Source organism: Palaemon carinicauda, chromosome 27 (assembly GCF_036898095.1).
Source record: "Palaemon carinicauda isolate YSFRI2023 chromosome 27, ASM3689809v2, whole genome shotgun sequence".
Lineage (NCBI taxonomy): Eukaryota > Metazoa > Arthropoda > Malacostraca > Decapoda > Palaemonidae > Palaemon > Palaemon carinicauda.
The window spans coordinates 38,139,153-38,211,241 of record NC_090751.1 but is presented as its reverse complement, the minus strand read 5'-3'; the positions used below and the strand labels follow the sequence as shown (position 1 = coordinate 38,211,241).

General features: G+C 44.3%; 1 protein-coding gene across 1 annotated transcript; it reads left to right on the top strand.

Moving 5' to 3' along the window:
* Positions 1 to 43,054: 43,054 nt before the first annotated feature.
* On the top strand, positions 43,055 to 43,639 carry LOC137620877 (uncharacterized). The gene is made up of 2 exons (XM_068351321.1): positions 43,055 to 43,199; positions 43,362 to 43,639. The coding sequence occupies exons 1-2, from the start codon at positions 43,055 to 43,057 to the stop codon at positions 43,637 to 43,639; spliced, it is 423 nt and encodes a 140-aa protein (XP_068207422.1).
* Positions 43,640 to 72,089: the final 28,450 nt, after the last annotated feature.

The window sequence follows — 72,089 nt, the reverse complement described above, 5'->3', positions numbered from 1 at the left end:
AGACATCAAGGTAACTCTGTGGAGTTTTCCTTTACCAAGGAAACCATGTGGGTTGCAGGATCTGGTGAAGGCTGTCAAGGAGGCAGTAGGGGTTCCAGCACAACCCCCTTCCTTGGTAGTCAGAACCCCTGCGATTCCTTTGGACTCCAAGGGCGAAGATTCCCCCCTTCAGATCCTCGACGCTTTTCACTTCCGAGGCAGACCCGATACCCTCCCACGGTACACTCCTCCAGATATGAGGATTACCCGAGGAGTAAGGGTCGGACCACGCAGGACCCCACGTGGGAGAGGTTGGGCATGATTCCTATCGTGCCCAAGGGTAAGAGGAGAGAAGGTAGGAATAGAACTCCAACTACAGGAGATACTTTGCACCCTAGGCTGTGTGGGGGTTCGAGATCTCCAAGAGAGACTCGTTCGCTGAGCTCTACTGCTTGTCGCCCATAGAGCCTGCGGAATCATCCACCAAGGAGGCTCCAACTCCAGCCAGCTCGACTGAGGGAGCAGGTTCCGAGGTCACAAGGGCTTTGGAAAAACCCTCTCTCCTGGATTCCATTGCTCTAGGACCCAGAGAGAGAAAGGAATCTTAAAACCATTCCTAAGAACTGGTAGTCTATGGGTTACTGTCAGCCTCAAAGGAATGAGTCTAAGGGTTCAACCACTGTGGGGAGTGTATCCCACAGTGGTCTGCCTCCCAGATTATCAAAGACCCCAGTTGACGAACTCCACCCTCCTCGAGCTGCAATGGGTGCTAGCTTGGATGAGGAAGTACCCTTTGACGACGGATCTGACCACTCAGATGGGGCCTTACTGCTGGCCTCCAGCCTGAAGGTATCTGCACTGGAGCAAAAGAACTCTGATAGAGTTTTTCTTCAGGTCCTTTCGTGCATTTGCCGCGTGAACAACCCCAGGGAACCAGACCAGGTTTCCCATGAGGGCAAAGACACGGTTCTGGAGCTGTTCTCTGACGCCCCTGAACCCACCAAAACCAGAGTATCCCTACCCTGGTCTAGGGGGGTGAAGGCAGCAAAAAAGCGAGCGTATGCCTAGGTAGCTGGCGCTACGCACTTACTCAGAGCGGATGATTCCTCCAGGCTACTTCCTCCGCAGTACATCAGGCACAGGAAGTACTATGAGGTGATTGATGACGATCCCGCAGCTCTACCGCTCGATCCAAAGATCGTGTCATTCACATTGGGTTACACCATCAAGAAGCTTGCAAACCTTTCAGTTGAGTTCTCTGCGGCTGACGCCGCCAACATGGAGCGTGTTGCAAAGTGTGCTTTGCAATCCACCTCATGGTTGGGTTATTGGTTGGGGACAGTTGGCTACCTTGTCAAGAACGAGGACTTCTCGTCGACGAAGAGAAATGAAGGCCTCTTCTCCTTCCTTCTCTCAACGACCATGATCTATGAATTTTTTACGGAGAGTGTCGTCAACCAATGGGCCATTCGGATCTGCACTGAACTGGTTTGTCGAAAAAACTCCGTTCAAGATGGAGACCGCTCAGACGGTTAGACAAGCAATGAGACCACAGGATTTCATGATCTCCATGGATCTGAAGGATGTGTACTTCCAGATCCCAATCTACTCAGTGTCAAGGAAGTATCTCCGTGTTATGTCGGCAAATCAGGTATACCAATTCAGAGAGCTGTGCTTCGGCCTGTCGACAGCACCCCAAGTGTTCACAAGGCTCTTCACCTTAGTGTCTACATGGGCTCACAGCCAAGGGATATGGCTTCTCAGGTACCTCGACGATTGGCTGATACTGGCAGACTCAAGAGAAACCCTCCTTCTCCACCGAGACAAACTTTTCCAACTTTATCAGGATCTGGGGATCCTGATAAACTACAAGAGGTCACATCTAGAGTCAGTACAAAAATGGTATACCTAGGGATGAATATCAAGACCAGGCTAGGAAAGAGTAAGAAGATTGAGGAACGTAGCTCATCCATTCTTCTGAGACCAACTCGTCGATGGCAGCAATTGCTACGGCACCTAACCTCTCTTGAGAAGTTAGTCCCACATGGCAGACTTCGTCTAAGGTCTCTACAGTGGCGACTTAAGTCCTACTGGGCACAACAGGAGGCCTCACCGGCCACGCTAGTGTCGGTAAGTCCAGAGCAGCAGAGACACCTGGAGTGGTGGGTGTCCAACACCAACCTCTACCGGGGTGTTGATCTCCTCTCTCTTCCCCTGTCACACCTGATGGCTTCAGACATATGGTCAGAATCCGAAAGGTCATGCCACATAAACCTCCTAGAGATGAGGGCAGCATTCCTGGCCCTCAAGACCTTCAAACAGCTACATTCAGGGCACACACTAGTGCTGATGAGCGACAACACTACGGTAGTGTCGCACATCAACAAGCGTGTTGTCGCTCATCAACAAGCAAGGAGGTACCTTTTCTCAGCCCCTTTACCAGCTGGTTGTGGAAATCCTCTCTCTTCCCCCGGATTTAATGCTCTTCAGAGACGCGTCTTAAGAAGGGGGGGCCTCACCTGTCACACCTTACGGCTTCAGGCCTATGGTCATAATCCGAAAGGTCATGCCACACAAACCTCCTAGAGATGAGGGCAGCATTCCTGGCCCTCAAGACCTTCAAACAGCTCCATTCAGGGCACACACTAGTGCTGATGAGCAACAACACTACGGTAGTGTCCCACATCAACAAGCAAGGAGGTACCTTTTCACAGCCCCTTTGCCAGCTGGCTGTGGCAATCCTTTCCTCCCCTGGATTTAATGCTCTTCGCAGATGCGTCATAAGAAGGGTGGGAGGCTCATCTATCACACCTGACGGCTTCAGGCCTATGGTCAGAATCCGAAAGGTCATGCAACATAAACCTCCTAGAGATGAGGGCAGCATTCCTGGCCCTCAAGATCTTCAGGGCACACAGTAGTGCTGATGAGTGACAACACTACAGTAATGTCCCACATCAACAAGGTAGGAGGTACCTTTTCACAGCCCCTTTACCAGCTGGCTGTGGAAATCGTAAGATGGACAGAAGAAAATTCGGTAACCCTATCAGCCCGCTTCATCCTGGGCAAGAAGAACATCTTGGCAGACAATCTGAGCAGGAAGTCTCAGATTGTGGGTTCCGAATGGTCTTTGGACCAATAGATAGCCAACAAAGTTTTGACTTTATGGGGTTCGCCGATGATAGACCTCTTTGCGTCGTCTCTCAACCGGAAGCTTCCAATATGTTCCCCAGTGCCAGACCTTCAAGCGGTCTGGCACGATGCATTCCAGCACAAATGGGACAATCTGGACATCTATGCACCTCCCTTCTACCTAGTAAGAACACTATTGAACAGAATCCAGGAATCACACAACCTTTAGATGACCTTGATAGCTCCGCTCTGGCAACATATGGAATGGTTTACAGACGTGCTATATCTGCTAGCCAAGACACTCTGTGAGCTACTACCTCGTCCAGAACTTCTCAGACAACCACACAGCGAGATTTTCCACAGGGCGGTGAAATCGCTTTGACTTCACGCCTGGAGGTTACCTAGCAGCTCCTCGCAAGGAAGGCTTTTCGGAGCTGGTTGCGAGGTACATGTCTGGATACCTCAGAGAGTTCACCTTGCCCCTCTATCAGGCAAAGTGGACAATCTTCTGTGGTTGGTGCCTCTGTTCCAACAATAGCGGAGTTGTTGTTGTACCTCAGGGAGGAAAAATGCCTTTCAGTGTCGACGGTGAAAGGCTATCGCTTGGCCTTAAGCCTCGTCTTTGAACTGAATGGCGTCGACATTTCCTCCTCGAGAGAATTGTCTCTTCTCTTACGGAATTTCGAGCAGACTTGCCCTCAGACGGAAGTCAGACCACCTCCATGGAACGTAGTAAAGGTTCTACGTTCCTTGAAAGGAGCACCTTACGAACCTCTTCGTCAGGCCTCCGACAGAGACATTACACTAAGGACGGCTTTCCTAGTAGTACTGGCCTCTGCAAAGAGAGTCAGCGAGCTACACGATTTCTCGTACGACATCGCCCATTCAAGGGGATGGGGCCAGGTTACACTCGGTTTCATACCAGAGTTTGTAGCCAGGACTCAAAATCCGTCAGTAGCTGATCCTAGATTCAGGTCCTTTCAGATTGAGAGTCTCCATTCCATAACCAGTGATCCTGATCAGCTGTACTCTAAACAAATGAGAGGATGCCGTCCTTATCTCAACAGACTCTTTGTCAGCACGTGGAGGACGAAGCGACACATCACAAGGAATTCCATCTCTTCATGGATCCGTCAAGTCATCGAGAGTGTCATAGAATCGACAGATCGTTGTCCCCATGCAGACGACTTGAGAGCTATAGGCACCTCACTATCGTTCAAAGAGAACTTTTCAGTCGCGCAGGTACTACAGGCAGGTGTCTGGAAATGCCAGACTACCTTTACAGCCCATTACCTGCAAGACATCACCCACAGGGCCCTAGACACATTCTCGCTAGGGCCTGTGGTAGCAGCACAAGATGTGGTATAAACCTTGACTCCCTTGTAGGACAAGTATCAGTTGATCGAGGGCGGATGTTACTCGCGAGTAACTTTGGAATGAATGAGTGAATGACTGGAGTACTTCATTCTTCATTTTTCCCCCTCTCATGGGGTCAGGGTCACTGCATCCGAGAGCCTCTGCATAAGCTGACCTCGTCTAACTTTGGGTTAGTATCATTTTATTTTGAGCAGCCTCAGTTATCATTGACAACTGGTGGTGTCTCCCATCTCCGTAGCTGAGTGGGGTTTTGGGTGACATCTGGAACAATAATCTGCTATACACAACCGTATTACATGTATTGTACCGATGTTAACCAATTACCTTTCTTTTAGTTGTCATATGAGCAGGCCGTCAACCTGAAGGATGACGAGGTGACAGGAACCCTCAGCCGCAACTCCAATGAGTATCCTGAGGCTTCCCGGGACAGTGAACCAGCCAGTTGGACCCGGACTACCACCCTCCTGAAGGTGAATCCCTATTAAAGATTAGGAATCAATTTGTATTTTTCCTAACATACAAACCTGTAGTCCTCTTTACACATACTGTGCCCGCCAATACCTACCCCCTGGAAGTCCTGCTGAATTTCAAAGTGACGGCTGATCGCCAGTCACCCACTCCCCCCGCCTTACCGCTAATTAGCTAAAGGAGGGAGCTCAATAGTTGAAAAAGCTATCGGCTAGTTTTCAGCTTCACCGAAATTGATACCCTACTAAAGAGAACTACAGGTTTGTATGTTAGGAAAAATACAAATTGATTCTTAATTTGTTATATTGCACTGGTTTGATTTAAATTTTGCAAGTAACAATCTACTATTTACAGATCTCTACTCAGTTAATGCCTTTTCTACTCTTGGTGTCATCATCATTCCTACACCTCTTCCAACTCCATCTGTTCTTCCTGAATAGATGTATATTTGTTCTGTATCTGGAATACAAATCTATACTACTTATAGAGGTATTACTTCCGGCGAAGCTGAAAGGAAGTGCCATTAAAATTAAGCAAGGGTTAACTACTCATCCTGCTAGTTAGCGGGGTATAGGGGGTATAGATAGCTACCCCTCTCACTCACACACCTGTGACTGTGCTTTACATTGCTTTTGGCCCGGATGGAGAACGGTTGTTGCCGCTCTTTCTCCTCGCATATTTGGACTGCCATTAATCTTTGTCTTTCTTTTCAGTGTGTGTGTCTGCGCCTTCCTGCGACCTTGCGTACCTGCTCTAGCCCTGAGGACTGCACCTGCAGTACCTTTATGTCCACAGAGGGCACTGATCCTCACTGCCTTGGCCCGGTCTGCAGGGGTCAACGATGTAGTGAATCTAACAACTGTAATGAAGGCTGGTAGTGGTCTGCCTCCCAGTTGGAAAGGTTCAGTCTCTAGCTTAAGAAGAAGTCCAAACGGGATTCTTCTCCTTCAAAGGTTACTTGAAGCAGAAGAAATACAGGGCTGCTTCTTCCGCTTCTCGACCTTCCTCCGAAGCTCTTGCTCAAACGGTCTCCTCCAGGGGACCATCAAGCAGTAGCGTAGACCATATAACTCCTGGTCAACCTCTTCTCAAGAGACAGTGTTTCTTCCCCTAGCGAAGCGGCCCCATCAGGGTGCTGGGTTGCAGCGTTCGTCAGTAACGGAAGTAGACTCTTTGGCCCTCGTCGACGTCGCAGTGTCAGAGGACTCGTTTTCTGCCCTGCCAGCCAACTCTTCGGCTTTGTATGCTTTTTCCGCCGTTGCCAGAGACTGCATTTACCCCCATGCTGACCATCCTTCGGGGGAGGGGAGCAAAGTGCTAGGCATGTCTTTCCTGCGAATGCTTCCCCCTCCCGAGAGGGTTCACTCATAGAAAATCCTCTTCGGAGGCCTGCTGCTGCTGATCCTCCTTCTCCTATGGAGCATCATTGTGGTCGTAGACCCCGTCGTTCTTGTCCTCCTCTTCGCCTAAGTGATGCTCCTTCACCGTCGGTTAAGAAACGCCTCTTTGGTTCATCAGCCTCGTCATTGCAGCTCACCTCTTCGGAGGAACCTTCTCGCCTTGCTTGGCCTGGTTCCCGACGTTCGCCTGCCTCTGGACCTTCACCTGCCTCCAGGGACTCTGCTGCTCATCACCGCACTATCCAAGACTAGAGAACAATGGTTTGATTTTGGAGTGTCCTTCTCTTACAAGTGCATCAGATCGAGGGTAAAGGTTACATATTAGTCTGGGGCGAAAGTAAAGAATGACTGGCCATTTTCTTTTCCTTTCAAAAGCCTAGTCAGCTGGACTGGGTCGAGATGCAGGTAATCCCCATTCTCTTGCTATTCTGTACTCAGTGTAGAAGAGTCTCTTCTCCACACTCCTTATAGGGGGGAGTGTGACTTAGCTAGGCAAATCCATAAATATACGTATGCTATACGGATAGCTTAAAACAGATCCATTAGATATATATGCCAGGTCTTAAAACACACATATTCAGCTCAGAACTATCCTTGGTGCCAGGTCTGTTTACTCTCTGGTATTGCTAAACCATTAGTTCGTGTGGTGTTAGAATCCTCAACTCTTTACATGCATGAGTTTTGAGTGTCCCGGGATAAGTTTTTCCAACCAGTTGGAATGGAAACGTCCTCCCGCCTAAGGATGAGGTTTAGTATATTGGATCAAATTACTAATTTGGAAGTAATTTATATTTTTCTGTAATTATACAAACCTGAGTTCTTTACTCATACTTTCCTGTCATTACCAAACTCCCAGAAAGTCCCAGCTGCACTCAAAGTTGTTTGTCAGTGAGAAAGCAGGCAGGTGGTGCTTTCCCTGCTACTGGACCAGTAACTACCGGCCAGTTGTTGATATTTCGTTATAATTTTTCATTCATATTCCAGCTTGTGCTGGTGTCATACTCCTAAGTAAAAGACTCAGGGTTATACACAATAGTTTAGGAAAAATAAAAATTACTTCCTTATTTGTCATATTTCAGGTTTTAATAATTTAGCCATCATTTGTACAAAATAAGGCAAATTTATATTGGTTGTAGATGAGTTTCTTTTAAAATTCTGATGGTAAAAGTGAACCACCCTTCTACATAATGCATATATTTAGTCAAGGTCTCTTTTTATAAAATTTAAGATAGGCATAAATGTGATCTACATTGAATAAAATTTTGCAAGTTATTAGGAATTTTTGAAGTTAAAAAAGGTTTTATGTATGTAAAGGTTACTTAAGCACATCAGTTGAATATTGAAATTTAACATTTGTACAGCTTAGATCTTTTGTAAATTGATAATTTTACTAATTCTTGTAAGTAAATTTAAAAAAATGAATAATAGAAGATAAAATAATAAAGAAATTGAAATAAAACCAATTAATTTCATATTGAGAAGTTTTGAGTTTGCTATTATTCTAAATGTGACTCCTTTAGTTACTTGAAACTTTTCAATATTAATCTTACCCGATGATCATGTAGCTGTCAACTCTGTTGCCCGACAGAAATCTAAGGTCGGGATACGCCAGCGATCGCTATACAGGTGGGGGTGTACACAACAGCGCCATCTGTGAGCAGGTACTCAAGTACTTCTTGTCAACAAGAACTCAATTTTTCCTCTGTCGTACCACCGGCAAGACCTACTAATACGCCGTCCCTAACTGGATTTGTTTTCACAACTTTTTGGTGAAGTACACTATTCCAGTTTTGAGCTTTCGCTATGTAGGGGTTTTATCTTCATTTCAAAACTTGAACTCGTTTTGGATAGATTTAATTATGGTGACGAAGAGAGTATGGACTCTCTTTCACTTTTAAATGGCCGACCCTTCCCTTAGACGGAAGTGTTGGTGACGAAGAGAGTATCGACTCTCTTTCACTTTTAAATGACCGACCCTTCCCTTAGACGGAAGTGTGTTTAGGTTTTTGGTAATTTTGCTTAACAAAGTTATAGATTTATTTTATATCTCTCCGCCAATTATAGGCCTCTTCGATTAACTTTCCATTTATTATAAACTTATAAAAATTAATTTTTATGTTTGTTTATATGCGACCTTTCCTAATAGTAGGCGGTCCTTACTTGGAACCGAAGTTAATTAACATTGAGCCCGTCATATCGTATTTCCTTTTAAGAATTTATTCTATTTTAATTTTAATGTTTTTGAAAGAATTTCTTTGATAGTCTCGTACTGTTTTCAAAGATGAACTAACGTTTAGTTTAGTCTCCGCAGTTGTTGACGTTCAGAACGTTCAACATGCGCTCTATCGTTACGATAGAGAGAGAGTTTTTCACGGTTTCATGTTGCAGTAAGAGTAAACCGATTCTAGCGTTTCGTTCATTCTTTCTTAGCTTAAATGGTTTTAATTCTAATAATGGAACTTTTTATTTGGGAAACCTTTCAGTTTTTTTTCCTTTAACAAATAATATGTTTTAACGATATATAATTGGACTCATCTCTCAGGTTCTAAGTCAAGAGAGAGAGAGAGATAGAGACGGAGGGAGAGAGAGGAGAATAAACGTTTCGTTCAAGCGGGAAACGTTGTTCTCGTTTTTTACTCTTCTCCCTAGTCGCTATAGGGGAAGAAGGTAAAACGTTTCTAGAGTTTTATTCTTGTTCCCAGGCTTTATGCGGTGAGAGATTTTAAACGTAGTTTATTTAATCTAGTGTTTAGTCTCTTTTCCAGCCACTGAATTCTTTATCTTTCATTATGTTTTTCTGTTACATTGTAAAACTGTTTTCGCAATTACTACCTTTTAATGAAGGATAGGATTGCGTGTTTCAGGTACAAATCACTTAAAGTTTCGAGTTCAGTGAAATAAGTGCAAACAGAAAATCAAAAGTGATAAAGTGATATGCGCAAAGTGTTACAGTGTTGCGTTCGAGGGTTCGTCTGTTCGTACCAGTTGTTCACCAGTTGTTCACCTAGTCCGATACCTCTTACAAGCTCCCAAGCCCAGGGGAGAAGTAATGTCGAAGGACTTATGGGTTCCACAGGTCTTGATCGACGAACAGACGTTTCCCTCCGTGGTTTCGGGTGTATCTACACACGTTGCCGACGTGATCACCCCACCCACACAAAGACGAGAGAGCCCATTTATTCTTCGTCTGCGGAAGAGGTTTCTCGCAGAAACCATGGACCAAATCTTGCAGCTTTTTAGTGCAAGTCGGTCCCTTCCGCGCAAGTCCAACGGCCTAGGTGTAGCCACTGGGTCAGTTCGGACTCGCTCCAGTCATCCGACGACTGCACACCTCCCAAGAGAGGCAAGGTGGTACCGCAACAGGCAGTAACTCCGTCTGTTGCCGCACCAGCTGTTTTAGACCCTCAGTCACAACGGACAGTAGCTCCGTTTGTTGCCGTCTTTCATAGACCCTAGTGGTCCATGCTGCAGACTATACAGTCTCAGCTTGCTCCTTCATGCAGGAGTATCGTGCTGGAAGGTTGTCAATGCACCCTCCATTGACATGCGTGAGCTACCGCATCAGCAGTGGGAAGGTGCTGTAGAGCTGCCGTGTTTTGACACAATGCGGCATGCTCCGCAACCCATACGGCATGCTCCGCATCCCATACGGCATGCTCCGCAACCCACGGCAGTCCCTCCCACGCACCAACACTCCGCTTTTGTTGTTGCCAGCTCCCACACTCCGATTGCGGAGAAGGTTGACGATGCACCCGTGGGCCTACACCTACCACGGTTGTGCGCCCGGCATGGCTTCCTGCTCCCACACTCTTGTTGTGAGAGCTCCTCCACCCATGCACAGTCAACCCTGCCAGATGTATGATGACTCCCACAGACACACGGAGCTCTCCGTTGCCGTGCGTGAGCTACCACAAGCTGCCGTGTTTTGACACGGTGTGTCAGCCTCCGCAACACACTGTGGTTACCGCCACTCGCCCGCAGCAAACTAGTCAGTCAGGAGTTGAGGCTTCCCCACACAACTTTGGTTGTTGCCAACTCACAGACTGTCAAACAGTTACATGACGTTGCCTTCTGGTCTGCTACTAATACACCAGTGCTGTATGTCCTCACGCTCCTGTTGTGGTTGACAGTTCAGTTTTTGACAGTTCACAGACTGTCAAGCAGTTTCATAACGTTGCCTTCTGGTCTGCTGTTTTTGCACCAGTGAAACCCTCACTGAGATAACCTAGCTTTTCTTGGACATGGTTCCTGTAGATGAGAATGTGCTGTTCTCCCTCCTTCTGATATTCCCTTGAGGACTCTGTCATTTGGAGAGGAGCCTTAAGCTGCTTAGCCTCCTATGGACTTTAATTAAAGCATAACATGCTTCCAGGGAGGGTAAATGGTTCCGCTTCAGTCGCTAACCCCGTCTGTTGCCACACCTGCTCCCATAGACCTTGGGCTTTGTTGCAAGACATGCAGTCCAAGCTTAGTCCTTGATAGAGGATTTTTTACAGAGAAGAACCTTCTTGTCAACGACCTTCCTACCGGTTGGTTGTACGCCCTGTTGACGCTGAGGTATCCTACTCACGTCCGCCAGTTGAGATGGTTCCTCCACCGGTGCGACCCAGTGTGGGTTGCCAGTCGCACGTTGACGTTAAGCTACTCTCGGAGGTGGTTGTGGACGTTCAGTGTGTCACTGGGAAGACGTTCAACAACCAGCAGAGGTGACTTGTTGTGACGCAGTGCGGCAACCTCAGCAACCCGATAAGGGGTTGTCTGCACTACCCAGACAGTCTAGACAGTTTCGGGTTGTCGCTGTACTTCCTCGCATCCCCATGGTTGACAGTTCACAGACTGTGCAGCAGTACCATGATCTTGTGTCCGGCTCCGTCACGCATCCACCAGTGCGACCGGATTCAGCGAGTCAGACGTTGCCCACTCCGTTGCCGTTTCCTCATGTTTCGGATGAGGAACCCTCTGATGAGGACATGGCTGAACAAGACGATCAACCCCCAGCCCTGCTATCCATCCAGAAGATGCTGAAGAAGGAATACGGCCCTGTCAGGCTGTGGATGATTCTGGTTAGGACACTGTCATCCGTGGTTCAATTGGTGTCACTTGGAAGACTACACCTCCGTCCTCTTCGGTTTCATCTAGCTCTTCACTGGAAAAGGACAAGACGCTAGAAGCGGTCTCGATCCCGGTTTCCGGAAGATAAGTCTGGTCTAACCTGATGAAAGGACTTTATCAACCTTTTATAGGGTCTTCCCCTGACTGTTCAGACTCCCAACCACGTTCTCTTCTCAGCGCATCGGACGTAGGCTGGGGTGCGACCTTAGGCGGTAGGGAATGCTCGGGATTATGGAACTCGAGTCAAAGGACAATGCATTTTAACTGCAAGAAGCTTCTGGCAGTACGTCTGACCTGGAAAAGCTTCAGGTCTCTCCTTCAAGACAAAGTAGTGGAGGTCAACACGGACAACTCCCTGCTTTGATGTTCATCTCCTAGCAAGGAGGGACCTACTCTCTGACATGGTGCGAGTTCGCTAGTGACCTCCTCTCCTGTTCAACAGGTCTAGACTTTTCACTAGTAACAAGTTTCTTCCAAGGCAACTTGAATGTCTTAGCAGATTGTCTCAGTAGGAAGGGACAATAATTCCAACATATTGGACCCTCCCCAGAGATGTATGCAAGAGACTTTGGGTCACCTGGGGCCAGCCAACCATAGATCTCTTCGCAACCTCGATGTCCAAGAGGCTCTCAATACTTTGCTCACCTATCCCGGACCCAGCAGTGGTTCTTTTAGATGCCTTTCTACTAGATTAGTCTCATCTAGATCTATATGCATTCCCTCCGTTCTAGATTGTCAAGAAGGTACTGCAGAAGTTCGCCTCTCACGATGGGACAAAGTTGACACTAGTTGCTTCCCTCTGGCCCGCGAGAGAATAACTTACCGAGGTACTTCGATGGCTAGTAGACGTTCCCAGAACTCTTCCCCTAAGGGTGGACCTGCTACGTCTGCCACGCGTAAGAAGGTACTCCAAGGCCTCCACGCTCTTCGTCTCACTGCCTTCAGAGTATCGAAAGACTCTCGAGAACTAGAGGTTTTTCGAAGGGGGCAACCAGAGCGATTGTTAGAGCAAGGAGAACATCCACCCTTAGAGTCTACCAATCGAAGTGGGAAATCTTCCTAAACTGGTGCAAGTCAGTATCCGTATCCTCGACCAGTACCTCTGTAACTCAAATAGCTGACTTCCTCTTATATCTGAGGAAAGAGCGATCTCTTTCAGCTCCCACTTTCAAGGGTTACAGAAGCATGTTGGCATCAGTCTTCCGTCACAGAGGCTTAGATCTTTCCAACAATAAAGATCTACAGGACCTCCTTAAGTCTTTTGAGACCACGAAGGAGCGTCGTTTGGTTACACCTGGTTGGAATTTAGACGTGGTTCTAAGATTCCTTATGTTAGACAGGTTCGAACCACTTCAATCAGCCTCCCTGAAAGATCTCACCTTTAAGATACTTTTCCTGATATGCTTAACCACAGCTAAAAGAGTCAGTGAGATTCATACCTTCAGCAAGAACATCGGATTTTCATCCGAAACGGCTACATGTTCTACATCTTGGTTTTCTAGCCAAACACGAGCTGCCTTCTCGGCCTTGACCATATCGTTCGTTATTCCAAACTTATCGTATGGTTGGAAATGAACTAGAAAGAGTATTATGTCCTGTAAGAGCTCTTAAGTTCTATTTTAAAAACCTTTACGAGGCCCGTCTGAAGCTTTATGGTGTTCAGTTAAGAATTCATCTTTGCCTATGTCAGAGAATTCTTTATCCTATTATTTTCAGACTGTTAATACGAGAAGCTCATTCCCTTCTGAATGAGGAAGACCAAGCTTGGCTGAAGGTAAGGACACACGAAGTTAGAGCTGTCACAACTTCTGTGACCTTTAAACTAAATAGATCTCTGCAAAATATATTCGACGCAACCTTTTGGAAAAGCTAATCAGTGTTCGCGTCTTTTATCTTAAGAATGTCCAGTCTCTTTACGAGAACTGCTACACTCTGGGACCATTCGTAGCAACGAGTGCAGTAGTGGTGGGGGCTCCACCACTACAATTCCCTAATTCCAGAACCTTTTTAATCTTTCTCTTGAAATATTTCTGGGTTGTCCGGAAGGCTAAGAAGCCTTCCGCATCCTGGTTGATTTGGCGGGTGGTCAAATTCTTTCTTGAGAAGCGCCTAGATTAGAGGTTGTGATGAGGTCCTTTAGTATGGGTTGCAGCCCTTCATACTTCAGCACCTAGGAGTCGCTCAGCATCCTAAGAGGATCGCTAGGCTCAGTAAGGAAGACGTACTTAAAAAGGCAGAGTAATGGTTCAAGTCGACTTCCTTACCAGGTACTTATTTATTTTATGTTTGTTATTTTGAATAACTGCTAAAATGAAATACGGGATACTTAGCTTCTAATGTTAACATGTATGCTGGTCTCCACCCACCACCCTGGGTGTGAATCAGCTACATGATCATCGGGTAAGATTAATATTGAAAAATGTTATTTTCATTAGTAAAATAAATTTTTGAATATACTTACCCGATGATCATGAATTTAAGGACCCTCCCTTCCTCCCCATAGAGAACCAGTGGACCGAGGAGAAAATTGAGTTCTTGTTGACAAGAAGTACTTGAGTACCTGCTCACAGATGGCGCTGTTGTGTACACCCCCACCTGTATAGCGATCGCTGGCGTATCCCGACCTTAGATTTCTGTCGGGCAACAGAGTTGACAGCTACATGATCATCGGGTAAGTATATTCAAAAATTTATTTTACTAAGGAAAATAACATATTTCATATAATTTCTGGACAATTTTGTGCATACCCATTTTTACCTTAATTTCCATTGTTAAAGCTAGTTTCCATATAAGAATATAGCAAATTCAGGAATAAAATAAGTTTTGTTTATATAAAATCTAAATTATTCATTTAGATTGCATGTTGAAACATTTTTATTAACTGAATATATTGAATGCAATCGTGCTTGTTTTTTGTAGATTTTCATAAAAGAATTGCTACGAAAAGAAAATAAAAAATTTGTTTTCTATAATCTCATCTAATAGCAGGTTTTATATGATATATGTTTCAGTTTGCCTAGTAAAGCATCTACTTGTCCTAAATTGTAAGGGGAGTAATTCATAATATTTTTTTTTTTTTCAGAATACAGTTGGTCACTTGCTTGAAATTATCAAGTGAATGACGGCAGATATGTCCTAATGGTGATGTCCATTAATCACAAGAAAATCTCTATTCTACTGTGCCAGTGGAATTTAGGACCTGTGACTTCAGAAAAAAAAACACACAACATTGTTTTAAGTGTGGGAAGAATTAATTTTCAAAATTCTTGTATAGGTCTGTTTGCAGTGAGACAAACTTGACATTCCCTAATAATCTGGTAAAGTTAGCTGTTAAGATTCAACTGCAAATCTATTATACTTCATTTGAAACTTGAGTACCACTGAATAACCACTTCAATAACTTTGATGATCACCATCTGTCTTTTGGTATCTTGTGTCATGCTAAATTTACTAGAAGTCTCAATATTATACCTCACTCTCACTAATTTATTGTGAAAGGTCTAAAAGTGTTGGTAATATCTTGTTTTATGAGGTGTATAGTAGAAGGTTATACGAGTTTCAGGTGTTACCACTTTATTTTTTCTTATTTTTACAAAAATGACTGAAGATTTTCAATCTGACTATATGGTAATATGTATGTTTTTAGAACTATTATCTTCATAACTCCAGATATTTGATCTTAACTTTACTTTATATAGTTTTGTGATCAGTTCAACTGATGACAATTTTCTCAATCAAATAAGGGTCTACTGGGTGAAGCTCTTTCTTTTTATACAGTGATTTCTATTGTTTATTTTATTTCTATGATTCTGTTCTCTTGGTGGTACCTATGGATATTGGACTAAGTTTGATAGATTGGAAAGCTACTAAAAAATTCTGGGTTTTTTACTCTGTTTTATCTTATATTATAAGGTTGTGTTTCCATCCATGCTTTCCCCTAGGCCTTTCTATTCTGTAAATATTTGTTGGTCATTAAGCTTTGTCTTTAATTAGAACACATCAAAGGCACCTAGATGACATCAAACCTTGGCAATTGTTATGCTCTATTTTTGAGTTCTCTGTTTAGATGCTGCTTTTTTTTACTAACGAAATTTCAGCAGCAGTTATTTAGTTCCTTTTTTCTGCTCTGATGTTAAGCCTGCTCATAATGATGAATAATTTAGAGAATTGCACATGATATACATTATTTGGTAAGATCATAATTCCTACCTTATGTTAATCGACTGGTTGTACATACGGTGGTAAATTTTACCAAGTTATCTAAGTTTACCTTGTTAGTAACTGATTATGTATGAAGTTTCTGTCCAGAAAGTTAATCTCTCTGTATTTCTATAAGGGCAGAAAGCGAATATTTTATCATTGGTTAATTGTTGATGGTTTGGTGTATTAGAAATTTTAAGGCTTTTTAAAAATTTATAAGTTATCTAGCTTGAAGATTATTTCCTAATAAAGGCCTGAAACAAAAATGTAGACAAAATTTATTTCTCTTTTCATGTTAAGTTTTTTTTTTTTTTTTTTTTTTTTTTTTTTTAATATGGAAAATATGGATCTCATTCGGAGATGTTATGATGATTTCACAGCTTAATTTCCTGTAGATCTCAGGTTTTCTGAAGACTTCCTGTTTAACTCCTGTTTAAGGAATAATTCAAATAATTTTACGCCATTGGTTACTGGAACAAAGTATTGAAGTTGAATTTGAATTTATATTATTTCAAGATATCCGGAGAATTAATGGTTTGATAAAATCAATAGCCACCAATAACTAGTTATTAGTGATGGTAATGATTTCTCATATTGGTCCAGGAATATTCACCTTAAAGACACCAGTATCTCTGTGGTTTTCTTATTTGGGACTTTATTAATTGTAAAGATTTTTAAGAAAAATATTTAAACAGTTATGATCTTCCCACATCAATTCAAAATATTTTCCTTCATGCTTAGGTTTGTATAGTTTTACAAGGCTTTTTTTGAGTTTCAGGACTATGCTTGCTTTAGGGAAATTTTTAGGCCGCTCTGGCTGACAGTTTTGAAAGGGACAATTTGGTTTCAAGAGATTTAAAATTTTCCCTTGACTTGATTTTTGTGGAGAGTTATACAGCCTGGTTTAAAATGCCTCCCTGGAGTAAATTCTGATATCCTGTGTTTTTGCTTGGGTCTGTTGAGTTACTTTGAGCATTCCTTGCTCTATAGATTTGTTTGTGAACAATCCTTGTTTGCAGATTTTTTTTCCGGTGATTCTCATTTTAAAAATATATTTTCAGTCATTGGAGGATATAAAGGGCTTTCTTGCAGCGTTCCCCTTGTTTTATGTTTTTTTTTTTACTGGCAAAAATTGGTTATTTGGTAATATCCTTGATTTGCCAAATTTTTGTGATTATACTCCTTAGTTCCAATTTGCTTAAATTATTTTCATAGCACTCCTTGGTCTATGAAGTTACTTGAGAAACTCCTTAGTCATGGATTGTGGAGAAATTCAGGCTCAACATAATTTTTCTTTAGGTTATTTAGGGTACTTAGTAGTCTATTCAGCAATCTTGGAATCCTTTATCTATGGCGTTATTCAAAGAGTTTCTTGATTCAATAAGCTATCTGGGACACATATTTGACTTACCAGTTTTGAGAATTCCCTCTTTTGTAGATTTTTTGTAGTGCACACTAGTTTATTCAGGACAACACTTTGTCTATGGAACTATTTGAGTCTTAGTCCTTTGTCCATTATGTTATTCATGACCCTTCTTCGTCTTGGAAGTTATTCTGGACACTTTCATCTTTATTGTTAGTTAGAACATTTCTATGGGGTTGTCTTGGGCACTCATTGGATAATGAAGTGATGTACAATTTATTTGGAGCACTATATTGCCTATGCAATTATTTAGAGCAATCCTTTGTGTGTGGAGTCGTCTACTCATAGGGTTGATTATTCTATGTCACTCATTGTTTTCTTGTTTCATTCAAGTAATTCCTAGTATATTTTTTTCCCATCACTTGTTTTCAAGAGTTTCAGTTTTTCAATATTAAACTTAGCCGGTGATTATATAAGCTGCAGCTCTGCTGCTCGACAGAAAAACTCTACGTTCAAAATCCGCCAGCGATCGCTATGCTTCAACAGCGCCATCTGTCGTGCAGGTACTCAGTACTCAATGTAAACACAGAACTCAATTTTCTCTCTGTCGTGCCACCGGCAAGACCTACTAAATTCGCTGTTGCTAACTGGATTGGTTTTCACAACTTTTTGGTGAAGTACACGTTTCTAGTTTTGAGCTTTCGCTTTGCAGGCTTTATCTTCAATACATCCTTGCATTCTTTTGTTGATATCGGATTATTTGTTGATGACTTTGGATAGTTTTTGAATTCCCCTTTGACTAATTCAAAATGGCTGACCCTTCTCAAGTCCCTAAATTCAGGAAGTGTAATGCTAGGGACTGTTCAAGGCGTCTTCCGAAGGCCTCTATCGATCCTCACACCGTTTGTTCCAATTGTCGGGATAAAACCTGTCAATTGGAAGATCGATGTGAGGAATGCGTTGGGCTTTCGGAATTCGATTTTATCGAATTCCAGAAATATACACGTAGGCTAGAGAGAGATAGAGTCAGGAGAAGTTCATCTCGCTCCGTTGAATTTTCCTCTCCTCATGCCCCACAACCTATTCCTTCCCCTGTAGTGGTTGCTCCTGATCCCCCTTCTTGCACTCAAGAACCCTCGATGGCAGATATGATGCGTGCCATCCAAGCTCTGGGTGAGAGAGTCGAGTCCTTGGCTAGTGACCGTAACCAGCTCATGGCAGACGTCAAGGAGCTGAAGTGTAAGAGTGCAGTGGGTAGTGATAAAGTGAGTGGTAGTGTTGTGGATAGTGTTGCGCTTGAGGGTTCGTCTGTTCGTGCCTGTCGTCCTCCCAGTCCGGGACCTCTTGCAAGCTCCCAAGCCCAGGGGAAAAGCAATGTCGTACGACCAAAGGGTTCGAGAGGCTTTAATCAGCGAACAGACGTTCCCTCCGTGGTTTTGGGCGTATCTACCCAAGATCGCCCCACCCACACGAAGACGAGAGAGCCCATTTATTCCTCGTCTGCGGAAGAGGTTTCTCGTAAGAAACCATGGACCAAGGTCTCGCGGCCTCTTAAGCGCAAGTCGGTCCCTTCCGCGCAAGTCCAACGGCCCAGTTGTAGCCACTGGGTCAGTTCGGACTCGCTGCAGTCTTCCGACGACTGCTCACCTCCTAAGAGAGGCAAAGCGGTACCGCATCAGGTAGTAACACCGTCTGTTGCCGCACCTGCTCCTGTAGACCCTAAGTGGTCTTTGCTGCAGACCATGCAGTCACAGTTAACGTCATTGATGCAGGACTTTCGTGCGGAGAAGGTTGACGCTGCACCAACCTCTAGCCTACAACCACCCACGGTTGTGCGTCCGGTGGACGCTGAGGCTACCTTCTCCCGCACTCCAGCTGTGAGAATCCCGCCACCCATGCGTTCCAGTGTACCCTGCCAGCCGCATGTTGACGTTCAGCGACGCACGGAACCTTCCGTTGACGTTCGCGAGGTACAACAACAGTCTAAGTTGTTTTGTTTTGACGCGGTGCGTCAACCTCCGCAACCCAGTGTGGTTACCTCTACTCGCCCACATCAGACTAGACAGTCTGGAGTAGACGCTTTGCGTCCCCGCGCTGCTATGGTTGTTGCCAGTTCACAGACTGGGCAACAGTTCCATGACGTTGCGTCCGGTTCAGTCACGCGTGCACCCGTGCTGCCGGACTCAGCTGACCAGCCGATTCCTACTCCTTTGCCGCTTCCTCCTCAATTTTCAGATGATGGACTCTCTGATGATGACGACGCTGCACACATTGACGACCCACATACGGACATCGACGAACCCAAGACCACGCAACCCTCTTTGGACTTTAGAAAAGTTCTTGCTCTGTTCAAAGAGATGTATCCTGATCAGTTTGTGTCTGCGGCTCCACGCTCTCCTCCGTCAGAGTTTGCTTTAGGCACGCAGTCATCCGCGCCTGCCTTTACGAAACTCGTCCTCGCCCGCTCGTCCAAGAGAGCTTTACGAGTTTTAGGAGATTGGATGCAGTCCAAAAACAACCTAGGGAAGACAGCATTTTCGTTTCCCCCTGCGAGACTCTCTTCCAGATCGAGCGTCTGGTATGCCACGGGAGAAGTTCTCGGCTTGGGAGTTCCTGCCTCTGCCCAGGGCGACTTCTCAAGTCTAGTAGACTCTCCCCGCAGGCTAGCCATGAGACGCTCTAAGATATGTTGGTCTCCTTCAGACTTAGACCATCTGTTGAAAGGAGTGTTTAGAGCCTTCGAGGTCTTTAACTTTTTGGACTGGTGTCTGGGAGCTTTGAGCAGGAAGATCTCCCCTTCTGACAAGGAAGCTTCCTTGCTCATTATGTCCTGCATGGACAAGGCCATACGTGACGGATCCAGTGAGCTTGCGGCTTCGTTCGTATCCGGGGTCCTCAAGAAACGGGAAAACCTTTGCTCTTTCCTGTCAGCTGGAGTAACACCGTGTCAGAGATCGGAACTTCTTTTTGCTCCTCTCTCAAAGTGCCTTTTCCCAGAGGACTTGATAAAGGAGATTGCTGCCTCCTTGATTCAGAAAGACACCCATGACCTGGTTGCGTCCTCTGCCCGCAAAGCCACCCCTTTGCCTACCTTTTCTAGACCCAGGATGGACACTCCAGCGTCCAGATTCATTCCGCCCTTTCGTGGCAGAGCCTCCAGCAGAGGAGGTGCTCGTGCCGAAGGGAGACGTGGGAAGAAGAAAGGTACCAAGTCCTTTAAAGGCAGAGTCTGACTGCCACCTTCTTCAGACAGCAGTGGGAGCCAGACTCAAGAACTTCTGGCAGACCTGGGAGAAAAGGGGCGCAGATGCACAATCTGTGAAGTTGCTCAGAGAAGGGTACAAGATCCCGTTTGTACGCAAACCCCCTCTAGCAACGTCTCCCATCGATCTCTCTCCCAGGTACAGAGAGGAAGACAAGAGACTAGCTTTGAAGCAGGAGGTGTCTCTCTTACTAGAAAAGGGAGCGGTAGTCAAAGTCCGGGACCATCAATCCCCGGGCTTCTACAACCGTCTCTTCTTAGTGGTAAAGAAGACAGGAGGGTGGAGGCCGGTGCTAGACGTCAGTGCGCTGAATGTCTTTGTCACAAAGCAGACGTTCGCCATGGAGACCACAAAGTCCGTTCTAGCAGCGGTCAGGAAGGAAGACTGAATGGTCTCTTTAGACCTAAGGGACGCATACTTTCACGTCCCCATCCACCCAGAATCCCAACCTTTTCTGAGATTCGTTTACGAAAAGGTTGTCTACCAATTTCAAGCCCTGTGCTTTGGCCTAAGCACAGCTCCTCTTGTGTTTACGAGGCTCATGAGGAATATTGCCAAATTCCTGCATTTAGCGGATATCAGAGCCTCCCTCTATTTGGACGACTGGCTTCTAAGAGCTTCTTCCAGTCGTCGCTGTCTGGAGAATCTAAAGTGGACTCTAGATCTGATCAAGGAATTGGGTCTCCTGGTCAATATGGAAAAGTCCCAACTGGTCCCATCCCAAACTATAGTGTATTTAGGGATGGAGATTCACAGTCAAGCTTTTCGGGCTTTTCCGTTGGCCCCCAGAACAAGTCAAGCCCAGGTATGCATCCAGAACATGCTAAAGAAGGAACGATGTTCAGTCAGACAGTGGATGAGTCTGATAGGGACGCTTTCATCCCTGGAACAGTTCGTTTCGTTAGGGAGACTACACCTCCATCCCCTTCAATTTCACCTAGCTGTTTACTGGAAAAAGGACAAGACGCTAGAAACGGTCTCGATCCCCATTTCCGAGAAGATGAAGTCGTCACTGACTTGGTGGAAGGACAGTATCAACCTCAGAGAGGGTCTGCCCCTGGCTGTTCAGACCCCCAACCACGTTCTCTTCTCGGACGCATCGGACACGGGCTGGGGTGCGACATTAGACGGTCGGGAATGCTCGGGAACTTGGAACTCGAATCAAAAAACGTTACATATCAACTGCAAGGAGCTACTGGCAGTTCATCTGGCCTTGAAAAGCTTCAAGTCCCTCCTTCAAGGCAAAGTGGTGGAGGTGAACTCGGACAACACCACGGCCTTGGCGTACATCTCCAAGCAAGGAGGGACCCATTCTATGACGTTGTACGAGATCGCAAAGGACCTCCTCACCTGGTCAAAAGATCTAAACCTTTCTCTAGTAACGAGGTTCATCCAAGGCAACATGAATGTCATGGCGGATTGCCTCAGTCGGAGGAGTCAAATCATTCCAACAGAATGGACCCTACACAAGGATGTGTGCAAGAGACTATGGGCCATATGGGGCCAACCTACCATAGATCTCTTCGCAACCTCGATGACCAAGAGGCTCCCAATATATTGCTCACCAATCCCGGACCCAGCAGCAGTTCATATAGATGCCTTTCTACTGGATTGGTCCCATCTAGACCTTTATGCATTCCCCCCGTTCAAGATTGTCAACAAGGTACTGCAGAAGTTCGCCTCTCACGAAGGGACAAGGTTGACGTTAGTTGCTCCCCTCTGGCCCGCGAGAGAATGGTTCACCGAGGTACTTCAATGGCTGGTGGACGTTCCCAGAACTCTTCCTCTAAGAGTGGACCTTCTACGTCAGCCACACGTAAAGAAGGTACACCCAGGCCTCCACGCTCTTCGTCTGACTGCCTTCAGACTATCGAAAGACTCTCTAGAGCTAGAGGCTTTTCGAAGGAGGCAGCCAGGGCGATTGCTAGAGCAAGGAGGACATCCACTCTTAGAGTCTACCAGTCGAAGTGGGAAGTCTTCCGAAACTGGTGCAAGTCAGTATCAGTATCCTCGACCAGTACCTCTGTAACCCAAATAGCTGACTTCCTATTATACCTGAGGAAAGAAAGATCTCTTTCAGCTCCCACTATCAAAGGTTACAGAAGCATGTTGGCAGCAGTCTTCCGTCACAGAGGCTTAGATCTTTCCAACAACAAAGATCTACAGGACCTCCTTAAGTCTTTTGAGACCACGAAGGAGCGTCGTTTGGCTACACCTGGTTGGAATTTAGACGTGGTACTAAGATTCCTTATGTCAGAAAGGTTCGAGCCACTACAATCAGCCTCCTTTAAAGATCTCACTTTAAAGACTCTTTTCCTGGTTTGCTTAGCCACAGCTAAAAGAGTCAGTGAGATTCACGCCTTCAGCAGGAACATCGGATTTTCATCTGAAACGGCTACATGTTCTTTACAGCTTGGTTTTCTAGCCAAAAACGAGCTACCTTCTCGTCCTTGGCCGAAATCGTTCGATATTCCAAGCCTTTCAAATATGGTGGGAAATGAACTAGAAAGAGTCTTATGCCCTGTTAGAGCTCTTAAGTTCTATTTAAGACGAACTAAACCTTTACGAGGACAGTCAGAAGCTTTATGGTGTTCTATTAAGAAACCTTCTTTGCCTATGTCAAAGAATGCAGTATCCTATTATATCAGACTGTTGATACGAGAAGCTCATTCCCATCTGAATGAGGAAGACCATGCTTTGCTGAAGGTAAGGACACATGAAGTTAGAGCTGTCGCAACTTCCGTGGCCTTTAAACAAAATAGATCTCTGCAGAGTATAATGGACGCAACCTATTGGAGAAGCAAGTCAGTGTTCGCGTCTTTTTATCTTAAAGATGTCCAGTCTCTTTACGAGAACTGCTACACCCTGGGACCATTCGTAGCAGCGAGTGCAGTAGTGGGTGAGGGCTCAACCACTACATTCCCCTAATTCCATAACCTTTTTTAATCTTTCTCTTGAAATGTTTTTTATTGTTGTTTTTGGGTTGTCCGGAAGGCTAAGAAGCCTTTCGCATCCTGGTTGATTTGGCGGGTGGTCAAATTCTTTTCTTGAGAAGCGCCTAGATTAGAGGTTTTGATGAGGTCCTGTAGTATGGGTTGCAACCCTTGATACTTCAGCTCCTAGGAGTCGCTCAGCATCCTAAGAGGATCGCGAGGCTCAGTAAGGAAGACGTACTTAAAAAGGCAGAGTAATTGTTCAAGTCGACTTCCTTACCAGGTACTTATTTATTTTATGTTTGTTATTTTGAATAACTGCTAAAATGAAATACAAAATCCTTAGCTCATAATAATGTAAACAATTAATGCTGGTCTCTACCCACCCCCCTGGGTGTGAATCAGCTTATATAATCACCGGCTAAGTTTAATATTGAAAAATGTTATTTTTATAATAAAATAAATTTTTGAATATACTTACCCGGTGATTATATATTAAAGGACCCTCCCTTCCTCCCCAATAGAGACCCAGTGGACCGAGGAGAAAATTGAGTTCTGTGTTTACATTGAGTACTGAGTACCTGCACGACAGATGGCGCTGTTGAAGTACACCCCCTGCCTGCATAGCGATCGCTGGCGGATTTTGAACGTAGAGTTTTTCTGTCGAGCAGCAGAGCTGCAGCTTATATAATCACCGGGTAAGTATATTCAAAAATTTATTTTATTATAAAAATAACATTTTCAATATTAATCTTACCCGATGATCATGTAGCTGTCAACTCTGTTGCCCGACAGAAAAATCTAAGGTCGGGATACGCCAGCGATCGCTATACAGGTGGGGGTGTACATCAACAGCGCCATCTGTCGAGCAGGTACTCGGGTACTTCTTGTCAACAAGAACTCAATTTTTCCTCTGTCGTGCCACCGGCAAGACCTACTTGGATACGCTGTTGTTTCTGGAGTTGTTTTTCACGATTTTGGTGATGTATTCGCTCTAGATTTTAGCTTTCGCTATTCAGGAACTATTATCATTAGCTTATCAAGCTTTTTGATTAGATTTGGATTAATTGTTAATGAACTTTGCTAGATTTTGGATTTCCCCCTTGGCTAATTCAAGAATTCAAGATGTCTGACCATTCTCAAGTCCCTAAGTACAGGCAGTGTAGCGTTAGGGCTTGTTCTAGGCGTCTTCCGAAGGCCTCCATAGATCCTCACACCGTTTGTTCCAATTGTAGGGGTAAATCCTGTCAATTGGAAGATCGATGTGAGGAATGCGCTGGGCTTTCGGAATTCGATTTTAACGAATTCCTAAAGAATGCACGTAGGCTAGAGAAGGATAGGATCAGGAGGAGTTCTTCTCGTTCGTTTGATTTTTCCTCTCCCCATGCCCCTCAACCTACTCCTTCCCCTGTAGTGGTGACTCCCGACCCTGCTACTAGTGCTCAACCCTCCTTGGCGGACATGATGCGTGCCATTCAGGCTCTTGGTGACAGAGTGGAGTCATTAGCTAATGACCGGAATCAACTTTTGGCCGATGTCAAAGAGTTGAAAGCGAAAAGTGCAGTGGGAAGTGTAGTGAGTGCAAGTGAGGTGAAAAGTGTCAGTGTCAGTGTTGCGCATGAGGGTACATCTGTTCGTGCCAGTCGTCCTCCCAGTCCGGGACCTCTTGCAAGCTCCCAAGCCCAGGTGAGAAGCAATGTCGAAGGACCAAAGGGTTCGACAGGCCTTGATCAGCGTACGGATGTACCCTCAGTGGTTGCGGACGTATCTGTCAGAGATCGTCCCATCCACAAACAGACGAGTGAGCCCACTCATTCCTCGTCTGTGGAAGAAGTTTCTAGGAAGAAACGTTGGACCAAGGTCTCATGACCTCTCAAGCGTAAGGTCCCTTCCGAGCGAGTCCAACGGCCCAGGTGTAGCCACTGGGTCAGTTCGGACTCGCCGCAGTCTTCCGAAGACTGCACACCTCCCAAGAGAGGTAGAGTGGTTCCGCAGCAGGCAACTACTCCGTCTGTTGCCGCACCAACCACGGTAGACCCTAAGTGGTCCATGCTGCAGACTATGCAGTCTCAGCTTGCTTCCTTCATGCAGGAGTATCGTGCTGAGAAGGTTGACACTGCACCTGTTAACCTACAACCTGCCACGGTTGTGCGCTCAGCAGATACTGCGGCTGCCTGCTCCCACACTCCACCTGTGAGAGCTCCACCACCGATGCGCAGTCGACCCTGCCAGACGCATGTTCATGCTGCACCCTCCGTTGATATGCGTGAGGTACCGCATCAGCAGTGGGAAGGTGCTGTCAAGCTGCCGTGTTTTGACGCAATGCGGCATGCTCCGCAACCCACGGCAGTCCCTCCCACGCACCAGCACTCTGCTTTTGTTGTTGCCAGCTCGCAGACTGACCAGCAGCGGCATGATGTTGGATCTGGTGCAGCTACGCATGCACCCGTGCTGCCGGATTCAGCCGTTCAGCTTTCTGCTCCACCTTTGCCACTTCCTCCTCAGCATTCGGATGATGGAGTATCTGATGACGACGAAGCTGCGCATTTGGACGATCCGCACTCCGACTTAGAAGAACCCAAGTCTACGCCTCCCTCCTTAGACTTTAGGAAAGTCCTTGCCCTGTTCAGGGAGTTGTATCCGGAACAGTTTGTGTCTGCAACCCCGCGCTCACCTCCCTCCGAGTTCGCTTTAGGCATGCAGTCAGCAGCTCCTGCCTTCACGAAACTCGTACTCGCACGCTCATCCAAGAGAGCTTTGAGGGTAATGGGAGAGTGGTTGCAGTCCAAGAAGCAACTGGGAAAGACTGCTTTCATCTTTCCGCCTACCAAGCTTGCTTCCAAATCTAGCATCTGGTATGCCACGGGAGAGGAACCCGGCTTGGGAGTTCCTGCCTCTGCCCAGGGCGACTTCTCAAGTCTGGTTGACTCTCCCCGCAGGCTGGCTATGAGACGATCTAAGATTTGCTGGTCCTTTTCTGACATGGATCATCTGTTGAAGGGAGTTTTTCGTGCTTTTGAGATCTTCAACTTCCTCGACTGGTGTTTGGGAGCGTTAAGCAGAAAGACTTCCCCTTCGGATAAGGACTCTGCCATGCTTATCATGTCTAGCATGGACAAAGCCATTCGGGATGGGTCTGGTGAGCTTGCAGCTTCGTACGTGTCTGGAGTGCTTAAGAAGAGAGATCATCTTTGCTCCTTCTTGTCTGCGGGGATCACTCCATGCCAGAAGTCGGAGTTGATGTTTGCTCCGCTTTCCAAGTGTCTCTTTCCGGAAGAGCTGATCAAGGGGATTGCTGCCTCGTTGATCCAGAAGGATACCCATGACCTGGTGGCGTCTTCCGCACGTAAGGTCAAAGCTTTACCTTCCGTGCCTAGACCTAGGATGGACACACCAGCGTCTAGGTTCATCCCGCCCTTTCGTGGCAGAACCTCCAGCAGAGGAGGTACCCGTGCCGACAGTCATCGTGGCAAAACGAAGAAGGGTTCCAAGTCCTCAAAAGGCAGAATCTGACTGCCTACCTCTCCAGACAGCAGTGGGAGCCAGGCTCAAGAACTACTGGCAGGCTTGGGAGAGCAGAGGTGCAGACGCTCAGTCTGTGAAGTTGCTAAGGGAGGGGTACAGGATTCCGTTCTGGCGCAGTCCCCCTCTAGCAACTACTCCCATCAACCTCTCTCCCAACTACAAGGAGGAGGACAAGAGGCTAGCTTTGCAACAAGAGGTGTCTCTCTTGCTACAAAAGGGAGCGGTAGTCATAGTCCGGGACCATCAATCCCCGGGCTTCTACAACCATCTCTTCCTGGTAGCGAAGAAGACAGGAGGGTGGAGACCGGTGCTGGACGTCAGTGCTCTCAATGCTTTTGTCACCAAGCAGACGTTCACAATGGAGACGACGAAGTCGGTGCTAGCATCGGTCAGGAAGGAAGACTGGATGGTCTCGTTGGACCTAAAAGACGCGTACTTTCATGTCCCCGTCCATCCAGACTCCCAACCTTTCCTAAGGTTCGTCTTTGGAAAGGTCGTGTACCAGTTCCAAGCCCTGTGCTTTGGCCTAAGCACGGCACCTCTTGTGTTTACCAAACTGATGAGGAATATTGCCAAATTCCTTCATTTGGCAGACATCAGAGCCTCCCTCTATTTGGACGACTGGCTTTTAAGAGCTCCGTCAAGTCGTCGCTGTCTGGAGAATCTCAGATGGACTATGGATCTGACCAAGGAATTGGGTCTCCTGGTCAATATAGAGAAGTCCCAACTCGTCCCATCCCAAACCATTGTCTATCTAGGTATGGAGATTCAGACTCGAGCTTTTCGGGCTTTTCCGTCGGCCCCCAGGATCAGTCAAGCCCAAGAATGCATCCAGAGCATGCTGAGAAGGAACCGATGTTCAGTCAGGCAGTGGATGAGTCTAACAGGGACACTGTCATCGCTGGCCCAGTTCATCGAGTTAGGGAGACTCCACCTCCGCCCCCTTCAGTATCATCTAGCTGCTCACTGGAGAAAGGACATGACGCTAGAAGCGGTCTCAGTTCCTATATCCGAAGAGATGAGGTCTGCACTGACGTGGTGGAAGAACAGCATTCTTCTCAGGGAAGGTCTACCGTTGGCTGTTCAGACCCCCGACCACCTTCTCTTCTCGGACGCATCGGACACGGGCTGGGGTGCGACACTGGACGGACGGGAATGCTCGGGCACGTGGAATCAGGAGCAAAGAACACTTCACATCAACTGCAAGGAGCTATTGGCAGTTCATCTGGCCTTGAGAAACTTCAAGTCCCTCCTTCTAGGCAAGGTGGTGGAGGTGAACTCCGACAACACTACAGCCTTGGCGTACATCTCCAAGCAAGGAGGGACTCATTCGAGGAAGTTGTTCGAGATCGCAAGGGACCTCCTCACCTGGTCAAGAGATCGAAAGATTTCGCTGGTAACGAGGTTCATTCAAGGCGACATGAATGTCATGGCAGATCGCCTCAGCCGGAAGGGTCAGGTCATCCCCACAGAGTGGACCCTTCACAAGGATGTTTGCAGCAGACTATGGGCCCTGTGGGGTCAGCCCACCATAGATCTATTCGCTACCTCGATGACCAAGAGGCTCCCGATTTATTGTTCACCGATTCCGGACCCAGCAGCAGTTCACGTAGATGCCTTTCTTCTGGATTGGTCCCATCTAGACCTGTATGCGTTCCCTCCGTTCAAGATTGTCAACAAGGTACTGCAGAAGTTCGCCTCTCACGAAGGGACACGGTTGACGTTGGTTGCTCCCCTCTGGCCCGCGAGAGAATGGTTCACCGAGGTACTGCAATGGCTAGTGGACGTTCCCAGGACTCTTCCTCTAAGAGTGGACCTTCTGCGTCAGCCGCACGTAAAGAAGGTACACCCAAGCCTCCACGCTCTTCGTCTGACTGCCTTCAGACTATCGAAAGACTCTCAAGAGCTAGAGGCTTTTCGAAGGAGGCAGCCAGAGCGATTGCCAGAGCGAGGAGGACATCCACTCTCAAGGTCTACCAGTCAAAATGGGAAGTCTTCCGAAGCTGGTGCAAGGCGAATGCAGTTTCCTCAACCAGTACCTCTGTAACGCAGATAGCTGATTTCCTTTTACATCTAAGGAATGTAAGATCCCTATCAGCTCCTACGATCAAAGGTTACAGAAGCATGTTGGCAGCAGTCTTCCGCCACAGAGGCTTAGATCTTTCCACCAACAAAGATCTACAGGACCTCCTTAAGTCTTTTGAGACCTCAAAGGAGCGTCGGTTAGCCACACCAGGCTGGAACCTAGACGTGGTTTTAAGGTTCCTGATGTCAGCAAGGTTCGAACCGCTTCAATCAGCCTCTTTTAAGGATCTCACATTAAAGACTCTTTTCCTCGTTTGCTTAGCAACAGCTAAAAGAGTCAGTGAGATTCACGCCTTCAGCAGGAACATAGGTTTACATCTGAAACGGCTACATGTTCCTTGCAGCTTGGTTTTTTAGCTAAAAACGAGCTTCCTTCTCGTCCTTGGCCCAAGTCGTTCGAGATCCCAAGCCTGTCCAACTTGGTTGGTAACGAACAAGAGAGAGTACTTTGCCCAGTAAGAGCTCTTAAGTACTATTTAAGACGTACAAAGCCATTACGAGGACAATCAGAAGCTTTATGGTGTTCTATCAAGAAACCTGCTTTACCGATGTCTAAGAACGCAGTTTCTTATTACATCAGGCTTTTGATTAGAGAGGCCCATTCTCATCTGAAGGAAGAAGACCATGCTTTGCTGAAGGTAAGGACACATGAAGTTAGAGCTGTCGCTACTTCAGTGGCCTTCAAACAGAACCGTTCTCTGCAGAGTGTAATGGATGCAACCTATTGGAGAAGCAAGTCTGTGTTCGCATCATTTTACCTTAAAGATGTCCAGTCTCTTTACGAGAACTGCTACACCCTGGGACCATTCGTAGCAGCGAGTGCAGTAGTAGGTGAGGGCTCAACCACTACATTCCCATAATCCCATAACCTTTTTTAATCTTTCTCTTGAAATGCTTTTTATTGTTGTTTTTTGGGTTGTACGGAAGGCTAAGAAGCCTTCCGCATCCTGGTTGATTTGGTGGGTGGTCAAATTCTTTCTTGAGAAGCGCCTAGATTAGAGGTTGTGATGAGGTCCTTTAGTATGGGTTGCAGCCCTTCATACTTCAGCACCTAGGAGTCGCTCAGCATCCTAAGAGGATCGCTAGGCTCAGTAAGGAAGACGTACTTAAAAAGGCAGAGTAATGGTTCAAGTCGACTTCCTTACCAGGTACTTATTTATTTTATGTTTGTTATTTTGAATAACTGCTAAAATGAAATACGGGATACTTAGCTTCTAATGTTAACATGTATGCTGGTCTCCACCCACCCCCCTGGGTGTGAATCAGCTACATGATCATCGGGTAAGATTAATATTGAAAAATGTTATTTTCCTTAGTAAAATAAATTTTTGAATATACTTACCCGATGATCATGAATTTAAGGACCCTCCCTTCCTCCCCATAGAGAACCAGTGGACCGAGGAGAAAATTGAGTTCTTGTTGACAAGAAGTACCTGAGTACCTGCTCGACAGATGGCGCTGTTGATGTACACCCCCACCTGTATAGCGATCGCTGGCGTATCCCGACCTTAGATTTTTCTGTCGGGCAACAGAGTTGACAGCTACATGATCATCGGGTAAGTATATTCAAAAATTTATTTTACTAAGGAAAATAAAATTTTTTCTTGCCAATCTTCAGGCTCCACAGTTATATGGCATTGCTCTGGGAATTAAGATCTAATGGACAAAATTTTTTTAATTGTTGGATGTGATATTTATACATATTTATAATAATTTTGCATTTATTTTTTGGGGGGCTGGAATATTTAAAAGAGAACTTATGTATCAGTGCACTTCAAGGTATGTCGCTCACATGTATCATCTTAAGTTCTTCTCATGCAAAAGAAAATATTAAAAGCTTAATATTCTGTAAATTTCTTGTTAAGGAAAAACCATGCAGAATAAGAATAATTAATTTCTGCTTTCCTTTTATTGAAAATAATGTACTGTATTCCCCTTTTTCAATTTTGTGTTTTATGGATGAAAACAAACTAGAATAATTCTTTTGATTTATATGTTAAAGATGAAGAATATGATATCTTGTATTTCTTATTGTTTAATGTGTGAATAATTCTTTCTCTCTCTTTCTCTCTGAATATACCTTGAAGAATAATATGCTAATTGTTAAAATTTTGTAAAGAGATTTTGTACACATTTACCTATAAGGTTTAATTAAGAAGTTCTCTTTTATTTCAAACTGATGCTTGCCTCCAATTTCAGATCTCCCACTCCCTATCCTTTATCCTTCCTTATCCCAAAAATGGAAATGTTATTAAAACAAAACAGAGACTTGCCTCATATGGGTGATGAGTCTTCCACTGCCCCCTCTTCTTTGAGCATCAGCATTTGCTATTTTATTCCTCACCAATAAAAGGGGCTAAAGAGTTTAGTCCATGGGGGTAAATCCTGATCTTAACTAGATTAATCACTTGCTCCTTTAGACTGTTATTTTATTCCCTGTGTACAGAACTTGTTCATTCTTTTACTGGTGTCTTGAGAGCTGTAGCTCTATGTGTTAGCTTGAATATATTGTATGTGTCAAAGGCCAACAGCCTGTACTGGCAAACATGTTGGACTATAGTCTGATTTTTTATCCAGCTGTCTTGTCAGTGTAGGTTTTATCCTGACAGCTAAATTCATGATAAATTATGAATGTGTTATGCCATTATTAACTTTCTCAAAAGCCTCAAAATTCTGTAAATGTGAATGGTTTAATAGATTTTAGAATTTGGTATACAGTAAATGATCTTATTTAAATCAAATATTTCAAAATGTTTAAGAGGCTTGCATTATAGGTTATAATGCCAAATGTACAGGTTTTGGTACTGTCATTTTAATTTTTAGCTAAGTTGTTTGCACTTGTGTCAATGACAAAAACATCAAATTTATTATGAACTGTGTAGTGTAAGTAGTGTAAATTATATCTAATATAAAAGGATTGTGATTCAATGTACTCGAGATGTGTTTGTGCTCTTTTTGAAGTTAATGTGTAATTGATGGTAACTGTTATTTCCAAATTTCAAGTGTGGTTAAAATACTAAAGATTAATGATAAGTGTACTTAACGTAAGCCTTTCCAGGAATTTGGTACAAGGGTCATTTTGAAGTCTGCTTTTCTGAGCTTTTTATTATGACGAGATATCTGGGCTCTCTGAAAAGGTACACAGCTCGGTTCATAAATTCCATTTTGTTTCTTGTCTTGTGTCATTTGTGCTTATGACATAAAGGCGGGATAAATAACACTTTAATCATTTTTAGATGAATTGTGTAATAAGTTCTTGAATATTTTATCGTTGGCTCGAAACCTGTTTAAATGGTGTGAAAACTAATTAGGTATGAAGAATAGGTTTATAAATCATTGGTAATGAATCACATTGGGTATTAAGTGCAGTTTTCTGAATTTATGGCAAAGATTTTGCTTATTTCCTTACGTTGGACAAGGTCTGAAAGTTCAGTTTCCATAAAATTACTTTGTTTGCATATTTGCATAACTTGTGTTTTAAGATATAATGATTATAGGTAGGGTTTTTTGGGGGTTAATGCAATACTGATGTGCAGAAATAGTCTTGTGTTCAGACAGTAACCTTCCTTGAGGAAAATTCGTAACATTGTAAGAGACATATTAGGTATTTTACACCTGTACTTAAATGTTCATAAATTCCCTAAATGTAGATAATTTATATTTAGCTTTCTCCTTTTTATCCCTTAACTATCTTTATACATAATACATAACATGGATATCTTGATAATGTACAGAATTTGTATAATTTTTAGATTATACACTTGTGGGCAGACATTTTTGCTTTTGTTAGGCCAGTTTTTTGTTTAAATCATTGGGTAACTGGTGTTAATTCATCCTATTTGAAATTAGCCTGAACTTTGAATAGAATTGTAATTATTAAGATTCTTCACCCTCAGAACATGGATAATTAGTTCTCAAGCCATACTCATTATATTTAATTAAAAATTTACAAATTGTCATATTGAAAGAGGGTATATTTTAAAATCTTGCTGTACAATATTAAATGTGATGTATTTCGATGTCTCTTAAGGTTTCAATTTTGCCAAAAACAAAGTTTGTACTACTGACCTTTCAAGTTATTATTTCTGTCGCACACCCTTCGAGGATACCATTGGTATAGCCGCTTGCCTTTAAGGGGTCATCAGAATTAACTTGGGCTTGAGTAGTATCAGTATTAAATTGAGAATTAAAAAGATTAGATTCAAAATAATCGATTGACATGCAAAAGTAATGGAAATGAAATATGGGAAGTTAGGAAATGAAATATGGGAAGTTAGATAATGCATAACCTCACTATCTAGTCTTACTTTTTTGCTCCACAATGCAGTGAAATAGGGTAACACACACTCACACACACACACACACACACACACACACACACACTCTCTCTCTCTCTCTCTCTCTCTCTCTCTCTCTCTCTCTCTCTCTCTCTCTCTCTCTCTCTCTCTCTCTCTCTCTCTCTCTCTCTCTCTCTCTCTCTCTCTCTCTCTCTTTTTTGTTCCTTCCCATCTAAGCACTTATAAGTTTTACTTCAAATTGTACTTGCATGGTTTTCCCCTCGGTTGCACTCCGGTACTGCATTGCCTTACAGGCCCAAGTGCTGGTCTATACAGTATTCCTATATTTAGTCCAACTCCCTCCAAAAAAACTAATCACAGGATTCCCAGTAGAGTATTTTTGAATTTCTCATTGGTAACGAGATTGATATTTTCAAGCGACTTTTTCTCTCAAGAAGGTTATTCATCGCACATCAGTATAACAAAAGGATTAAAGCCCAGTAAATATTTATCCTTGATATCAGTATTTGATTTAATTGTGATGATAATTTGCAAATATTAAATATTGGAACTTTATGTTATGAAAGAGTTATAAATTCCACTGGAAGGAATGAGAGATTGTTGTGCTAGTTTTGATGAGGGGTGTGAGATTCTTATGGAGAGGTTGGATCGTTTCTTTGCCTATTGCACTTCGATACATCATTCCCAAGGTGGACAAGGAAAGTCCGTATTTTTGCCAGTATTTTCTCAAAGAATTTTAGTTGCCACATTTTTATGTAGATGGGTACAAATTAGGATAGCAGGTGTTTCATGTAGAATTAGAGTGGGTTTTTCCTTGTAATTTACATAGCATAGCTTATCAAGAATTTTTTTTTTTTTTTTACTGTGAAAAGGTGAAAAATATCCTCTATCCATATAGCATGTAAAACACCCTGTCAGTCACGAAGTTATAGTACATTTCCTTGGGTAACTGTGCACTTGAAAGATTAGTTTTTTATATAAATTCATAAAAAAAACTTCATAAAAGAGGAAATAATTTTTTTGATTTTAGAGTGTTTAGATATTGATTGTTTTTTGCTGACCTATCTAAGGAGAAAATTTGAGTCTTCATAAAGTCATCGAGAAATAAATGATAGATTATTAATTGCCTTTTTGTTTAAAAATTTGTTTGATGCTTTGCTCTTTTAGTATATATTAGATTATAATTTGCCTCGTTGTTCCGAAAGATTTGAGTTTGATGTTTCACTCTTTATAAGCATATATTCTCTATTATTGAAACAATTCTTTTTATTCTGAATTAAAATGCGTAAGAAATTCATCATTATTAAATTTCATTATATTGGTGAACTGCTGGATATTATAGATAATTAAGTTTTATATATAGATATATTTGCAGTCGGTACTTATTCAACTCTTGCATTGAAAGGTACAATAAAAATAATTTAGAGCTCAGAGACGTCCTTGTTCCGAACAATACTAAGATGATATATTTCATTTAATATCTGTTCATCTTGCACCGGTTTTCGGTAGAGAATATTCGTACTCGGCGAACATGATCGTCCTTCTATTGTTGTGTCTGAGGTCATTTTGGTAACTTTTAAACGTCATTTCAAGTGGGTTTAACCCCAAGTCTTTAAGGATAAAGATCCAGAAAGTATTAAATTATTTTGATTACTTGATCATTGCTATTTTGACTGTAACTTTTAGTAATATACTGTATTAAGTTACACAGCACTTGTGTAAAATACTTAATGAATAATGAAGAATCATCTTTGATTATTGGCTGAGGATACCTTTGTCAGGGAATATATGCTCATGGTAGTATAGCAAGGGATTATGAGCAGATAATAGTTTTGTAAGAGATTACAAGGCAAGTGTGTTATGAATAACTATAAGGTGATAATAGTATATTAAGGGCGTATATGTTGAGGATAGTATTTAGTGGGGTTGATTTTAATTCAATAGATGTAGAAGACATATTCATTTTACTTGTAGTATTCTATATTTTTTGTGTATTGGTTATAGGCCTCAAGTTTGTTATTAGGAGCTTTATGAATTGAATTAAAACTTATTCTATTGTTATTAGGAGCATTATGAACTGAATTAAAATTTAATCTATTGTTATTAAGAGCTTTATGAACTGAATTAAAACTTAATCTATTGTTAAGAGCTTCATGAACCAAATTAAAACTTGATCTCCTTCAAACTGTAGGTAAATATTTAATGATAATCATGTTTCATAATACACTAAATGCATGTAAAATTAAGCCATTTCCCTAAGGTTATTATTTTTCTTAAAAAAGTGTTGTTTGCCTTATAAAATGTTTTGGATAATCTCTTTCTAGTGTTTCTTTTTCTAGGGCTTATATTTGAGAACTTATTACACAGCTAAAGTGATTCAGGTGTCCATGTGTAAGGTGAATGCGTACTTCGGTCCGATCTGACTGTCTGCTGGGAGAAGTAGCAAGGATAGTCAGGGCAGTAGCCTTGCACGTCTCTTCTCTTTTACCCGACTCAATTATATGCATAAAATGGGATGAGGCAGGGAGGCAACTTGGCATTTATGAATCTTGTCTGCTTTTCAGCAAGCTTTAGGTTTCTGTAGTAATGGATTGTTCTGAAACTGCCCAAAGGCTTGAAAATGACCCCTTTGTTTAATTTACTAGATTTTTTGTTTTTCATTCAAGAAATATTCTGTTTGACTAAGTGAATAATCTCACGTTTCATTAAAGAATTATCGTAACTCTATAATCTGGGTTAAAGTAATTAAATAATGATATAAATGTTTTACCATTTAGCTTTAAGAGAGCTCCTAACTATTCCAGCAATCTTTCAGTTACAATCACATAATTTTTTTGTAAAATTATCAATTAAACGTTAAAAAAAAGAAGGATAAGGAAAGCATTCAAGGGCCTAGTAACATTGCTTCAAGAAAACTTTGCATTAAATTTTTGGTTACTAGGTGGGACAGGGGATGGCCTTGGTGGGCTTTCCTCTTCCTTTTATTTTATCTTTGTATCTATTAGAGAAAGCACTACTTACTTACACAATCATGAAATATGTAAACTCAAATACTGAGCTTCAAACACACAATCAGTTCATGAAAGAAAATGGATGCTGGTTGGAAAAAGAGAAAAGGCTTTTGTCATGGCATGCGCCAAATTGGAAGAACAACTTGGACAAGAGCCTTTCTTTGTCTAATCAAGAGCTTAATGCATGACAAACCCTAAGTTTTCTTTGAATGTAGGATGCTTAAAGCTTTCAGAAAATGGGGTTTCATGAATCTGATGCATGTGTCATTGACTTCACAGTGTTTGCATTTCCATTATATAATTACACAATTTACACTGAAACCTGTCTCATATTTGGCCTTCAATCTTCTATAATAAAAGTCTGACGAATTTCCAAGTTTTTTCCTCGGCAATATTGTGTTAATCTGAAGCTTTTAAGAACATAGGTATACTTAGATCCCAAAAATTTCAAGTTAAAACTTCAAACATTGAGTAAGAGGCTTTTGAGGAGTTATTAACTAATGGAAATAAGGCCATTAGCCTATTTATTATCATGTCTTTAGTCAGGAATAAAAACCTATTTAAAAGACAGCTGGATAAAGAAGGGGTAATTTAGTTCAAAATGAAATATGAGACATACAAAACACTGGTACTGCTGCTCTCAACACCCAGTAGTGGGGGTGAACAAACTCTCTATGAGGGAGACAAATAACAGCCCAAATGGACAAGTGGCTGGTTAGGAACGAGGACTATTTCATGAGGCTTTAGGCTCCTTTTCATGGGGAATGAGGCATTTGGTGGTGCTGGAAGGGGCAGGGGGCTTTCACAGGGAGAATACTGATAGTAGTCATTAAATTTTAATTTTATTTTTTTCTCTTATAAATCATGAGCACAACTTTATATAAGCATTTTATAGAAATTGTAAAATATTTGATTATGGAATAAATATCTGAACACTTCAATTTCATTTTAATATCTTTACAAAGTATACTGAACGTATAATTACTTAAAGATCTGTTACAAATAGCAGTGATAGAGGAAACAAAGCAGTACAGATATTTTCTCTATTGTGGAAAGTCCTATGGCCACACTGCTGACAGGCAATGGAATAATTAAGGATTGATTATAATTAAATGAGGGCCACATTGAACAGCACAAATGCCAACAAAACAGTACTTGGAGGTAACAAGTTGAAATTATTTGGAATATTTTATTGTAAATAATAGGTGGTATTTGATACGGTCTATTGCATAAAAACAATTATAAACAAAAATACTTGAAACATATAGGAGCTAGTCTTGAATGGTAATTGATTCATGGCAAGAAAGTGACATACCACTGGTAATAATGTAACTAAATGTATTGAATGTAAATGCAGCATTTTGATGTCTATGATATGGGCATTACTGATGCCAAATGCTGGACCATCTACTTTTACTAGTTCAATATATGTAGTTATACTATTACTAGTGGTATGTCACTTTTATCCCTAATTATCATTCAAGACTAGCTCTTTTATGAGTATTTTTTTACCAATTATTCTTATGCAATAGACCTTATCATGTAGCACCTATTATTTACAACAAATATTTCAAATAATTTTAACCTACCTTGAAATACTGTTTTATTGGCATTTACACTGTTCAATATGGCACACATTTGATTGTAATCAATCCTCCTTAAACCAGAGCCTGTTAGCAGTGTGCCCACAGGGCTTTCCATGATAAAGAAAAAATATCTATTGCTTCATTTCCTCTATCAATTTGCTATTTGTAACATAACAAGTAAGTAACTATATGTTTACTATTTAGTTGCAACAATATTTGAAATAAACATTATAACCAATGTAGAGAATGACAATAGTATTTTATTATATATGAACACAACTGGTTTTAAGCATTTGATATTTGTTAATTAAAATTATCAATTCACATCATATTTACATGGTTACTTTTTTAGATTTCCTATGCATTTCTATGTATAAACCCATTTTTGGTACCTATAAAAGATAACAGATAATGTGTTGATAACTAAATGAATGTTTGGAAGATTGAAAGACGTGCACGTGTTTAGGGGTATGGTTCACGGTATGTCTGATCATTTTTTGGTGGAATGAAAATAGTTGTAGCAAAAGAGTGGAGGAACAGACTAGGTGGATGTAAAAGAGAGCTAGTGAGGGTTGAAGAGCTAATAAAACCGGGGGTAAAAAGTAAATACCAGGAAAGGTTGAAAATGACATATGACGAAGTGGAAGTTAGTAAAAGAAAATTTTGTTTTGCAAGTGATGTGTGTAGCAAGAAGGTTGTTGGAGGCAGCATGAGGAAGGGCAGTGAATGGTGGAATGAAGAAGTGAAGGTAAAAGTGGAAGAGAAAAAGAGGGCTTTTGAAGAATGGCTGCAGAGTAATAGTAGAGAGAAGTATGAAAAATATAGAGAAAAATGTGGAAGTAAAGCGCAAGGTACGTGAGGCAAAGAGGGCAGCTGACCTGAGGTGGTGTCAAGGATTGGGTCATTCATATGAAGAGAATAAGAAGTTTTGGAAAGAAGTGAAGAGAGTAAGGCAGGCTGGCTCAAGAATTGAAGAGACCGTGAAAGATGGAAATGGAAGGTTGTTAAAAGGAGAGGAGGCAAGGAAAAGACGGGCGGAATATTTTGAAAGTTTACTGAATGTTGAGGATAATAGGGAGGCAGATATAATTGCTGTTGCAGGTGTTAGGTGACAGTGATGGGAGATGGGAATGAGAGAGAGATTACAATAGATGAAGTGAGGAGAGCACTAGATGAAACGAGAGTAGGAAAAGCGTCTGGTATGGATGGTGTGAGAGCTGAGATGTTGAAGGAAGGGGGTGTGACTGTACTTGAATGGTTGGTGAGATTGTTTAATATGTGTTTTGTGTTGTCAATGGTACCAGTAGATTGGGTTTGTGCATGTATTGTACCACTATATAAGGGTAAGGGATATGTGCATGATTGTTGTAATTCAAGAGGTATTAGTTTGTTAAGCGTAGTTGGAAAAGTGTATGGTAGAGTAATGATTAATAGGATCAAGGATAAAACAAGAGAATGCAATCTTGGAAATACGGTGGTTTCAGAAGAGGTAGGGGTTGTATGAATCAGATTTTTACAGTAAGGCAGATATGCGAGAAATATTTAGCAAAAGGTAAGGAGGTGTATGTTGCGTTTATGGATCTGGAGAAAGCGTATGATAAGAGTAGATAGGGAAGCAATGTGGAATGTGATGAGGTTATATGGAGTTGGTGGAAGGTTGTTGCAAGCAATGGAAAGTTTTTACAAAGGTAGTAAAGCATGTGTTAGGATAGGAAATGAAGTGAGTGATTGGTTTCCGGTGAGAGTGGGGCCGAGACGGGTGTGATGTCGCCGTGGTTGTTCAACTTGTATGTTGATGGAATGGTGAGAGGTGTGAATGCTCGAGTGCTTGGACGAGGATTAAAACTGGTAGATGAGAATGACCATGAATGGGAGGTAAATCTGTTGTTGTTTGCGGATGATACTGTACTGGTTGCACACACAGAAGAGAAGCTTGGCCGATTAGTGACAGAATTTGGAAGTGTGTGAGAGAAGGAAGTTGAGAGTTAATGTGGGTAAGAGTAAGGTTATGAGATGTACGAGAAGGGAAGGTGGTGCAAGGTTGAATGTCATGTTGAATGGAGAGTTACTTGAGGAGGTGGATCAGTTTAAGTAATTGGGGTCTGTTGTTGCAGCAAATGTACGTCAGAGAGTGAATGAAGGTTGCAAAGTTGGGGGCAGTTAAGGGAGTGGTAAAAAATAGAGGGTTGGGCATGAATGTAAAGAGAGTTCTATATGAGAAAGTGATTGTACCAACTGTGATGTATGGATCGGAGTTGTGGGGAATGAAAGTGATGGAGACAGAAATTGAATGTGTTTGAGATGAAGTGTCTAAGGAGTATGGCTGGTGTATCTCGAGTACATAGGGTTAGGAACGAAGTGGTGAGAGTGAGAACGGGTGTAAGAAATGAGTTAGCAGCTAGAGTGGATATGAATGTGTTGAAGTGGTTTGGCCATGTTGAGAGAATGGAAAATGGCTGTCTGCTAAAGAAGGTGATGAATGCAAGAGTTGATGGGAGAAGTACAAGAGGAAGGCCAAGGTTTGGGTGGATGGATGGAGTGAAGGAAGCTATGGGTGATAGGAGGATAGATGTGAGAGAGGCAAGAGAGCGTGCTAGAAATAGGAATGAACGGCGAGCGATTGTGACGCAGTTCCGGTAGGCCCTGCTGCTTCCTCTGATGCCTTAGATGACCGCGGAGGTAGCAGCAATAGGGGATTCAGCATTATGAAGCTTCATCTATGGTGGATAACAGGGGAGGGTGGGCTGTGGCACCCTAGCAGTACCAGCTGAACTCGGTTGAGTCCCTTGTTAGGCTGGGAGGAACATAGAGAGTAGAGGTCCCCTTTTTTGTTTCATTTGTTGATGTCGGCTACCCCCCAAAATTGGGGGAAGTGCCTAGGTATATAGATGTATGTATGTATGAAAGATACAATCTACTTTCTATTTTAATTGAAATTTTCTATGACATTACTACCATCTAAATCTATGAATATTTTAAAAATCATTAACCTTTAAAATACTCCTTCAAAATGCTACAATAAAAAGAACTTCAAAATGCTACAATAAAAAGAATACTGCAACCATTTGCAAAATTGTTTCAAGAACACAATTTCTTTTACTTTGAGCTTGTCTACAGGTAATTACTCCTCTCATTGTCATAAACAATTGATCACGACCTGAGTATTTTTCTTTCCTCCGTTCTAGTGCCTTAGGTGCAATTCCAAAATCCCTTCAAGTTTAGCCTACGTATCAAGAACTCCATTTACATTCTCTTTACAAAATATTACTGTTAAACTATTCATTAGGTATAACTACTCCTTTAAGCCTTTCATGAATAATCTTGAAGTTTTACATTAAGACTACTCTTAGAACATCTAGGAATATTCAATTTAAAACTACTTCACTAATGGTTTCTTTCTCATGAAAATAACTCAAATTAAATTGCAATTCCTTCAACAAAACCTTTAAATATAAACCTAATAAGTAAAATGCTCCAACTATAACTATTATTACCTAAATTATATAGGTTATATTTTAGACTAGAGTATGAGACATGAGACAGTTAATTGAATCTTTTGTATAAACAATATGCAAAGCTTAAAACCAGTAAACGGGATTTCATCCTTTGGATAACAATTTTGTCATTCTAATGTTTTGAAGTATATTTCCTTCCCTAGATTGAGAAAGACAAATATCTGCTGCAAAAAAAAAACATTTGGAATGTTACACATGACCAGAAAAATTAAAATATTTTGCAAAAATGATTGATTTGACCAAAATTACTAAAATATTTTATCTGAAAAAAAAAAAAAAGTTTCCAAACAATCTACTTATTTTGAAATGGGTATATTTTTCTACTGTGGATATAACCTCAATTCCACACACACACACACACACACAGAGAGAGAGAGAGAGAGAGAGAGAGAGAGAGAGAGAGAGAGAGAGAGAGAGAGAGAGAGAGAGAGAGAGAGAGAGAGAGAGAGAGAGAGTGTGTGTGTGTGTGTGTGTGTGTGTGTGATTATATTAGCCTCCTAATGCTTAGTGACAATCTGTAAAGGGATTTTGACGAAGGAAAAATCTATTTCTGGGGAGAGACCTGTGACGCCCGGCGAAAAGTCCTTCTTTGTACTTTTTCTGATATAAATCTTCCAAATATACGAGAAAATTAAAAGCATGGAATGCAGAGGTTACAACCCTCGCGCGAGCACCTTGTTGGTGTCGTACATCTAAAAAGGGCGTTTGTAAAACACTATTCACAGGCTGTCTTCCATTTAGATAATCCCTTCATCAAAGGGGGAGGGCCGTGACAGGCCCTAGAGAATACAGTTGGGTTACCCTACCGACACCTACCACTCGCGCTCACCAGGTCATCCTTCTGTTTTGGACTTGCCCGCTAAGTTAAGTGTTTTGCCCAGTGTTTTTCGAAGTGATTGTCGTTAATTCAACATGACTGACGTTGATACTTCACCCTTACCAATGTTAAGTACCATAGTTTATTTTGGCAGCTTTTGACAGTACCGGGCATTTGTTCTGTTTCCAATATGGTGGTTTTTAGTTTTGGAAGCGATTGTCCGGCCGAGGTATCGGCAGCCATTTTGTGTTATGTTCGCTTCGGTAAATATTCTAGTTAATTTTGCCCATCTGGTACTCTGTCATCTAGGTTATATCACTTACGTTTTATGGCCTTTTAGTGTTATCATTAAGCTTTGGGACTTTAAAGGAGAAAAATGTCAGGAATTTAGGAGGATTGTAAGGAACAGGGTAACAGGAAGGAAAGTATTTGCTTAGGTATGAAAGAAATATGCGTAGGGGAATTAGTGGGAAGAACTAGTGGATATGGGGTGTCGAAAGGAGAAAGTGGTGGTGGTGGAACAGAGAGGTGCAAGAATCGGTTAAAAGAAAATCAAAGGCATTCAAGGACTGGAAAATAAGACAGGCACAGGGAGCAGAGGAAAGGTACAGAGAAGAGGAAAAAGATTCTAGGAGGAAAGTAGGTATAGCTATTGGAAGAGCAATTAAATGAAAGGCTAGGAACAAGGGGGAGAGAAAAGGATATCTACAAGATTTCAAGCTTAATGAAAAAGCAAAGACAGGATTTGGGGCAACTGGTAGTCATCAGGGATGGAGATGGAAATATATTGTAGGAGGATGAAGAGATTAAGAGGACATATTATGAGCAACTATTGAATACTGAAAATAAGAAAGAGCTGGGAGAAGAACAAAGGGTGGAAGGGACAGTGATGGAAATACAGAGTACAGAAGTGAAGCAGGCATTGAGTAGAAAGAAGAATGGAAAAGAGACAGGTACATCAGTTTCAAATTGAAATGGTCAAGAGGGAGAAGAATGGATGCTGGATTTATTGAGAACAATATGGGAAGAAGAAATAATGCCTTAGACTGGGAGAAGAGTGTAATGGTATCTAAATTTAAAGAGAAAGGTGACATCATGGAATCCAGTAACTACTGCGGAATTGAATTAAAAGAGCATGGTTTGAAAGTGTTAGAAGGGTACTATGTGAGACTGTAAAGATTGGGAAACAGCTGTGTGGTTTCATGAGGGAGAGGGGGGAGACTGTGGATGCCTTCTTTATAGTAAGGCAGTTATAGGAAAATACTAGATGGTAACCAAAAACTCTTCTGTGGTTTTGTAGATTTAGAGAAGTTTATGACAATACCAAGACAAGTAATGTTTTGGTGCTTGAGTAAGCGGAAAGTCCCGGAGATGTTGGTTAGAACGGTATTGAGGATTTACAAAAGAACTAAGACAAAAGAAAGAACAGTTGGAGAAACAGAAACTTTTGAAGTTAGTGTTGGATTACATCAGGGGTCAGCATTAAGCCTGTTTCTATTTGTATTGATCTGGGATGTGTTAAGTGGAGGGATCAGAAATGAAGAGTTGTGGGAATTGCTTTATGCAGATGATTTGTGATTACAGCTGAAAATGAGGAAAACTTCCAGAGAAGGGTGGTAAAGTGGTAAGAGACTTTGGAAAAAGGTGGTTTGATGGTGAATGTGGATTAAACTGAAGCCTTGGTTAGCAGTAAGGAAGGTAGGAACAGTAGGAACAGGCTAGCCATACATGAAAGTAGATTAGTTATAAAACAGATAGAACAATTTAGATATGTGGGATCTACTATAAATCAGGAGGGAGGATGTGAGGCTGAAGTTGATAATAGGATAAAAGCAGCATGGGGAAAGTGGAGGGAGGTAGCAGGAGTGGTATGTGATAGGAAAATGTCAATCAAGGGTGTTAACGTATGGATCAGAAACCTGGGCTTAAGATGAAAAGAGGAAGCAAAGCTTGAGAGAACGGAGATGAGAATGCTAAGGTGGATTATGGGAATATCACTGTTTATAAATTGGAAAATTATGAAATAAAAAGAATGGCAGGTGTAGTAAAGTTTACCAAGATGATAAGTGTGTCACAATTGAGATGGTGTGGGGACGTATTAAGGATGCATGTTGGGAGGGAGTGAGGAGGGCTTTGGAGGTACCTGTCAGGGGGAGAAGATCAAGAGGCAGAGAATTAGATGGTGAGATAAGGTGAAGGATATGAAGAGAAGCAGCTTGATGGAAGATGCCTTTGATCAAAGGCATTGGAGAGGGTGCATCAGGCAACCTAACTTAATTTAGGATATCGGTGGGGAAGCAGCAGCTTAGTAATACTATTTAGACCTCAAGTATGACAAATTTGGAAGTAATTTGTATATTTCCTAACAATATAAACTTGTAGCTATTTATAGAGGATATTACTTTCGGCAAAGCTAAAAGATGAGGCATTAGACTTTTTAGTGAGGGTTAACCACACCCACTTGTTAGTAGGGGTAGGGGTGGGAGTAGTAGCTACCCCACTCACTCAACACACACGGGTTGTGAACCCCACTTTCCTTGGAGGTAGGACTTTAAGGGGGACTGATGTTGGCGGGCCTAATTGTATACATAGCTACAGGTTTGCTTTGTTAAGAAAAATTCAAATTACTTCCAAATTTGTCATTTGTTCCGTCACTAAGACAAACCAACGCTATTTGTACGGGATGATTACCCTTTGGGAGGGTGGAAGTTCGTACCAGCTGGCCTTTTTGCTTTGACCCGGCTTTTTCCCCATTATGTGTTTCACACACAATTGGTGGAAACCCTACACCTTGCTAAAACCGTACTATGCATGGTCCGCGGCCTACGCAACCTGCGTACTTAAAAACTCGCACTAAGACTAGTCCAGGTATATTCTCAGTGTCATCAGACTCTTCCCAGGGTACCATGGATGTTACACAATCCCACCTGGCCAGGGGATATGGGGACATAACGAGTATACATATCTGTACCAGGTTGCACAAGGGAAATGGTTTAACCTGCAGACAGTGGAGGTCAGCTTTGTAGAGTACTGTAGGTGCTGTTAATTCCACAGGGTGGAAGATGAAAAAAAAAGAATGAGCCAGTCACTCATTCCAGACAACCATGATTACACTCTACCCTCCCTCATCTGCTACTTGTCCATCAAGGAGCCTGAGGTTTTAACACCACTTATTGTGTAGCCACACACAGGATCCATTTAGAATGTCTCTACATTCCTATGGGTCACGTCTTGCAGGTAGTGGGCGGTGGTCATTTGACACTCCTACATGCTCGCTGACAAGGCCAGCTTCACAGAGTAGTCTTATAAACGCTAGGGCGTATTCCTGCCCCTAATGTTATGAGCTCTTGGTCATTTCTATGAGAAGGACAAGGATTGGATGCTTGGTCTATGTCCTTGCAAATGAGTCAAGAACATGTTCTTGGTGATCCTTCTCTTGATTTCCCAAAGCTGACGAAGAGTACCGACACTTCGGGGCGAGCTCTAGTAGTTTCCTTGAGGTAAGGCCTCCAGTTTCTCTTTGGCATACTAACTGTTGATCTGGATATCATTGGTCATACTGCAAAGGACTCCCAAACTAAAGGGTTCGGATTCTGGGATCTGAGCTGTCAGAAACGAAGTCAAGAATTACTTTCCCCACTGTCGTGAATGAAAGCCGTTAAGGACGTCCCATGGGGTTCACCGGCTCTTTTGGCTAAAGCCAACATGAGCGGAAGACCTGTCATCGAGGTCAGGTGAACATCTGCTGCCTGTTGTCCTAGGTCGAGGTCTCCGTTCCAACTAAGGGTATGTAGGGTGGAAACTGTATGAGGAAGGGCGATGCCGACGTAGAGGAGAGGTCAATTTCTTTCGGTCTCAAGGCGAGGCTCGAAGACTAGCAGGGGGCCTTTCATTGCAGAGACCTAGAGAAGCTCCTCCAGAAGGTAACCGAGAACTCCACTAATGGTGGCATAGTGGCATCGAGGGGAGGGATACCCCTTCCATGATACCAACTTACAGTACACTTAGCTTGGATGGCCGAAACCGAAAATCTATGCAGGTATCCATACATCCTCTTTGGAACCTATTGCGGAAGAGACTCAGAGGAGAAGCTGAATAGTCTCCAGGCATGAAGTCGCAGCAAAGATACTGCTTTGTAAAAGATGTTCACATGTGGTTGTTAGGAGTCACTGAGGGGGTTCTCACAGGATCTCCGTCGGGAGTTGCGAGCAGCAAAGATACTGCTCTGTGAAAGATGTTCACATGTGGTTGTTAGGAGTCACTGTGGGGATTCTTTTAGGATCTCCGTCGGGAATTGCAGGAGTCAACAGGGCGTGACCAGTCTGCTGGGCAAGACGAATCTTGCTGGCGACACAGTCTGCTGGGCAAAAAGATCAAGAGCGGGGGATGGATAAATCCAATTCCCGTAACATCTCTCAGGATCTACGTCAGTAGGCGAGAAGAGTCTTCTAACGAGACAAGACTGCTGATGACAAGGCCTGCTCTGAAGGACAATGGCGGAGAATGGGCAAACTCAATTCGCATCATAGGAATCCCCCCGGTGGGGAGACCAACCAGGGAAAGGAAGATTCTCTCGCGGAGGGGAAAGGCAACCACCGTTGTTGGCGATCTTTCCAGCAAGCAGAAAGATTGCTGCCCAGTGGCTTGTGGAGGGACTATTCCCTCAGCAGGAGTGTGGATGAATCCCTCTCTTTGCTGGAAAAATCCTCCAAAGGGGACACTATCGGGTGAAGGAAGTCCTTTCTGCGGACGTGAGACACACGATCAACATCTGCCGTGGTCGGTAATTCTTCCCACAAGCAAGAAGATAATTGACCAGGGGTTGGAGGGATTCTCCCACGGAAAGACGAGTTCCAGCACCTGACACCTCTAGGAGGTTTAAGAGATGGTACCGTTCGGACTCTGATCAGAGCCCAGAGGCCAACCCCTTTTCTTCGATGCATCTGGAGGGAGATTTCAACACGGGGAAACCGGAAAATAGGGGGATCCTACGGATCCTACTCCTGCTCCTATTCGTACCTCAGAAGAGGCTGGATTTGAAGGAATCCAAAATGGGCTTGATGAACCCGGGTAAAACAGTGACTTGAAGAGACGTAACCACTGGTGCCTGAAAGTGTGTCTTGTACAGGGAAGACTTCTGTCATTCTCCTTCTAGAATCCCGTCAATCTGAGGAAAGAACATCATGACGACAAACGTGTTCAAGGGTACCTGTCTCTGATAAGGATGCCAAGATTTACTTCAATCCTCCTATCTTGGTAAAGTCGGGGTGAAATCTAGGTGGTAACGAAGGTTAGCTACCGAGTCTGTTAGGATCAGTCCGTCGTACTGAAGTTTTGTAAGGATCGGCTTCAGAGAACGAAGCCAATCCTTACAAACCAACTTGACCCTAGGGTAAACCTCCTTGTGAGAGCTGCTAGATGGTCGAAGATACTTGATCAAATCTTGGAGTAAGAGTTCTAGCACATCAAGCCGTGGAGTCAAAAAAATTAACTACCCTCCACCCACACAAAGGTTGGCACTGTAGGAACAACAATACTCTCTCTCCCTCTAAGCCAGTGGCTCTGACTCCCCTGTAGCTTCCTGTGTGCATGCGCACAACAGACAAATACACCACAGCTAGAACTGTGAAGTGCATAGTTCCATAAAGATTTTTTTTTTTTTGCATGAAAAAAAAATCATTATATTGAGTGTTATCAATATCATATCAAATAAAATTAGGGGGGCTGCAGTTCCACAGTACTTATCACGAGCCGCCACTGCCTGCCAGACACGATCTCCAAAGAAAGAAGTAGGAGAAAACCCCTCATAAGGGATAAGGCTTCTGAGATTCCCTGGTGGCCGTTGGTGATTCTACCCACTAGCGGGAAGCTGTTGGAGGTTGCTGGAACCCAGGAACCTGGAAGATTGCTCAGGAGCAATCACACACGGACGGACAATGGTGAACCGACAAGCGACGAAGTGATGGCAAACGCTGAGGGGCTGGCAAATGATGGACAGCTGGCAAAATGCCGAGCAGTTGGCGAAATACCAAGCAGTTGGCGAAACACCAAGCAACTGGCAAAACACCAAGCAACTGGCGAAACGCAAAACAGCTGGCTAACGACGAGCAGCAGGCTGCTAACAGCATCTGGAGCTCTCTGGCAGTTATCCATCCAAGTACTAATCGGAGAATGACGAGAGACTGGAGAATGACGAGCAGCTGACAAACCACTAACAGCTGGCAAGTGACGAGTCACTGGCGAACGTCGCAAGGCTGGCAAACAACAAGTCAAAGGAGAGTCCAAATAAGCAGGCAAGTGTCGAGAAACACTTAGGCTGTTGGCGAGACTGTCGATGATGATCTCGCGATGGCAAGAGAAGAGAAAATGAGGCCAGTCACAAGGTGACTAGTGACGCTCTCTAGAAGGACAATCTTGGTGAGGGGTAAGAATCACAGTGACTAGTGACAAACAAGCGAAGCACTCCTGCTCCTGCAGAATGAGTAAGAAGATCACCTGAAGGCAAGTGGTGAGAAGCTGACGAGTGAAAAGCACATGCACGAGCCTGATGGAGGCAAGATAAATGCTGGCAATCTCGCGAGGAGTGAAGGTCACGAGGTGATGAGTAACAATAATCCGAAGACGAATGACAAAATGCTGGTGAGACAAACAGCTGACTAGTCACCAGAGCCCAAAGAAGCAGCACAACGGTCCTTGATAGGGTTGAAGAGACATCTTACACGGGAGGGAGGGAAGAACGTCCAGAGTGGTGAGGAGTAATGAGCTCACAAGTCTGACGAAACCCCGGAGGGGAACGTCTGCGCGGTTCCTCCTAAGAGGGAACCTATCTGAGTCAGACGAGAAGAAAATAGGTTTCTCGAAGGTTTTGGGAACCAAGTCGCTATGGGGGTTCTGACTCGCGAGCGAGAGGAGACTAACCCCAGGAGAGACTTGCCTCAGGCTTTGCTCCACCCCCGACAGAAGAGTCGGCTCAGCATGGGGGAGAGCATAGTCTTTGGCATCGAAACAGCAACTATTGCCAAGAGATGTAGCTGTAGTTCATTTATATAATTCATGCTTTGATAAATGAGTCTTTACTGATGAAAATCAAAATATCATTGCTATTTTTCCACTTCCTTTTCTATTTCGATATTTTAAAATAAAAATTGCAAATATATGGCTTTCAATATAATTTCTCAAGATTTAGCAATATACTTGTCTCTGGTAAAGGAAAGTTCTCCATCATTAAGGAGAGCAACCCAAAACCTGGGAAGGCTAACTCTCTCGGACGGGAAAGTTGTCCAACCCCTGGAGGCAGACCGAGCAGCCCTCTCTGCTTCCCGTCAACAAGCATTGTTCAAGTTGACAGTCTGCATCAAGCGCTCCCTGTGAAACGTAGCTGAAGTTCTGAGTTCACCCCGAAGGAATAACCTGACTGGAACACCCGAAGGAGTCCAGGATGCTACTGCTCTCATTCCTACGCCCTCTTGGAAAGGACCTCATCTTCTTATGGGAAAGGTTGCAATCAATGTGCTGATCAAGAACTGCCACAGGCAGAGGAGAACAGGACTGTGACGGCGTAGGGGACAGCAAATTCCACAGGAACAAACTGCTCTGCTATTTTACATCGGCTGTTTTAGTCGAAAAAAGTACAGCATTGCTAGCTGAGGAATACCAAAAAAAAAAAAATATGAAAGAAAAAAAACTCCTCGGGAGAAGCACCTTATCTGCAAATAGGAAAGGTGTGCCCCCGGAGAACAGAAACATACAAAGGGCTGCACACTCCCTTCACCAGCCGACATCGTCAGGAGAGCGGCAGTGCAATAACTGTATATAAAACAAAACAAAAAAAATACAATTAATTCTGGTAGGTGGGAGAACTACTCGACCCTCTGACAGGAAGAGGGTTCCCTTAGGGGGAGCGGACAAGCTAAAGGATATGTACTCCCTTCACCAGCATCGAGAGCTGAAAAAGTTGAATTACACAGTTATTATTTCAACTTAATCACGAAAGAAAACCATTCGGGAGTGGAACCCATCCCCCGAATAGGAAAGGTGTTTCCCCATAGTGGAGCTACCAGCAACTCGCGTAACGAGTGAAAAAGAGCAAGACCAAAGTCAAGCACTGTGAAGGCTGCAAGCAGTTTCCTCCAAGAAATCTTAGGGGGGAGAACGGAAGAGTATCGAAACAATGACGACTTCCCAGCGGTGGGGACCAAGTCACTCGGATGGCCACCAGCCTGCGGGTTGTCCCTCGTCCAAAGAGGGGGGGAAGATTGTAAGAGAAGGTTCTCCGCCGTTGAGAACCTGCCGCACTATGCCATCACACAAACAGCAACATTCACAGTAAAGAAAGGCTTAAACTACTGTACAGTATATATAAAAACATTACTGTATATAAAGAAAAACATAAGATTACGAAAAACAATTAACCCTTTTACCCCCAGGCTCTTTGGAAATTTCCAACCCTTAACCCCAAAGGGGTTATTTTTTCCCCAGCACATTTTGCAGCATATTTTCTTTAAATTGCTCTAACAGCCTTAATTTTTGTCATAGAGAGGTAAGGTTGGTCTCATTCTCTTGGAAAATGCCTGAATTTTCATAAAAAATTATCAAAAATATGAAAAAATTTTTATTGCATTTTTTTGCATGGACGTACCGGTACGTCCATGGGGGTAAAGGGATGGCTTTTGTGAAACGTACCAGTACGTCCTTTGGGGGTAAAAGGGTTAATGGCCGGTAAGTTGGAGCAGAGAGAGACAACGTCTCCCCAACCCAAAAGCAAAGTGGGGTTCACAGCCCAGGTGTGAGTGATCGGGGTAGCTACTAACCCCCACAACCCCGCTAAATAGCGTTTGGGTGATTAACCCTCACTAAAAGTCTAATGGCTCGTATTTAAGCTCAGCTGAGAGTAATATCCCCTACAAATAGCGTTGGTTTGTATTAGTGACGGAACAAACCGATAGCTTCCCCAATGATTTAAAATTATTCTATTTAGAACTTTGTTTCTCGAACTTATCTCATACAAAAGCGTAATCTTTCTTTACAGAGCATACTTGGTTTTCACTTTAACTAAAATATATGGAAAATAATTCTAACACTGGGCCTTTATAAGTAATTTTCGGTTCCTCGTTATTACAAGAGGGAAGGAAATATGACTTATTTTGAAACATGAGCATAACATCAATTAGCATTTTTTTACTTCTATGGTATATTTATAATACAGTACCAAGAATTATACGTGTGTTGATTGCTAAAATATAAGCTATTCCTCCCCCCTGAAAAAGAGAAAGGTGACAATCGCACTGGCAAGATGTGGCTAATTAGAGAGCAAGTCTTTTTTTTGTCCAATAGCTACTATCTTACGCATTTGTTTATATCTTTTATGAGAACACAGGCCTGCTAAAATTTCGAAGTTGTGTAGAAGAAAATTCAATGATGCTTCTAATAATTGGATGACAGTCTTGAAGGGCAGAGATAAAATAGTATACATAGATAAAGATGATATGATATTCATAGAATTAGAACAGAGGTTATATTCACATGCAATTAATGAACTTTAATACACATTGTAGAATTAATTGCTAATAAGATGATTAATATAAATTTCCCTTCAGACACACATTTAGATTACTTGTTTACAGTACTTTAAACAATTCTAAAAATTATACGATCTAGAAGTATATATATTGAGAGGTACAGAGGAAATTAACATTTGATTTAACAGTTAGTTAATGAAAATTGAAAGCATTTGCAGCAAATTTCTAAGGAAGAAGTCCTTCCTCATTTTCATTTGTTGGTCTTAATGGATTGTTAATGTTAAATTACCTCCTTATACAAATAAAATAACAATGATACATAAAAACAAATTCATTTAACATTAATTATAGTAATTCCAGATAATTAAGAGGTAATAAGAATCTACTAACATTTGATATATTTGTATTGACCAACTAATTTTCAAGCAACTAAACATATGATTGCATTTGTTTAATATCAAATAATAATTAGGAAATTGCAATCTGAATTTTAATTAGAAACTCTAAAGCTCATTAATGTAGATCTGGGCATAACTTTTCAGGTTAAATTTTGGGAGTTTAGAATTTACGCGAAAAAATAGCATCACATGTATTTTCTAACAGTAAGATACTTGGGATAAAAACTAACTAAAATTACCTTTATATACAAAGACTTTGTAAGATTAAGAGCTACTAAAGTACTGTACTTGCTACTTGACCGAGTAAAAGTCAATTGCTTTTATAATAAAACTCACGACTTTCAGAAATAAAGAAACTGATAAACTCGAAATAATCTGGTAAAATCATTGTGGTAAATATTCATATTAAATACTTATTTACTGTAACTTTGCTTTTTTTTCTAATCTTCAGTTAATGATTGCTATCGAACCAATAGGATATAAATGGAGTGACCATTGTAACACACAGCCCATTAAAATCTCAATAACTCTGGTCAATTGACCCTTTAATATTTCTCGCATGTATTTCAACAATTCAGAAAAGTTTGATGATAGACAGGCCACTTTAGTTGAGATGATCCTTTTTGATATTAGACATTAACTTAATTGTTTTGTCTTCCTCAGAAACTTTGTGGAATTTTTCTGTAATATATCCCAAATTATTTGGTGATCTTCCTCTTGATGTCATTAGGAATATCTCACATGACTTGCGCTTTAATCTTCCGTTTTGAGCAAGCAGCTACAAATACTTTCCTTTCTCTTGATTCTAGTCTGGAAAATAAATAAAATATGTTAAACTGTACTGTTATATCAGTCTTATTCAAAAAATTTTATGGTAAACTTCAACATGAAGAGTATACTTTTAGTAAAAAATTCTGCAGGATAAACTAACAAGAATATAAAATAAGTGGAAATAAAGAAAAACTAAACATATCCATGACATTTACAATAGCAAATATTATAACCAAACGTGTATCTTACAAAATGAAAAAGTATTCCCCCCTAATTTCTAACAAGGAAATACTTCACTGCAATAATCGAATAACTGGCCTTTGGTAATCCACCGATTGACAGGGGCTCCCTTAATCCTTCAATTATCAAAATATCCTCAATAAACCATAATTCCCTGAATAAAACACTATCCTACACCAATAAAGATACCTGGTCAAACACACAATATTCACAAAAAAAAAAAAAATGAGGAAAAATTTTATGTATGAATTTAGAACAAAAATGACAAATTCGAAGATAATTTGTATTTTTCCTAACCATAACAACCTTAGCTATTGACATTGGGTTTACCTTTTAGCGCAGCTGAAATGACGAGCCAATAGTTTTAACGAGAGTTAATTACCCCCATGCTAGTTAGCGGGGGCCAGGGGAAGGGTAGCTTGCTACCCCTACCCCCCCCAAAAAACCGGTGACTTGCTTCACTTCACTTAGAGGTAGGACTTGACTTGGGGGTCAGGGATGGCGGGCACATATTTGTAAATAGCTAAGGTTTGTATGGTTAGGAAAAATACAAATTATCGATTATCTTCAAATTTTTCATTTGTTCCGTAACAGAAATACAAACCACGCTATTTACATTGGGTGACTTGCCTCTTAGGAAGGGTGGAAAGTCCCCAGCCTTACTGACTTCGGCTTGCCTGGGGGCTCGATCCCTCTGTGAGCAGCACTAGAGAAAGGGAGCCCCTGTACCTCACAAGTTCCTAGCATCGCTAGGAACGAGTGGCCTACATAAGCAGCGTGTGGAGGAGAGTGTGACTCGTCCTATGAAGTTGACCTTGAGACCTTCAGATAGGAATTCTAGGATAGGACGTTCCCAATACCACCTCGTCAGGGTATGGGAGACGCAACTGTATTAGGCTTAATACTAGGAGCACAAAGAAGCATGGGTTACCTGCAGGGGTCGAGGTCAGCTATGCGAGGACCAGGATGCTGCTTCCCCAAGAGAGGGGAGAATGAAGAAAGAAATAAGGGTCAGACATACTCTTTCATTCATGCAGACTAAGACCGGGTAACAACGACCTCAACCTACTGCTACTTGTCCAATAAGGAGCTTGAGGTTAGACCAGCTGTTGTGCAGCCACCACAGGACAGATAGAAAACGTATCGAGGCTCCTGTGGGTCATGTCTTGCAGGTAGTGGGCTGTGAAGGTCGTTTGACGCTTCCAGACCCCAGCTGGAAGTACCTGCGTCACAGAGAAGTTTTTCTTGAAGGCCAGGGATGTAGCAATACCCCTGACATCGTGGGCCTGAGGGCGACGTGACGGAGGAGGGTCAGGATTCAAGGCATGGTGGTTAACCCTTCGAATCCAAGCTGAGATGGTGTTCCTGGTGACCCTCCTCTTGGTCCTGCCTGTGCTCACAAACAAAGCTTAAGGCTGAACGATAGCCTTTCACTGCCGAGACAGAAAGGCGCATTTCTTCCCGCAGATAAACGAGGAAGTACGCTATTGCTGGAATAGTGGCATCGAGTGGAGAGATACCCCTTCCACGACACCAACCACAAGACTCTCCACTTTGCTTGGTAGACTCCCTCAGAGGACCTTCGCAGGGGCCGAGACATTCTCTCCGCAACCTGTTGCGAAAAGCCTCTCTCCGCGAGGAGACGCTGGATAGTCTCCAGGCGTGAAGCCGAAGCGAGGCTACGGCCCTGTGAGGAGCGCCAGAGTGGGGTTGTCTGAGAAGCCTGTGTCGTGGAGGAAGTTCTCTCGGGAGCTCCGTCAGGAGCTGCAGAAGATCCGGAAACCTTTCCCCGTGATGCCATAGCGGAGCTACAAGAGTCAAGAGTCATCGAACAGTTGACCGATAGTCTGGTCCTGTTGAGCACCCTTCTCATCAGACAGAACGGTGGGAAGGCGTACACGTCGATGTTGTCCCACCGTTGCTGGAAGGCATCTTGCCAGAGTGCCTTGGGGTCCGGGACTGGGGAACAGTACAGGGGCAGCTTGAAGTTCAAAGCTGTCGCGAACAAGTCCACAGTCGTGGAACCCCACAAAGTCAGGACTTTGTTGGCTATCTGAGGATCCAAAGACCACTCGGTACTCACTATCTGCGAGGCCCTGCTCAGACTGTCGGCGAGCACATTCCCCTTGCCAGGAATGAAGCGAGCTGATAGTGTTATCGAGTGGGTTTCGGTCCACCTCAGAGTCTCTACTGCAAAGATGGGATAGCTGCTGCGAAAAAGTGCCTCCCTGCTTGTTGATATAAGCCACTACCGTGGTGTTGTCGCTCATTACCACCACGGAGTGACCCGCCAGGGACCGTTGAAACTGCTGAAGAGCCAGAAAGATGGCCTTCAATTCCAGCAGGTTGATGTGTAGGCACTTTTCTGATTCTGACCAAAGGCCTGAGGCCCTCTGGTTCATAACGTGCGCCCACCCACCCTTCTTTTGACGCGTCCGAAAACAGAGTCAATTCCGGGGGGAGGACGAGAAGACTCACTCCCTTTCGCAGGTTCTCGTCGGCCAGTCACCACCGCAAGTCCGCCTGTTCCAGAGACCCTATTGGGATCAGAATGTCCGGGGAATCGGATCCTTGATTCCACCGAGACTTGAGCCGCCATTGAAGGGATCTCATCCTGAGGCGGCCGTTTGAACCAGACGAGCCAGGGAGGATAGGTGACCTAAGAGACGCAACCATGATTGGGCAGGGAGTTCTTCTCGCCTGAGGAAGGGTTCCGCCACCCTTCTCAGCCTTGCTATCCAGTCGTCCGATGGAAAGGCTTTGTGGAGATTGGTGTCTATTAGCATGCCTAGATAAACCAGTCGTTGGGACGGCTGCAGAGAGGACTTCTCGAGGTTTACCACGATCCCCAGATCCTGGCAAAGATCCAGAAGCCTGTCTCGGTGCCGAAGAAGGGTCGACTCCGAGTCTGCTAGGATCAGCCAATCGTCCAGATAACGAAGGAGACGAATGCCGTTCCTGTGCGCCCAAGATGAAATCAGGGTGAAAACACTGGTGAACACCTGAGGAGCTGTGGAGAGACCGAAACACAGCACCTTGAACTGGTAGATCTTGTCGTCTAGGCAAAATCTCAGGTACTTCCTGGAAGACGGATGGATTGGGATCTGGAAGTACGCGTCCTTTAGATCCAGTGTGCACATGAAGTCTTGTGGTCTCACCGCAAGTGTGACCATGTCTGCTGTCTCCATGCTAAACCGGGTTTGCTTGACAAATCCGTTCAGAGCTGAGAGGTCGATGACAGTCTTCAGCCTCCAGTAGCCTTCTCTACAAGAAAGAGTCGACTGAAGAAGCCTGGGGAGCCGTCGACGACCTCCTGGAGAGCACCCTTCTCGAGCATGGTCTCGACTTCGGCCTGAAGGGCCAGCCCCTTTGCCGATCCCGTGGCATAGGGGCTCAACGACACTGGATTCGCTGTCAGGGGAGGTTGAGATGTTGTGAACGGGACGCGATAGTCTTGGCCGATCACTGAGACCGTCCAAGCATCGGCCCCGTGTTGCTGCCACCTGCGGACACAACTCTGAAGGCATCCCCCCACAGGTGGACATGCAGGGGGACTGCCACCCCTAGGGCTTGCGGCCGCGGCCGCCACCCCTAGGAGTCTTGCCTCCCCTGGAGGACTTACCACCCCTCTTGACCTTGGCTGGAAAGGGCTGGGGCTTAGACACCACCTTCTTAACTGCCGGTGCCTGCTTTGGAGCCTTACCAGTCTGTTGCTGCTGTTGTGGCGGAGCTGGAGGTTTATAGGGCCGAGCTGTAAGGGCCCTATGGAGGAGGGAGTCCGTGCTGGATTTCCTCCACCTCTCAGCCATTCGCTCCATGTCTTGAGGCTCAAACAGATTCTCCCCCAGAAGGGAAGCATGTCGGAGCCTACACACATCCACGGCGGGGACCTTCGGATGGAATCTCTCGGACACAGCATCGCGACGCTTCAACACCGAGTTGGCCCACAGGGTGGTAACCTGGTGCGCCAAAAACTCGATGGAGCGGGTGCCCGAGAGCAAGAAGGTCTCCAGGGCCTTCCTATTGGTCTCCTTGGACAAGTCCTCCGATCGCAATAGGATGCCCAGAGATACTAGCCAAAAGTCCAGCCCCGAAGTGGCCTGCATGGCACACTTAGCGACCTTCTCGTGGCTAAGGATCTCTGCCGCCGAGAACGACACCTGCCGGGCAGAGAGCTTCTCAAGGGGAACTCCCTTCGCCAGCTCCTCCACAGAGTGATGGAGCGGAAGAGAGAGGTTGGGCTCACCCAGAATCTCGAAGTACCTCCTCTGCTGAAGATGAGGAGGAGGGATGAGCTTGTTCCCGGCAGAGGAACGACTGGAGGAGGCAAGAAGCGCGAGCTGAGCGTTGGCCCTAGCTCTGGCACTCTTCAGACCCCGAGACCAGGGCAGAGCCGCACTGGACTTCGGGGCCTTCCGAATATCAAATACTTCATCCAAGATCGTGTCCTTGCCTTCACGGGGGGCGATGACTGGATCCATAAGCCTGTTAAGTTGCCTTATCAGGCTTAGGACCTGCCAGAAGGCATGTTCGGATTCTTGCTGATCTCCTCCCTGCGGGCTGGCAGCTAAGTCTCCTGCCCCAGGGATCTCTTCCTAGGGTGAAACGTGGAAATTCCCCCAGGTACCCGTGGGTTCCTGGTGAATCCTTGAAGAGGATTTCAGGACTGTCTTGGAGTCCTTGGATTCCCTCCTGGGAGGGATACAGGATCCCAACAAAGAGATTCGAGGGGCCCCTTCCTCACGAGATGATTCTCCTCCATGAAGCGAAGTCTCCCCCCTTGGTGCCGAGGCGAAGACTACCGCCCCACTGGACTCACCTGAGGACGGAAAGGCCTCGTCTACGGGAGAAGGAGAAAGCACTCGAGCAGGAGAAGGGGCCTTCGCGACCGACCTCTTGGGAACCAACTTCGCCCTGGGGGAAGTCACCACGAAGTCCACTCCTCTCTTTCTCTTCAGCGTAGGAGAGACAGCCGTTGGTTTGTTACCCTGGTCTGCGAGTGCTGGTTTCATAACCCTGACTAACGCCCGCGCCAGAGGACCAAACCAAGTCTGTTGCTCCAAGGACACAGAGTCCGAAATCCTCGCTAAAGGGAAAGGGATCGGGCGATCCTTTGGAGTGGACACCACAGTACCTGCCTGAAAAGGTGGGGAAGAATGATGTACTAACCTCTCCTCAGTAGTATCCTTGTCCTGCACTACCATCCTGTGTTTGGGTGGAGGCGATCCCGAGCGTTGTCTAGGAACACGCGTTCCTGCTGCTACCACCGGCTGCGGAATTCGCCGCGAACGATGGTCGCGCGAGGGCGAACGGTCGCGCAGGCGCGCAGGTGGATGATCGCGCGGTCGCGAGGGCGCGCAGGCGAGTGGGCCCAAGGGTGGGCAGGTGAATGAGCGCGTGTCCGAGGCGGCGAACGCAAGCGTTGGCGCGATGGCGAGGAAACGCGCTGCCGTGTGGGTGAGGAAGACCACTGGCGATGTGGATCAACAGGCGATCGCGCAGGTGGGCGATGGCGCGTTGTGGCATGGTGACGCTTTGGCGAGCGATAGCGAGCAGCATGCGCCGATGAGCAATCGCGCGATGGCGAGCTAGTAGCTGGCGAACCATGTCCCTTCAGAACCTCCGGCTGACGAAGCGTTGGCGAACGTTGGCACGCAGGCTGTAACACACGCGGGCGGTCCGGAGATCGCCGAGAAACAGGTGATCGCTGACGCGTAGAAAGCTGGTGAATAGGCGATACCAAAATCGCCTATGCGCGCTGACGAGCAGGTGAACGCTGGTGAGCAGGTGATCCCTGGCGAGTAGGCGATCGTTGACGCGTGGGAGAACGCTAGTGAATACGCGATACTAAAATAGCCTGTGCGCGCTGGCGAGCAGGTGAACGCTGGCGAGCAGGAGGTCGACGAGAGAGATCCTGTGAAGGGACAGGTGGCGCGGCGCGTTCATGAGCAGGAACAGGAAGATCGCTGGCGCGTTGGCGAACATGTGCTTTTGCCACACGCGCTGAACGATGTTGCGTAGCCATAGGATGAAAGAGCTCAGAAGACTGATGGCGTGCAGGGAGCTCAGCAGGAACTGTAGGATGGTCAGAGACCGCAGGGCGATGATCCTCAAATGAGCGCTGACGCTCAGAAGAGAGCTGACGAGGAGGGCGAACATCAGGAGAGCGCCGACGAGCAGGAGAGCGCCTGTGCGCTAGCACTGCTCGTGGAAGGGAAGAATCCCTTTGCCCCAAAGGGACCGTTGCCCGTCGGGTGACGAGTTCTCCAGAAGGTGAAGATCTGGCAGGAGTTGGTGAACGGTCTGCAGAGAGGTCCAAGGGAGACGGAGCTGTAGGTTGAGGCCGACGAGGAGAGTCCCCTTCGGAGGAAGAAGATAAAAAAAGGCGCCTCTTAACCCCCTTGTAAGGGGAAGGGAGGCCCTTGCGACGTAGCGGACGGTGAGCCTTACGGCGGAGGCGGCCTCGGGGAAGATCATCGGGACCATCGGTCCTCCGAAGGGGAGTCTCAGTCAAAGCACTTCCCTTGGAAGGAAGCTGAGCAGCAGCAGAGACCGAAGGACTCACTTCCCCCTTCGAAGGATGTACGGAAGGGGGAGGAGAGCCGTCAGCACCATCATCCTCAACAGCACCTGCGGAGGATTGCCCAGCCACGTCGGAGGCCTCTGCCACCACGACGTCGACGATAGACAGAGGGTCTACCTCTGCTACCGCCGGCGACTGCTTAACAGCGGCCCCCAACGAGACAAGGTCAATAAAGGCGACCCTGGAGGGCAAGCCCTTAAGCCCCAGGGACGATCAAATCTGCAAAAGATCATCATTAGTTAAAGCATTATCAACAACCTCCCCCGGATGAGGAGGGGGAACCGCCACGCTATGGGAGGCGATGCCCTCTCCCCCTACCCAAGGTCGGGAAACAGAACTAGGGCCTGCGCTACCACTCGGCCGACTCTCCTTAGGAGCCGGACGAGGGGGAGCTTCGGAGGAGGTTTGGGTGGCGGAAGAAGAATCCCGAGAACCTTCCTCCTTCAAGGCAAACCCCAAAGGAGAATGGTCTCTCTTGGACTTCTTCTTACGCCGGCAGCCAAACCTCTCCCACTGGGAGGCAGACCACTCCCTGCACTCATGGCACATGTTCTCCTGGTCACACCGTCGGCCCCGACACTGAGGGCAAAGGGTGTGAGGGTCCGTAGCTACGTCCGACATAAAGGTCCCACAAGGACGACCAGCAACACCAGGGCCATGTATGCATTGTAAAATAATAATAATGAAGGTCAACTTCCAACCAACACACACGCTGTAGAAAGAAAAAGCAGAAAAATTAAAGGCTGTCACGAGGACGATGAACAGACACGTCTAATCACCGCCGAGCCAAAAGTGAAGTGAAGTAAGTCACCGGTGTGTGTGTGTGTGGGGGGGGGGGTAAGCAAGCTACCCTTCCCCTACCCCCCGCTAACTAGCGCGGGGGTAATTAACCCTCGTTAAAACTATTGGCTCGTCATTTCAGCTGCGCTAAAAGGTAAACCCAATGTAAATAGCGTGGTTTGTATTTTGGTTACGGAACAAATAAGATTTACAGACTAACCGTTTATGTAGAATATTACACTTAGTATACAAGAGTATAGTATTGTGAAATGAATAATTATCATGTTATTTACACTCCTAAAAACAGGAAAAAAAAAAAAATGACCAGCAACTTTCTACATTTATCAAGGAAATGTATTATTCTCATAGCTGAAATGAGGAATTTTCATTAAATTACATTGTAAGGATCATCCATAAACTCCAGCTATCCTATCTTAATTTTCATAAGAGGATGCTTTGGTTAACCTTCAATCAAAGAACCATTTTCACCATCTTACTTATCTTACCTTAAACAATGAGGGGAAAAAAAAACTAATCCAACACTCTTTGACTAACTAACCTAGTCTTGATTAGTTCATTGACAAGCTTATTAAACGTTTTTCACTCACTATGTTTACTCCATCCGTGGGATAACCAATCTAACAATATTAAACCAACCGTTGCGATACTACCGCTAGAGTGTTATGGGGTCATGTGACTGGCCAGACAGTACTACATTGGATCCTTCTCTCTGATCACAGTTAACTTTCCCTTTGCATACACATACAGCGAATAATCTGGCCTATTCTTTACAGATTTTCCCGTAACACCTGACAACATTGAGATCACCAATCAATTGTTCTTCACCCAAGGTATTAACTACTGCACTGTAATTATTCAGTGGCTACTTTCCTCTTGGTAACAGTAATAGAGAGACTTTAATAAGCAGCTCTTCTAGGAGAAAGACACTTCAAAATCAAACCATTGTTTTCTAGTCTTGGATATGGCCATAGCTAATGTACAATGGCCTTCCACTATCTTGGGTTAGAGTTCCCTTGCTTGAGGGTACACTTGCGCACAATATTCTACCTAATTTCTCTTCTTCTTGTTTTGTTAGTTTTAAAGTTTATGTGGGAAATATTTACTTTAATGTTAATGTTCTTAAAATATTTCATTGTTCCTTGTTTCCTTTCCTCACTGGGCTATTTTCCCTGTTGGGGTCCCTAGGCTTATAACATCCTGCTTTTTCAACTAGGGTTATAGCTTAGCAAGTAATAATAATAATAATAATAATAATAATAATAATAATAATAATAATAATAATAACCTAGTCTTACTCGAGTCACGTCTTTAAAATTCATAAACAAAACTATGTCTTTAGCCAATGATTGATCAAAGTTACTTTAAATCGATGAAAAATGTATCAAACCTTATACATTAATCATATAATCATGCCTTTATCCCCCATTAGTTGCCCAATCCTGCCTTTATCCCTTGACCTATCTAGCATTTTCTAATTGAATTATCTCGTTCTACATCATATAACAAATTAATTAAGTTTTCTTAATATTGCTGTGTTTACATCACTGAATCTTTAGCAAAAATTGGCATGGCTCAATTGCAAGCTCCTGGAATCTACATTCATTCCAATGACTAGAAATCATGATGCATAATAAACAAGACAGTAAACATGATGCATACAAAGACAAGACAACCCTACTTTAACCTGTTGATCACGAAATATACTGTCACTGGCAACCCAACTCTTCTCAAATATTACTAATTTTAAAAGTAATTTATATTTTCCTTACCTGTAAAAACCAGAGTACTTCAATAGGAGTATGATTTCAGCATGGCAAGAAAACGGCTGTTAAAAATTATAAAGTTACTGGCAGATGGTGGGGAAGCCATGCCCGACTGCCAGCACACAAAAACCATTTTGACCCCTACCTAGGACATGCAGTGTGGTTGGGGTTCAAAGTGAAATTTAAAGGACTCAGGTTTATATAGTTAGGAAAAACACAAATTACTTTCAAAATTTGTGATTTATTCCTACACAAATGCCAACCCTCGTCCTTGAACCTTATACATCCTAATCTGATGAATTCGCCATTCAAGTTTCCAGTAACTTTCATTGGGTCAGAAGAGCAGTTATACCCTGAGCGACAGACATGAAAAATTCATCTAGGCTTCCTCTTCCACAAAACAGTAAATAGAAGCTGATTAGTCGAGAGCCACGTGAGCAGTTCATCATCAGCTGACAACTGCAGTGATATCAGGTGCGTAATTCTTTGTGCATTTATTTGATCTTGGATGAGTTGTCAGGTATGTAACTGCATTTAGTTTCATAGTAATTTTTTTTCCTGAAATAGGGTATTGTCTGTATTAATTTGTTAATTACAGTAACTATGTCTTTACAGGATTTGACTTCACTTCCTTTTACTAGCTATAAGCATGCAAAAGTGCAAGGAAAATACAGAAATTGTGCCAATTAATCAAGATAAATGGGTAGAGTGACGAGTCTGAGGGTAAAGAGGGAGACATAGGGGAAGCAGATTCAAGGTTAATTCACACATCAAGTTTCAATGAAATAGATGTGTGTGTGTGTGTTTTACATGATGAACATATCACAAATGAAAACTAAGTAACAATTTAAGACAATTTACTAAGTAATTTCTAATTCATAAATTGGTACAAATTTCATTGGAGGACATGCGTGTTATAAAGTGTTGAGGTAATCTAATCAAACCCTTCCCTAGTTCTGCATTTCTAATCAAAATATAACAAATTTGGAAATAATTTGTATTTTTCCTAACATACAAACCTGGAGCTATTTATAATAGGGTATACTTCCGGAGCAGCTGAAAGACGAGCCATGATAATTTTAGTGAGGGATAACTACCCCACCTGCTAGTTGGCGGGTGGGGGTTGGGGTAGACTGGCTACCCCGCTCACTCACACCTCTCGGCTGAGTAATCACTTTGCTTTATGGCAGGACTTCTCGGGGGACAGGGTGGCGGGCCAATTGGTATAAATAGCTCCAGGTTTGTATGTTAGGAAAAATACAAATCATTTCCAAATTTGTTATTTATAATAGGATGACACTTTTATTTATAATAGGATGACTTACTCTTAGGAGGGAGGAAGTCCTTACCAACTGGCCTGGTCATGACCTGGGGTCCTCTATTTCAGTCTGTGATCAATAGTAGAAGGGACCCTACCCTCGCTAAAATCAAGTGCCGATATGAGGTAATGCACTGATAGCGGCCTGTAGAAGCTTGTGTGTGAGTGGAACTAAGTGTGGCTTGTCTTTAACATAGGAACTCGAGTACAGAACGTATTGTTCTTAAAGACTTACCCAATACCCTCCTCCTAAAAGGTACTGAGGACGTAACAAAGTATTTTTCTATACTTAGGAGGCACAAGGAAAATGGGTCTTACCTGCTGAGAGGTGAGGTCAGCTATGCTGAGGCTTGCGGAGCTGTTTTCCCCAGAGGGGAGAAGGTGAAAGGAAGAAAGGAGCCAGGCATTCTTACTCATTCACCCGACTAATCCGGGTAGCCTCAGCCCTCAACCCTCTGCTACTTGTCCATCAAGGAGCCTGAGGTGTTTAAGACCATTTCTTGTGCGACACCACAGGACCAATGGAAAAGGTCTCCATGTTCTTGTGGGTTACGTCTTTGCAGGTAGTGGGCCGTGAAGGTCGATTTACGCTTCCACATGCCCACTTAAAAGTATCTGCACCACAGAGTAGTTTCTTGAACGTCAGGTCCCCTCTTGACCTTCCCCGTGCTGGTCAAAAGTGCCGACACACGGGGGCGAGCTGGTATCGTTCTTTTAAGGTAACCCCACAGATTCCTCATTGGGTAAAATCCCAGTTGATGGGTTTCCGGTTACCGAACAAAGACTCTTTATTCGAAATGGGCTGCACCTAGGGTACAGCACACTCGGATTTGAGTGTTGGCAATCCACTCAGGGACGCCGCTGAGGATTACTTCTCCCCGTCTCCTAGGGTAGGAGACATTAGAGGTTGGATCATACAACACACTAACTCTCTTGGTTAAAAGCCTAAGTGAGCAGAAAGGGCGTCTTCCGTGTAAGGAAGCGATCTGCTGCTGGGCCTAAGGTTCGTAGAGAGGGGTCTTCAGAAACTGAAGGACCCGAACCGCGTTCCCAGGAGGAGGTTGAGATTCAACGGGGCACAAGTTATCTCAAACTTGCATAAGTAAAGGCATCGATGGGAGAGAATCCCCTTCCAAGACATGTCACAAAAGACCGAACACTTCGCTTGGAAGACCGACGCTGAAAAGTGTCTGAGCTGTCTAAGACATCTTTTCTGTAACCTGTTGCGAAAGGCCTCTCTCAGAGGGGTGGTGTAGGATCGTCCCAGGCGAGAAGTCGAAGCAAAGCTACAGCTTAGGAAAGCATTATCATGTGGCTGCTTGGAAGATCGTGCCGTGGAGGAAGATCCCTCGGAACTCCGACAGGAGCTGTAGAAGGTCCGGGAATAATTCTGCGGGTTGTCATAGCAAAGCTATTGGGAGCTCCGTCAGGGGCTGCAGAAGGTCTGGGAACCATTCTGCGGGATGCCATAGCGACGCTATTGGAGTCATTGATAAGATTCTGCTTATCCTGACTTGGCTGAGGACTTTTTCACCAGACTGAATGGGGGGGGGGGACCAAGGGACACCTCTAGGCTGCCCCATCGATCTTGGAATACATTTTGTTTGAGGGCCTGGGTAACGGTCGGGTGGGAGCCTGAAGATCAGGGCCGCTGCGAGCATAACCACAGTCGGGGACCTCACAAAGTTAAGACTTTGTTGGATACAAGATGATTCCAAGACACTAGGAACCCACTATCCGGATGATTTTGCAAACACATTCCTATACAAGAAATGACGCGAGCAGATGGGGGAAACTAGTTGTCCTCTGTCCATCTGAGGCTTCGTACTGCTAGATGGTCCTCTAAGAGGTGAATGCTGGTACCTTTCTGAATCGGGCCAACAGACAAGGATGGAATGGTATTGCCATCGAACGCTTTCTCGATAGTGAGAAAACTACCGTCTAAATCAGGCAAGGCTGCCAGGGGAAATGAACTGCAATGTAAAGAATTTTTCATTCCCCAATCATTTCCATCTGTTAACCAAACCACTTGAAGTGGGAAGGTGGAGGACAGATGACGGTGGTTCGTTCGGAAACAAAAGGATCGGTGCTGCCGAAACCAGACTAGCTGATATAGTAATCAGCTGGGAGTGACGTATAGAGTCAAACCTTTGGAAGACCCATCCTGTAGAAGGGGGGGGGGGGGATTGACCATAGAGTTTTCAGAAAACTCTGGATCACGTAAACAGAGATTCGGATGAGAACCTAGGGGGTTCAGAATCTATTAGTGAATTCCTTTCTCATGACCTAAAGGGATGTTGTGCCGAGAACCCGCAGGAACTCTGTCGCTGATTCCTGATGGAATTTTCAGGAATTGTGTTACGTGACCAGGACCCAAAGGAACTGTGTCATAGTTACCTGTAGAGATTCGTAAACCCTTAGGCAGCAGGCATCCCTCTGTCATCAGAGTAAAACTCTTGATGACGATGGGCGCGCGCAAACAATTCATGGGACAAGAGTTCGAAAACTCTTGTCATGAGAGTAAAACTATCGTGCACTTGTGAACACTTCGTGCAATGAGAGTCCGAAAAACTCTGTCATATGAGTTGTTTGCGCACTTCAACTGACTGCGTGTGCCTTGTTCGTGCGCGCCAAGTTGGTCGTGTGTTCGCGCCATTATGGTCGTGCGCTCCAATCCGATCGTGTGCGCCAAAATGGTCGTGCGCGCCCGCCAATATGGTCGTGCGTGCGCGCCAACTTGGTCGTGAGCGCCAATTTGGTCCTACGTACCAAATTGGACGTGCGCGCCAATTTGGTCTTGCATGCCAAATTGGACGTGCGCGCCAATTTGGTCTTGCATGCCAAATTGGACGTGCACGCCAATTTGGTCTTGCATGCCAATCCGGTCATGCGCGCCAATTTGGTCGTGCATGCTAATCCGGTCGTGCGCGCCAATTTGGTCATGCACGCCAAACCGGTCGTGCGCGCCAATTTGGTCATGCACGCCAAACCGGTCGTACACGCCCGATCATCGCTTAAGAGCTTTCAGTGTGGCGAGAGTACTCGCTACTACATTCACCCGAAGGTTCACGATAGCCTATGTTGTGTGAGCGCAAACTGTCAACACAACGAGAGCCCGCAAACTGTCAACACAACGAGAGCCCGCAAACTCTGTCATATAAGTGTGGCTATGATCACGAGAACCCAAAGGTTCAGCGTGAACTGCATTGTCAGACCCGGAAGGGTCAGCGCAAACGAGAAACTGAAGTGTCCCTGTCACTAAACACCTAAGTGTTGGAGTGAGTAAATTTATGAGAGCCCAAGGGTTCTGCATAACTAATGTTACAAGACCCAGAATGGTCAGCTTAACGGAAACCCGAAGTTTCCCTGTCACAAAACACCCAAGTGTCAGTGAATAAAATTACGTGAGCCCAAGGGTTCAACGTAACTAATGTTACGAGACCCTTAAGGGTCAGCGTAACAATAAACCGAAGTTTCCCTGTCACAAACCACCTAAGTGTCAGTAGCTAAAGTTACGAGAGCACTAGGGTTAAACGTAACTAAAGTTATGAGACTCAGAAGGATCAGTGTAACGAGAAACCACAGTTTCCCTGTCACAACACACCGGAGTGTTAGAGTGACTAAAGTTACGAGAGCCCAAGGGTTCAGCGTAACTAATGTTACGAGACCACGAAGCGTCAGGGCAACGAGAAACCGAAGTTTCCCTGTCACAAAACACCAAAGTGTCAGAGTGACTAAAGTTACGAGAGCCCAAGGGTTCTGCACAACTAATGTTACAAGACCCCGAAGGATCAGCGTAACGAGGAACCGAGGTTCCTCTGTCACGAGACCCCAAAAGGTCAGCGTGACTGATGACACAAGTTCCCGAAGGCTCAACGTTACCATCGTTACGAGAGCCCGAAGGTTCAGCGTAACTGAAACCCGAAGGTTTCGAGCGGAGTCCCGAAGGACTCCTACTGTCATGAGAACAAGCAGGATCAACATGACGAGAGCCCGAAGACTCAACAATCACTCCAGCCCAAAGGGTGATCGAACGAGACCCCAAAGGATCAAGGAGAACCAGCAGCTTCAAGATAACACCTATAGGGATCACCTTTTTTATTTTGACAATTGGTTTACATCATTACCACTTGTAGAGCATCTGGCTGACATGGACTTATGGTGCTGTGGGATGATTCGAGCAAATCAGCTTCCAGTTCTTAAGTTCACATTAGACAATGATATGGACAAGAAAGGCAGATGTGCATTTGAGGAATGTAAATCATCAGGTCAGGTAACAGCAGTCAAATGGTTTGACAATAAATATGACATTCGTAGATAATTTGTATTTTTCCTAACGATACAAACTTTTAGCTATTTATTTAGGGGTATTACTTTTGGCAAAGCTGAAATGAAGAGCCATTAAAATTTAGCGAGGGTTAACTACCCATTCCGCTAATTAGGGGCGGTAAGAGGGGATAGCTTGCTACCGCTCCCGCTCACACACCGGTGATTTAGCTCACTTTGCTTGGAGGTAGGACTTCAAGGGGGATAGGGCTGGCAGGTAAGTTTGTGTAAATAGCTAAGGTTTGTATCGTTAGGAAAATACCAATTACAGTATCTACAAATTAGTCAATTATTCCGTAACGAATACAAACCTAAGCTATTCATTTAGGGGTGACTCACCCCTCAGGAAGGATGGACGCCCCTGCCAATCTGGATTTTTTACTTTACCTGGGGGCTCCTTATCTGAGTATATTTGTACCAAAAATAAGGAGTCCCTGCACCTCGCTAAAAACTTGCTAAGCAAAGTCCGTGGCCTACGCAAGCTTATGTTGAGATATTTAGAAGTGTGACCGTTCAGGGAAAATTTATTTAGTCTTTTTTGTAGGAAAAACTGTTGTAACCAAGGCTTTCCCAAAACCACTTCGCCAGGGTATGGGGAAGCAACAGTATAAGCTTAATACTAGGTACACAGGGGAGCATGGTTTACCTGCAGTAGTTTGAGGTCAGCTTATGCAGAGAACCCAGGATGCTGCTTTCCCCAAGAGAGGGGATGATGATGAAAAGAATAAAGAGCCAGTCAAACCTTTTCATTTATGTAGACTAAACCTGGATAGCAATGCCCTCAACCTACTTGTCCAATAAGGAGCTTGAGGTATTATACCAGCTGTTGTGCAGCCACAACAGGGCCGATAGAAAACGTATCGAGCCTCCTGTGGGTAAAGTCTTGCAGGTAGTGGGCTGTGAAAGTGTTCTGACATTTCCACACCCCAGCCTGAAGAACCTGCATCACTGAGAAGTTCCTCTTGAATGCCAGGGACGTAGCTACGCCTCCGACATCATGAGCTCTAGGGTAACGTGAAGGAGGGGGGTTTGGATTCAGCGCATGATCTATGACCTTACGAATCCATGCTGAGATGGTGTTCTTGGTGACCCTCCTCTTGGTCCTCCCTATGCTGATGAACACTGCCGGCACACGGGTACGGGCTGCGGCTATTCCCTCAAGGTAAAGCCTCAAACTCCTCACTGGGCAGAGTAAGACATGATCAGGGTCATCTGTTATAGAACAAAGACTCAAAATCCGGAAGGAGTTGAATTGAGGATACGCAACTCCCGGGTTCAGTGTCTTAGCAAAAAACTCAGGGACGAAGTTAAACGTTACCACTCCCCATACCCTTGAATGGGCGTTGTCGTACGGGAGACCATGAAGTTAACGGACTTTCTTGGCCGAAGCCAAAGCTAGCAGGAGCACCGTTTTCCAAGTTAGGTGGCAATCTGTTGCCTGGCATAATGGTTCATAGGGGTAAAGACCTGAGAGCTCAAATTACATTTCATGGGGGAGGTCTCCCTTCAGACCGAGGACAGGTAAGTTCATAACTCCGTATGAATAAGAAAACGTCTAGCGATGAAGAAATGTCCATTCCGTTCAGTCTAAAGGCAAGGCTTAAGGCTAAGTGATAGCCTTTAACTGCAGAGACTGACAGGTGCATTTCTTCACACAAATACACAAGGAACTCTGCTATTGCTGGAATAGTGGCATTGAGAGGAAAGATACCCCTTCCACAACACTAGCCACAGAAGAATTTTCACTTTACCTGGTAGACTGCTGCTGATGATTTTCGCAGGTATCCAGACATACTGCTTGCAACTTGTTGCGAAAATCCTCTCAGAGAGGAAATGCTGGATAGTCTCCAGGCGTAAAGTCGTAGCCAAGCTAAGGCATTGTGGAATATGATGGCATGTGGCTGTTTGAGTAGATTGTGTCGTGGAGGGAGTTCTCTTGGAGACTCCGTCAAGAGTTGCAGAAGGCCTGGAAACCATTCTGTGTGATGCCATAGCAGAGATATGAGGGTCTAGAAAGGTTGACCGATGTTCTGACCTTGTTGAGTATCCTCCTCATCAGACACAATGGGGGAGAGGCATAAACATCGATGTTGTCCCACTGTTGTGGGAATGCATCTTACCAGAGAGCCTTAGAGCCTGGAACTGGGGAGCCTAAAGTTCAGAGCCGTTGCGAAGAGATCCACAGTCAGAGAACACCACAAAGTCAGGAAATTGTTGGCTAATAGATGATCCAAAGACCAATCGGTATTCACTATCCGAGATGCTCTGCACATTCTTCTTGCCCAGAATAAAGCTTGCCAATAGTGGTATCGAGTGAATCTTTGCCCATCTCAGTATCTCTACTGCTACATCGGATATGGGCTGCGAAAAAGTACCTCCTTGTTTGTTGATGTAAGCCACTACTGTGGCGTTGTAGCTCATCACCACCACTGAGTGGCCCACCAGGAACTGTTGGAACTGTTGAAGGGCCAGAAAAACGGCCTTCATCTCTAGGAGATTTATGTGAAGGTACTCTTCTGACTCTGACCAGAGGCCTGAGTTTGTGTGATGCAGCACGTGGGTCCCCAATATACTGCTTGCAACTTGTTGCGAAAATCCTCTCAGAGAGGAAATGCTGGATAGTCTCCAGGCGTGAAGTCGTAGCCAAGCTAAGGCATTGTGGAATATGATGGCATGTGGCTGTTTGAGTAGATTGTGTTGTGGAGGGAGTTCTCTTGGAGACTCCGTCAAGAGTTGCAGAAGGCCCGGAAACCATTCTGTGTGATGCCATAGCGGAGCTATGAGGGTCATAGAAAGGTTGACCGATGTTCTGACCTTGTTGAGTATCCTCCTCATCAGACACAACGGGAGAGCCTCCTCTCCCTTTTTTTTTTTGAAGCGTCTGAGAACAGCATCAAATCTAGTGGGAGGACGAGGAGGTCGACTCCCTCGTAGGTTCTCGTCTGACACCCACCATTCGAGGTCTGTCTGTTCCGCTGATCCCATGGGGATCCACATGTTCAGGGAATCGAGAGCCTCATTTCACCAGGACTTGAGTTGCCACTGGAGGGATCTCATCCTGAGGTGACCGTTGGAAACTAGACAGGCCAGCGAAGAAAGGTGACCGAGGAGACGTAACCATGTCTGGGCTGGAAGCTCTTCTCATCTGAGGAAGGGTCTTACGACCTTTCTCAGCCTCGATATTCTGTCGTCTGATGGAAAGGCTTTGTGGAGATTGGTGTCCATTATCATGCCTAGGTATAAGAGTCTCTGCACAAGAAGCAGGGCGGACTTCTTGAGGTTTACCATGATCCCAAGATCTTGGCAAAACCTCAGAAGTTTGTCTCGATGTTGAAGAAGGGTTGACATCGATTCGGTTAGGATTAGCCAGTCGTTCAGATAATGAAGGAGACTGATGACATTCCTGTGTGCCCAAGATGACACTAGAGCAAACACTCCGGGGAAGACTTGAGGTGCTGTGGAAAGACCAAAGCAGAGCACCTTGAACTGGTATTTCCTAAGCTGAATCTCAAGAACTTCCTTGAAGATGGATGGATTACGATCTGGAAGTACGCGTTCTTCAGGTCTAGTGTGCTCATGAATTCCTGTGGTTTTACCGCTGGTTTGACCATGTCTGCTCTCTCCATGCTGAACGGGAGTTTGTTTGACAAAACTTGTTCAGAGCTGAGAGGTCGATGACTGGTTTCCAGCCTCCAGACGCCTTTTTCACAAGAAAGAGTAGACTGAAGAAACCTGGAGACTTGTCGATGACCTCCTGGAGAGTGCCTTTCTTCAACAAGGTCTGAACTTTTGCCCGGAGGGCTACTCCCTTTGCTGATCCCATCGCAAAGGAGTCTCTTGATACTGGATTCCTGGTCAGGGGAGGCAAATATGTTATGAACGGGATGCAATACCCCAAACGAATCACAGAGATTGTCCAGAGTTTGGCCCCGAGTTGCTTCCACCTATCCGGGCAACTTTGTAGGCACCCCCCCTACTGGTGGACAACCAGGGCGAGTGTCTATCTTAGCGTTTGTGGCCTCAACTGCTCCCTCTAGGATATTTTCCTCCCCTAGAGGACTTTGTGCCTTTCCTGTTCTTGGGAGGAAAGGGCTTCTTAGACACTGTCATCTTCGCTGCTGTTTTGTTCGTCATGGTCTTGGCTGGACGGGACTGCTGAGGAGCTGCTGATTTATGGAGGAGGGAGTCCTAATGGGACTTCCTCCATCTCTCAGCAGCATATTCCCTGTCCTTAGGCTTAAATAGAAGGGATCCCAATACAGAGGAATTCCAAAGCCTGGCGATCTCAGCATTTGGGACTTGCTGGTGGA

Bases quoted from the DNA above. Each gene is read 5' to 3' on its own strand.
- LOC137620877 (XM_068351321.1), top strand. From the start codon at position 43,055: ATGGATGCTGGATTTATTGAGAACAATATGGGAAGAAGAAATAATGCC. The intron at 43,200-43,361 runs GTTTGAAAGTGT...GTGGTTTTGTAG, and splicing joins AATTGAATTAAAAGAGCATG to ATTTAGAGAAGTTTATGACA.